Genomic DNA, 72,089 nt, shown 5'->3' with positions numbered 1-72,089 from the left:
GAAAGTACTGACCTGTCTATTCATTACTCCTTTCAATAGAAAATATTTTTGAAGAAACTCTAAACTTCATTATTGCATGAAATCCTAAAGAATGAAATTTCTTGTTTTATTTCTGTTTATTTTGTGCCTTAAGTTATATACTATTCATAAATTAGATTTTATAATACTGTCCTTTGACATATTACAAGATTTCTGTATTGGTTTAGGATGTGAATTTTACAATTCATAGTAAACACTAGATTGAATTACTTCTACTGATTGTTCCTTTTTTAACTGCTGTATTGTACCAAAGGTTCAAACAGAATGTTGAAACATTATTTTTCTTATTTTTTATATATATGCACTTGTTTTTTTTTTTTCCCCCCGGAACATTTCCCCCCCAGTGAAGAAGAATATGTACTCTTATTTGCTAAAAGCTGAACATACATTTCTTTTTTAAAAGAAATCCGACAGCTATTGTTTTGTGGCAACCAATAATTACCATCTGTAATTTTGAAAATGCTAATGCAGACTATAAATACCAGAAATTTGATCAGATTGAATTAAAACTTTTCTTAAACAATCACTAGTAAATGAAACTGAATCCAAACAATGTGTTTTGAAGTTTTTTAAAAAATAGATGATGGCTAATATTTTTTTTTTAATCTCAGTTGCAGACAATGATGAAATGTGATGGTTCAGTGGAAACAGAAATAGATACACTAAACTATCTGTGGGGAAACATGGTGGTTAAAATCCAGAAAAAACTTTGTTTCCCTTCAGTGAGCAAGTTAAATACATATTTAAATTTCCCCAATTGATACTAACTCAGTTTTAAAGTAGTTAACAGTTGATGGATCATTCTGTCATTTTCTAGTCTAGATTTCAACAGTTATTTCTTATAAATGGCTAAAATCTAATGTATGGGATTTGATCTTACATTATATGTGAAGAAACCAAATCACATCTCTGAACATTTGGGCAATTTTCCTTTTAGATAAAAAGTACTTAAATGTACAAATTAATTTCTATGGATTGTTCATAATTAATGTATATGGATTGTTCATTGCTGAAATCAGTCTACTTAATTTCATTTATTTATATCCTACTCTTCAAAAAAAAAAAAAAAAAAAAAAAAACCTCTGAGGGTTTACTGAGAAAAATCCCCCAGACATTTTTGCCAAAGGTAGTATCAGTATTAAGAAAGACAGAACTAAGAGGGAAAAGCAAGACAGAGTATAATGGAAATTAAATATAAGTATTATTCAATGAAATAGATATAAGATAAGAGTAAGTCGGAAAATGGATTTGATTTTACTGTTTCAATTGTCTATCCCTCTTTCTCTGAATAACATTGATATGTTAAGTAACATATTGAAGGTAATTAATAGGAAATCAAGCATTTAAGTATAAAATGAGGACTAGCACACAGTCTTGTAACAAGAGTATACTAGTACAAGTTAAGAATTTAAACAAAATGTAAATAGCATTTATTTCTCCCTCTGCAGTTATTAATAGGGTGGATCCCCTTTTCTTCCCTTTTCCCTTTTTCTTTTCTGTACCCCATATCTTTAAAAGCAAATAAAAACTTTTTTTTTAAAAAAAAGCTCATAACAACACACACACTCACACACACATAATATAGCAAGTCATCATCTGGTCTGGGAATCTGAGTGTTATGAAGTACTGCAATATGAGACAAATTTCTTGTGACTCTATGGCTTCCCCCAACTATTGTAATCATTGTGCCATTTATATGTATGACTTGATATGGTTACAGGAACACTTCCCAAAGGAGACTCAATGTGATTTGCAGCATCGTTCTCCCCTCCTCCATTTTTATCTTCACAACAACCCTGTGAAGAAGGTTAGTCTGAGATAGTATGACTGGTCCAAGATCTTCCAGAAAACTTCCATATCAGAGTGGGGATTTGAAGCAAAGTCTCCCAGATACTAGTCAACCATTACACTGTAGTGGTTCTAAACATGAATTCAGATAATGAACGAATGCCCATGAACGTTAGTGACATGATTGCCAATTTTTTAAAAAATGCCTATGACTGTAAAGAAGGTTAGTTGTTTGTTGCCTACAGCCATAGGATAAGGTGACTATTACCACCCTTACCACAACAATTTAAAAATCCAGACTAGCAAGGAGATAACTATGCAGGGGAAATAGGCACAAAGTGGCAATCATCAAATGATTTACTATGTGGTCATCTCTCCATAGCTCTGACCTGGATGGCCCATATTAGCCTGATGTCTTCAGATCTCATAATCTAAACAAGGTTGGCCCTGGTTAGTACTTGGATAGGAGACCAACAAGGAGGTCCAGGGTTGCTATGCAGAGGCAGGTAATGTAAACCACCTCTATTCAACCGTTGGCTTGAAAACCACATTAGGGGTCACTTTAAGTTATCTGCGACTTGACAGCACTTGACAAACCATCTTTCCATATGGTAGACATACCACATATGATTTTTTTAAAAAAATATGTTTGTTTTTAAAGCCAGATTAAATTCTGTGCAGGTCTGAATATCTCAGGCTACTTCCACAGAGGAATTTTCCTCACATAGAGAACAGGAAGCCCACATATTTAACAGGAGCCAGAGAGAAGTAGTGGTTAGAGTGTCAGACTAGGATCTTGGAGATCCAGGTTTGAATCCTTACACTACTATGGAAGCTCACTGGGTCAGATTGAATAAACATAGCTTGCTGGGGGTAAAGAGAAGATGACTGGGGAGGGCACTGGCAAACCACCGCATAAACAACGTCTGCCTAGAAAATATCGGGATGTGACATCACCTCAAGGGTCAAGAATGACCCGGTGCTTGCACAGGGGACCTTTACCTTAAGCTTATTAAAACACTATTTCTTAAGTTGGAGTTGTTAGGAACAAACACAATTTCCCCCAGTTTTCTTCCTTAAAACTGTTTAGGGATCACCACCTTTACTTGGGAGCTTTTTCCCTTAGGGAAGGACACTCAAATCACTTCCTTCTCACACACAGGATCCTTCTTGATCCTCAGCAAATGTGTCCCCCTCAGTCCTGCTGCCAGCCTCAACTGTCAACTTCAACAGTCAGTTATCAACTGTCAGTTTCTTTAATGGTCTCTTTCAACTGCCATTTGAAGAATTCTCAGGGTTCCCCCCCCCCGAATCCCCCGTCACTCAAGGTTCTATGACCAGGACAAGTCTTCATTATGTAGCTGTCCATCACACCCCCACCTCCTTTATTCTACTCTGTTTTCAAAATAGCAATTTCCACTTTTAGGCATTTTAGCCATTTCAAGGACACTAGTCACACTATACTTTCACATCACAGCTGAGCTCAGAAATGGAAAGAGGTGGTTCCTGGTTTTGGGCAGGCTGTTATCAGTGTGCTCTGTGTTTGCACCCATGAGAAGGAGGAGAAGGTGAGGAGGCAGAACAACTGAATGGGCAGGAACATATATGTGTGTGCACACACATGTGTGTGGAACCTGTTCTTGTCAGTCCCTACCCTGATTGTTGCTGCTGGCACAGTGAGGGTGTGTTTTTGTGCCCCCATGTAAATGCAATCTCAATCATTGTTATCATTTTGGAAGCCCTTTTATTGAGCCTCATTCTCCTCTAAAGGGGAGCACAAATCCAAAGATGATGAAAATATAATCATGTGCTCAGTACATCTGTGCACAAATTATGAGAGATCTGGCTCACTGGTAATATTCATAACACTCATTATATTTGAAAAAGTATGTCCTTAGAATTTAAAGATAGATATCACAATAAAGATTGCATTAAATTGATGCGATCTCATCATTAAAAGCTACATCCCAGATTAGTATTCTGTATTTATGTAATATAAATGAACATATACGGGAAGGGGGGAGTGTTTGAGAGAGACCAGCTTGAAACTGAAGTTAATGGCAGATCCCAATATTTTAAAACAGAAGTGTATCCACAGCTGAGAAATATTTTCCTAATGGACTTTGCTGGTCATTATAATTTTATTTTTCTCTGCCAAAACAATATTGAACAAGAAAACTGGTGCCCATTCATGCTAATCTAGAAATGAAACACCTATTGCTATTGTTCCCAAATTATATTAATGACTTCCATCTGATTTGCAGTTTTGTTCTCAATATACAGTGACATTGGCAAACAGCTAGGTTCTCCCTTTCAACCCAATGAAAAGAACACATTCTTAGATGAACAAAAATAAACTTAAGAAGCAAGCAGATATTGTATATAATATTTTTTTAAATACGGTATTTTCCCTCACCAGAGTGTTTGCAATGTGATAGTTTCCCAAAGCAGATTCCAGAAAGCAGCAATAAAAGGGCATTATTCTTCCCTAAGCAGAGACTTATGAACTCAAATAATGGCTGAATGTTTCACCTTTGCTGTGACACTTGTCACTCTTTAGCTGAAGTAACTTAAAGCTATTTCATTTCTCAGATTTTCCAAGACCTGCTTGTCACCATGGTAGCAAAACAAAGCTCTTAATTTTCTTTTAACAAAAGAGGATGCAAGTTTGTAAATCCTTAGTCTTTTTTAAATTTTTTGACTGCTTTGAGGTGCCTCCTATAATAACAAGGCCAGGATTAAAATGAATGGAAATCAAATCTCTCTCCAAATTTGACTACTAGGTGGATACTATATTCAGTGGCTTATCTTGCCACTGAGTAATGGCAGATTACTCACGTTTTAAACATTTGTCTTCTGTTTCTAGGACAGACAATGAACATTTGTTATAGTTAAGTAGATGATGAGATGGTATCACTTTTATATGAAGAAGTGTTGTACTGTAATGATTTCTAATACAATTATGGGGGAATCTATTGTTTAATTAAAGTTGCACCAAGTTTGATGATAGTGAAGTTAAAGTTTAAATACAATAGCAGATTTGTTTAGAGCAGTAGCATCCAAACTTCCATTCCCCTTGGATTAATTTACACTTGCTTTTGTGCATGGATGCAGAAGAGGTATTGTGTTTATAAAGGACCACAACCTTACTAAGCTTATAATAAGAATTCTCAATGGACAGTACTGAATTATCTAACACAGGGCATCTCAACCTTATTGAATCTGAGTGCACTTTTGGAACTTTGAGAACACTGGGTGGGGGCACCACAATGCAAGCGGCATGGCCAGCAAGAAGATGGCCATAGGGGCTGGGGCCAGTTGGGAGGCTCCAAGCCAATTGTCTTTCTATGATGGAGACAGCCATTTTCAAATGGGTACTTCCTGTAGACACAAATGTGATGCTTCATAAGAACATAAGAAAGGCTGCTGGATCAGACCAAGACCCATCAAGTCCAGCAGCCTGTTCACTTCACACAGTGGCCAACCAGGTGCCTCTAGGAAGCCCACAAACAAGATGACTGCAGCAGCACCATCCTGCCTGCGTTCCACCGCACCCAAAATAATAGGCATGCTCCTCTGATACTAGAGAGAATAGGTATTCAGCATGACTAGTATCCATTCTAACTAATAGCCATGAATACCCCTCTCCTCCATGAATATGTCCACTCCCCTCTTAAAGCCCTCCAAGCTGGCAGCCATCACCACATCCTGGGGCATGGAGTTCCACAATTTAACTATGCCTTGTGTGAAAAAATACTTCCTTTTATCTGTTTTGAATCTCTCACCCTCCAGCTTTAGCAGATGACCCTGTGTTCTAGTATTATGGGAGAGGGAGAAAAACTTCTCCCTGTCCACTCTCTCCAAACCATGCATAATTTTATAGACCTCTATCATGTCTCCGCTCAGCCACCTTCTTTCCAAGCTAAACAGCCCTAAGCGTCTTAACCTCTCCCCATAGGGCAGTTGCTCTAGTCCCTTAATCATTTTGGTTGCTCTTTTCTGCACCTTCTCAAGCTCTGTAATATCTTTTTTGAGTTGTGGTGACCAGAACTGTACACAGTATTCCAAGTGTGGTCTCACCATAGATTTGTACAAGGGCAGTATGATATCAGTGGTTTTATTCTCTATTCCTCGTCTAATTATGGCCAGCATGGAATTTGCCTTTTTTACAGCAGCCGCACACTGGGTTGACATCTTCATTGAGCTATTCACCACCCCAAGATCCCTTTCTTGGTCTGTCTCTGCCAGCACAGATCCCATCAGTGTATATGTGAAGTTGGGATTTTTTGCCCCAATATGCATCACTTTACACTTACATTGAATTTCATTTGCCATTTTAATACCCATTCTTCCAGTATGTAGAGATCCTTTTGGAGCTCTTCACAGTCTGATTTTATTTTAACAACCCTAAATAATTTGGTGTCATCTGCAAACTTGGCTACTTCACTGTTTAACCCCAACTCCAGGTCACTGATGAACAGGTTGAAAAGCACCAGTCCCAACACAGATCCCTGAGGCACCCCACTGCTCACATCCCGCCATTGGGAGAACTGACCATTGATTCCTACTCTCTGCTTCCTATTTTTCAGCCATCTCTCAATCCATAAGAGGACTTGTCCTCTTATCCCATGACTATGATGTTTGCTTAGCAGTCTTTGGTGGGGGATTTTGTCAAAAGCTTTTGGGAAATCCAAATACACAATATCCACAGGCTCATTCCTATCCACATGCTTATTGACGCTTTCAAAAAACTCTTAATAGGTTAGTGAGACAGGACTTACCCTTACAGAAGCCATGTTGGGTTTTGCCCAGCAGACCTTGCCCTTCTATATGCTTGACAATTTTATCTTTAATAATGCTTTCCAATAATTTACCCGGAACAGACGTTAAGCTAACTGGCCTGTAATTTCCTGGGTCCCCCCGGAACCTTTTTTATAAATGGGTGTTACATTGGCCATTCTCCAGTCTTCTGGTACAGAGGCTGATCAAAGGGACATATTACATATCTTTGTTAGAAGTTCAGCAATTTCCCATTTGAAGAACTCTAGGATGAATACCGTTTGGTCCCTGTGACTTGTTAGTTTGCAGTTTGTCTTGACGTTCTAGGACTTCCTGCCTTGTTACCACTATTTGCCTCAGTTCCTCATTTTTCCCTCTCCAAAGTCTCTGTTCAGGAGAAGGAATCTGCCCTGTATCTTCAACAGTGAAGACAGATGAGAAGAATTCATTTAGTTTTTCAGCAATCGCTTTATCCTCCATAGAGTTCCTTTACTCCCATTGTCATCCAATGGTCCAACTGCTTCCCTAGCTGGTTTCCTACTCCTAATATACTTAAAGAATTTCTTATTGTTTGTTTTGATGTGTTTGGCAATAAGCCCCTCAAAATCTTTTTTTTTTTTTTTTTTTTGGCATCTCTAATTATCTGCTTGCATTTCCTTTGTGCAAGTTTGTGTTTGCTTCTGTTCTCCTTGTTTGGGCAAACCTTCCAGTCTCTGAAGGAAGACTTTTTTTCTCTAATTGCTTCCTTCACCTTTTACCCATTAGCCATGGTGGTGACCTCTTGGACTTATTACTACCTTTCCTGACCTGTGGTATACAAGCTAGCTGAGCCTCTAGTAATGTGGACTTGAGTAACCCCCAAGCCTTTTCAAGAGATTTAACCCTCCTAACTGTTCCTTTCAGCTTCCTCTTTACCAGTTTTCTCATTTTAGAGAAGTTCCCTCTTTTAAAGTCAGAGGTAATTGTGTGAGATTTCCCAGTCACTTCCCAATTACATATAAATTAAATTTGATGCCATTGTGATCACTATTGCCAACTGGCTCAACTACATCCACACCCCACACTAAGTCACTGGCAGCACCACAGAGTATTAAATCCAGGATCGCCTCCCTTCTGGTTGGGTCTATAACCAACTGTTCGAGGTCTCAGTCATTTAGGATGCCTAAATTTTTTATCTCTTTGGCTTGACTGGAGCATACATTAATCCAATCAATATGAGGGAAGTTGAAGTCTCCCATTATTACTACTTCATTACCTTTACATGCTTCCCTAATTTCATTCTCCATCTCAAGATCACCCTGAGTCATTTGGTCAGGGGGCCGATAGAACATCCCCAGTACTAAATCACCTTTGGGGCCCGGAATCGTCACCCATAAGGATTCTGTGGATGAGTCTGCCTTTTTTATGGTCTCTAGTTTATTAGACACTATGCCTTCCTTGATATACATAGCAACACCCCCTCCAATACGCCCTTCCCTGTCATTTCTATACAGTTTGTAACCAGGGATGATTGTATCCCACTGGTTCTCTCCCCTCCATCAGGTTTCTGTAATGCTCACTATATCTATGTTTTCTCTTAAAACCATGCACTCTAATTCCCCCATTTTTGCTTGGAGGCTTCTAGCATTAGCATAGAAACACCTCCAAACTGTTTCTCTCCTTCGACTTGCCTGGCATGTGCCTTTGGGCATCTTTAAGTGGCTATTCATCATTTTTTCCCATTCCCTTTCATGTCTAAATAATTCCTATGTGGGCAATCTGAACTAATTTTCCCTTTGTTCATGTGCACTGAGTTTGCCCGAACCGGATGCTTCTCAGCTCCTGTCAGCTTTCCCCCCAGGTTCAGTTTAAAAGCTGCTCTGCCACCTTTTTTATATTACGCGCCAGCAGTCTGGTTCCATCTTGGTTCAAGTGGAGCCCATCCCTTTTGTATAGGCCCGGCTTGTCCCAAAATGTTGCCCAGTTCCTTACAAATCTAAAGCCCTCTTCCCTGCTCTACCATCTCATCCACGCGTTGAGACTCACCAACTGTGCCTGCCTAGCTAGTCCTGCATGTGGAACAGGTAGCATTTCTGAGAATGCTTTTAGTCTCCTGCCTAGCAACCTAAATTTGGATTCCAAGACCTCCGGACTACATTGCCCCACGTCGTGCTTCCTGGGCTCTTCTGAAGCATCTACTGTTCCACTGAAGAGGAGGATAGCCAGGAACAGCTCTTTGGTTTGGGGAGAGGTGTTTTGAGGAAGAAGCAAATGGGCAACAGGAAAGTCAGTGTTGGGCATGATGGCACTCATGAGCATGACAGTTGGCAATCACTCGTCTAACAATTCAAGTAGTCATCCTTAATGCATGTAACTTTACAGGCGTGGCATAAGTAGGATTTCTCCCTTTAAAGCTATTCTACCATGGCTAAGAGTCTCTAGGTAGACTTGTTCTGGACAAACATTTCCTGATGTTCAAGGAAGGTCTGTCTACACCTGTCTTCCCCTAGCCATAAAGTTTGGGATCAAGATGTTGCAGTTGGCCAAAAGCTGATCTTGCCCCTGTTCCAAATGAATCTTAAGGTACTAATCTTGGGAAATCCCTTTCACCATCCGATTCCTCAAGGTTCCATCTTGTCCTCCATGTTTTTCAATATCTATGTAAAGCCACTGGGAGAAATCATTAAGAGATAGAGGCTGAACTGCCAACAATATGCAGAGGACACTCACCTCTATCTCACACTACCAGCAGATCCCAGGGAGCGGTGGAGTCTGATCTCCACCAGACACTTCAAACATAGATTTTGGAGCGGTGGAGTCTGATCAGGAGAACCAGGTTTAATTCCCCACTCTTCCACATGAGCAGTGGAGGCTAATCTGGGGAGCTGGATTTGTTTCCCCACTCCTACGCAAGAAGCCAGCTGGGTGACCTTGAGCAAGTCACACTCTCTCAGCCTCACTCGCCTCACAGGGTGTCTGCTGTGGGGAGGGGAAGGGAAGGTGATTGTAAGCTGGTTTGCGTCTCCTAGAGGCTTCCTAGAGGCACCTGGTTGGACAATGTGTGAACAGACTGCTGGACTTGATGGGCCTTGGTCTGACCAGCAGGGGCTTTCTTATGTTCCCTTCAGTGGTAGAAAAAGTCGGCATATAAAAACCAACCCTTCTTCTTCTTCTTCTTCTTCTTCTTCTTCTTCTTCTTCTTCTTCTTCTTCTCATTCTGCCCTTGCTGCTAATGTATTCGCCACTGCCTCCAATTATTGAAAGGAACATTTAAAAAAAAAAAAAGTTTGAGATGAGACTTTCTAGTTAGGTGCCTCTGTGTCCCTTGGAATAGCGGCACACTTTCACACTGCCTCATTGACTGCAAAAATCTTTTTCAGACTTGTATACTAATAAAAGATTTTCATCTCAAGGCTCTTTTACTACAGTATTTACAGCAAACAATATTTTCTTTTGCACTATTAAGTTATACCTCTGTTAATGAGGGAGATATACCGGTGAAGTGGACAGATGTGGCAGTATCCAGGAAAAAATCTTGTTGAGCTTAAAAATATTGTGTCACACAGAATTTTTGTCACTTCAGAATATTGCTGCAAATAAAAAGGCATCATAAAACTGTGAACAGGTTGCGGAGGCAGTTTAAAAAGTACTTTATTATAAGCCTTTCTGTTGTAAATTAATCTCAGTATAAACAATTCAGAATATAAAAATCAGAGAACATAAAGCCACAGGCAATATATATATACATATATAAATAGTAATTAAAGGAAAAATAAATATGAGCATATTGAACAATGTTGTAATGCTTTTCAAATTGCTTCTGGAAATTTAGTTGCCTAGTTGATGCTGCTGAGGTTTGTAGTTCACTGGTTCAGAATATAAATTTTTACAACCCTGAATGCTTGCCTTCAGCAGATATTGTGTATCCTCTCTTCTCTTCTTCTCCTGAGTCCAAAGATCCTGGTTTAGGCAGTATCCCAGGTGCTGTCAGGTGCACCCTGGGAAAACCATCCTCTGAGATTCTACATTAAGAGAGCACTTACTCTCTGTCCAATCCAGCTCATTATGCTGTATGAAATATTACTCTGGAGAGTTCAGGGAGCTGCAGCAGAGTTCCCTGAGTTCCCTGAGTTATTTTATATTTAAATAAATAATATAGAAGATGTCCTTTACATATTGCCATTTGCTTCCATCCAGCTGTTCCTAGGCTAGGCAACATGGCACAGGGCAACAGAAAATCATGTTACCATCCCTCCTCCCCACGTATTATTCAGCTCTGTGGGGACAAATGGCAACCATGTCAGTAAGTAACGTATATAACTGGCCTGTAGTCAGCTCACCTACTCTGTTTCCGAATCAGGTCCATTTGCTATTTCCCATTTTTCTTCTCTGGACATTAGGATAGGCAATCCCTTTCATGCCAGAATTACTCAAATTAACCATGACTCTTGGGGCTCAGATTCTCAGTTTTGTACAGTTGGACAGTTTTCTTGCTGATTGCTACAAACACCAGACACCCCAATGCACATCACAAATCACTGTTGTCATTACTTGCTTGGCTGCAGTCTGATCCTATGCATGTTTAATTCCTAGTGTAAGCAGAAGACATATTTAAATGCGTCCCACCAATGACTAGTACAATAAAGGCCACCTTTGCAATGGTACAGAAAGAAAGAAAAGAGGAATCTGAGAGTAGGAAGAGGCTAGGGGCGAGCAAAAGGGATAGTTGGCGAATAAGAGTTGGGTCAAAAGTGGAACTATGGTGTCAGAGAGGAAGATGGTGGCTTTAGCAAGGGAGTGGAGGGTAGGAGAGGTACAGCTAGGGGCTGCTGAGCCACACTGATGTAGGGAGGGGGAGCATAAGTAGAAAATCTGGAGGGATAGCTTGAGGCAGTAAGATCTTAAGAGTGGGGCACTAAGTGGGGGAGAAAGATGTGTGTGTGAGGGCATGCAACTTCATGAATGAGAAAGTGAGAGAGAAGGGGGGGAGGGGGGAGGGAGTTAAACCATTTATTGCCTGATCCTGAAGTCTGATCATACTCAAAAGTGCAGCTGCATGGTTGTTGGAGCCTGGAGGCAATTTTGAGGTAAAACAGAATCTATTTTGCCATCTGGAAGCTGGCCACTTTAATTTCTATATCCATGTGATAGAAGAAGAGCAGGAATCACTCTGAGGGCTATCCTGCTCAGAGGCTTAAATGGAAGTTGTTCTTGGTGAGGGAATCCCACTCATCTCATGTGGAATCCCTTGTGCTCCTCTACCCCATTAAGCAGGGCTCAGAGCTTTTCCTTTTGGTAGCACCCCCCACCTCAGAATGGCAGCAGAACCAAAGCAGCCCCAAATAATACTGAAAAAAACGGGCATTATTCAGGATTCACTTTTTCAGCTTCCTTTATTCAGGATCCACTTTATCAGCACCATTTTTTTACCGGTAACCCCCCACCCCAAATACAGGAAAATGTATTTTCCAGGTTTGTTTTTCCAATTTGGCTTTAGCCAAATGCACACACCTAGCTCCTACTGTGTAATTTCTGCATTGTTTAATGGGTCATGTTCAAATGTGTATGCTGTGTTTCAGGTTTGTTTCAGCTCTGTTTCAGATTTCTGCTTGTTTTCAAATGTTTGCATTCCAAACCCTATTGAATTGTTTATTGGATGTCTCATCCTGTTGATTGTACTTGACTTACACGGTGTAACCCACCTTGAGACCTAGTGAGAAAGGGAAATAAATTAAATAAATAATATAAAAATAATGTACACCTAAGTTTTTTTTAAGGTTAGACATCTAAAAATGTAACATATGGTTGAGTAAAAAACACATTTGGAACTGCTTGCATAGACGTTTTGTAGCAATTCAGATTTGTTGCCATGAATTAATATACATAGTGGGTCTGAGGTAGCAGTGACTGTATATCAGGTCTTCATATGTATATATTCCCTAGCTAAATGTAAATTACATTTTTCTCCTTATGAACTGGATGAGCAAATTGTTTGCTACATTGACTTAGAATTAACTTCATAATGATGAATTTAAACACCTCCATAAAATTTGTCTAATGTTTCTGTTTTCCTAAAGTTATTTCTGCCTGAGAAGTATAGACTAATGATAATACTACGTTCAGGAAAGAAGATTATCCACCATGTAACCAGAGCAACTGTGTGTGAAAAGGTATCACAAACATCAAACGCCCCTTCTGAAGTGGAAATGGAATCATCCCAATAGGCTTGACCCTGATATCCATTCCAAACAAATATAACATTCTTTTCAATGGGCTTCTCAAAAGAATTCTCTGCTAGATAGATTAACAGTTGGTTGATTCTGTGGCTCCACATATGCATTCCAGCTTCCTGCTATTTCATGTGTCTCTTCCACACAATGATGCATGAGATCCCTGACCACAAAAACAACGTCGGTCAACACTGCACCACGCACACTTTCATTTTATAATGTGAAACATGTGTTGCTCTATAAAAATTGTGTATGTAACTGTAAATTGTAACACAGCAAATGCCACCTAAGCCTAGAAAATATCATAAATTCTTTAGAACCATTGACTGCTGTGACTTTAGAAATTTATTACCTCTGCTATTTATCATTTATATAGTACATGTTGGAAGGAAAATAGCTTTAATTTTATTACTTTTTATTGTTACTTAGTAATATTCCCACTTTTTTTTTCCATTCAAGAAAAAAATCCTCATCTGTAATTTGTAGTCGATGAATACCTTTCTATGATGGCATGTTGTGCTAATAGAAAGCATTTAAGACTAACAGTGATGGTCTAAAGAAGGGGGGAAAACTCTTCAATAGTTAACAGACCCAGCAATGATACATTAACAGACAAGTCAAACTACAAAATGAAATTGGATTTAAACATGTCTGTATTCTTTCGAACACTTTTAAAAAATATAAACGTAAATCCCTCTTTTGCAACTCAGGAGTAAAAATTGACTAACCAAGCTAAGATTTTGTGACTGCATAAAAATTAGGAATTAGTGGATCACCTAGTCCTGTCCATTTTAAGGTTTGATTGGTCCCCACTTTTGGAAATTTGGTCTGAATATCTTTCATTGAAGTTCATGAACTATGATTGAGCCGAGAGGGAATCGTCCACCACTTCTTTCCCTAGTCACCTTCTCCTTATTTTTTCTCTAGGGTAGGTTAAGACTGAAGACTCTGGTGAAAAATGCCTTCTTAATACTGGCACTTAGGACCAAACTACACATTTTCCCCAGAACCTTCTTGGGTTTGTATGACCCATGTGCATTTATGAACTCTCTGCAGGGGACACAATTTCCAAGTGCACAGGGTGATGCAGATTGGGACTAGCCAGACCTCCAGATCAGCCTAGATGGCCGTTTTCTTCCTTTCATGAGGGTACACAGTTCCTTAACAAAAAAGCACAAAGTGGGCTTCCGAGAAAATTCAATTAACTGTAGGAAAAGGCTACATTCCTGGCCATTTTTCCTCTTGTTTCTTTACAGCTTTGCAACCAGCTGGTAATGCTTTTAACTCTTAATGTCTTATGTGAAAAGTTTCAGAAGGCTCTAGATATTGCAAGAGATAGCCCCTTTTATTTCCCTTGACTTCTCAACTGTACTCTCTGGTGTAATCCAAAAGCCCTCCAAACATATGTGTGTGAAACACTGCTGAGATCACATTAGGGAATCCTATCTGTCCCTTCCACTGCTTATAATGTGTGTGCCATCAAGTCACAGCTGACTTGTGGCAACCCCGTAGGGTTTTCAAGGCAAGAGACATTCAGAGGTGGTTTGCCTCCCCATGGGCTGAGAGAGTTCTGAGAGAACGGTGGCTGCCCCAAGGTCACCCAGCAGGCTTCATGTGGAGAGGTGGGGAATTGAACCCGGTTCTACAGATTAGAGTCTGCTGCTCTTAACCACTACACCATACTGGCTCTACTGCTTATTGGGGAGAAACTCAATTTCTGCAGTTCCACGTAAGGACTTCAAAGGATGTTAAGTTGGAAAAATATTTTGTTTTTTTAATGAAAGGAAAAATAGCAATATTCTTTTCATGGAATGGGTGAGAAAGAAAGGTGGCTATATAGCTTTTCAAAGACAGTTAAAGGTTGGAAGTATGTACCCACAGTTGTGGAAAAAAAAAAGTTCTGGCATCTGCGTGCTGTGGACTGAGAAGTGGAAGCTACAAAAATAAAAACAAAACATACATTTTTGTTGGATAGCTCATCAGAAATTATGTATATCATAATTTGAACCAAAGAGCAGACCAAAAGTGGAACGCCTGATTCAAGGATAAAAATTAATTAAACAAACTTTTGAGATGATCCCGAATGAAAAGCAGAGAGGAGCTTCCAATGAGGCAAGTGGAAAAAGAAAGAGGTCCTAATTTGGACTTATAGCCTGAGATTTCTCATGTTTATAGAAAAAAATACAAAGAAAAACTTCTAAAGGAATGAAGATATCTATTAAAACCTTTCAACCAATACCATCTGGTAAACCAATTGCTTGTATTTTATAGTCCACATTTGCTTGAAGTTAAAGTTTATTGCGTGCAACGTGTGGTAAAAGAATTGTGTCACTTCTCACCCGGTTGTTGCCGAACTATATATAGAGGGTGTGTTGCATCCATCATCACTGTGGGGAGCACTTCTTAAAATCTATATCTGGGATTTGTGATCTGCCTGAAGGTACGAAGGTGTTGAAGAGTGAATGAAAACAGATACAGTCTAAAATGTTAGTAGTGGTTTAGCAGGAATCAAGGAGCAGGTATTTGGGGGGGGGGGTTTGCATATGAAATGGCAGTAAACAACAGAGCTTACCCTATTGTTAGGCAAAGTAAATGGCACATCTCATTCAGAAGACTTTGAGATACCATATCACTTTACTGTTAAATGAAAGGTTATATAATCAATGAATATTATAAAATTAGTTTGTTGAAACACAATGGTAAGAAGGAATGGATTGTATTTATAAAAGCTGGCCAGCACACACATGTGGAAACTGATGTGTACTTAGTTTTGAAAAGTCACATAATAATTGACAGAAGGAAGACACTGTATCCTTTGAAGAAAACTATTACAAATGTGACATAGAAGTCACATTTATGCAAGTTCCATTATACATATGGCATTGTTTTATTTTTATTTGTTCCCTTTGTGAAATGAACCTCCGGTAATTTTTTTTGTATTTGAAACATTTCTATTGTTCAGCTATAAAACAGTCATTCTGAAAATTTAATGAGAGGGGGGAAGTGATGACTTCACAAATGCATGAATTTATTGGTTCTTGTGGGTTATCCGGGCTTTGTAACCGTGGTCTTGGTAAGACCACGGTTACACAGCCCGGATAACCCACAAGAACCAATGAACTCTGACTATGAAAGCCTTCGACAAAATGCATGAATGTTTATATTTTATTAAATAAAAGAAGCATCTTGACTTAAGGAACAATCCCATCTTTGGGCAGGTTTATAGATACAAACATGTATTAAGAATTCAAGTTTCGCTGCTAAAACTGAATTGAAAGGGCTGATTCACATGTTATAAGATCCTTGTTTTCACCACAGAATTTTTCACTGGAAACTTAATTTCCAGGTGCAAGTGGGCCCAATTCAGATCTGGACCATGACACATGGGGAGAAGGAGCTTCAGCCTCTGCACTAAGCACAACCTCTGTGCATCTGCATTAAGGCTACACATACGTTTTCCCATCTAGACAAACAGAGCTTCAGGTGTGGAGAAGACTAGCAGCCCATTCCTGAGCCTCAAGAACAAAAGTCCTTAGGAGGCCAGGAAGGAGCAGTGCCAGAATTCATGCCCCCTGCGCCAGCACCCGTGCCACTTACGCCATCCAGGGTGGCATGGACGCCGGCGCTGGGACCCAAATCTTATTATTCTACAAGAGAAGAAGACTATTACTGAAAATTAATGATAATGAACCAAAGGCATAAAGCTATCAGCTGTCTGAATAGCTAAGATACTGACACGTTTTAACATCAAAGGTGTGACTAAATTATCCTTATTATTTTGACGTAAGAAAGAGGTATATTCTGTTCATCTGCTTTAGCTGGGAAATAATGCACCCCGTTTGCACCATGTTAGTGGGATATGACCAGTTTAAAATTCATATAACTCTTTCCTTGATAAATATATGCATGAATAAGAAAGGAATACTTAATTAATCCAAAGTAATTATTATCCTGATTAATCTATTGTGAAAGTTGCTCAGATCTTAGTGTCAAAATCTCAAGAAACAGTTTTATGGGCTGGGTGCCTTACATTCAGGATACTTTTTATCCCTTTGTTCGTAAGCAAAGACTTGCAAAGCTGAAGCAAATTTTTCCATTTCTATGCACCTTGAATGGAAACTATGGAACAATTTACCCATTTACGATCTTCCAGCCACCATTCTTGTCATGTGCTCTTCATTCATGTTTAGATTTGTTCACTGAAAGTGAAAGCAGACATGTCTAGCAAAGAGAAGCTTCTGAAATTGAGATCACTTCCTATTGTGAGTTTCTCCATCTGTGTCAAACACTGAGATAGTAGGGATGAGAGACTAACCAAGTGATAATGCTACATCTTGTGAAGAGCATTCTCAAACATTACAGATGGTGAAGAAGAACCTGTGATGGAAATTTTGACTGAGGTGTAATTTTCTGCCGTTTGGTAGCATGTACTACTATCTATTCTTAGACTGGGGAACATATCCACGCTTGGCTGTGGAAGCTGGGAAATGTAGTTTGAAATATAAAATGCGAAAGGGTTTGTTTTGGAGAATGAAGCTTAACTTCACTGCTGGTAGTAACCTATACAATACAAATGCTAGTTTTTGCTTGACTGCTGCTCTGTGAGCAGAAGTATCCTCTACATGTCTCTGTTGCCCTGACCTTGGCAGCCTAGGCTAGCCTGGTCTTGCCAGATTTTAGAAGTTAAGAAGGCTTGGCCCTGATTAGTATTTGTATGGGAGACCACCAAGGAAGTCCAGGTATGATACTCAGAGTCAGGCAATGGCAAACCACCTCTGAAAGTCTCTTACCTTGAGAACTTTACAGGGTTACCATAAGTTGGCTGCAACTTGATGGCAAAAACAAAATGTCTCTGTAATCTAGATTTCCAATGCTCTGACCCTGATTTCTAAGTATAGTAACTTATAAAAGAGATTTTTGAAATAAAAATCGCTCTCTTCTTATGCTGTTTACAATCAGAAGGTCAGCAAACTCTTCTCACACCTTCTGTGGAAGATTAGGTGTAAAACAGACGGTCTTTCACTAAGTGTCCATATAACCAGAAGGGGAACTTGTGAGTATTAAGTGCTATCAAGTCGCTTTTGACTCATAGCGACCCTATAAATCAATGCCCTCCAAAAGGTTCTCTCATTAACAGCCTTGCTCAGGTCTTGCAAACTGAGGGCCGTGCCTTCCTTTATAGTGTCAAACTATCTAATGTTGGGCCTTCCTCTTTTCCTGATACCTTCAACTTTTCCTAGCATTATTGTCTTTTCCCAGTGAGACTTGTCTTCTCATAATGTGACTGGAGTACAATGGCCTCAGTTTAGTCATTTTCGCTTCTAGGGACAGTTCAGGCTTATTTGATCTACAACCCACTGATTTGGTTGATGGTACCACAGCACCCAGAGGTCTAATAGCATGACTGATTTTTTAACCTTTTTTGCAACTGAATATATTCCTCTTATCTTTAAGCAAGGGATAAAACATGTTATCCGTTGTTATGTTGAGCCTGGCATTGCCGGGGGAGGGCGGGTTAAAAGTCTAATAAGCCTAAGCCTAAATGTATACAATATACAGAAGAGACATATCTAGGTTACACTCAGGATCCCCAGTATCAAACACGGTGTTCTTATTCTGTAATCATATGCACCTCTTTCCTGACAGATTCCATTAGTGTTGGGTGCCCAATGCTATGGGATGCCTTAAACACACCCTGTTTCAGGTGAGATAACTCCACATATGAGGTTGTAATAGATCTTTATAATGAGAAAGAGGCATATCCATTCATGCTGTAAAGGTATCTGTCAGCTTTTAGCTGTGGTTGGTTTCAAACTTGTGTTTTGGAATTCCTGGCAGATTATCCTGGGACCTCTGTTATAGTGGGACATGTATTAGGCCTATTGCATTTCATCATAAAAACAGCAAGAACATAATTAGACTAGGGCTAACACTCTCTGTAGCTCAATATTGCAGGGAAGATTGATAGTGGTGGGCAAGCCAAGGCATCTTCTAGAAAAAACTTATCAGCCATTATTGACCTATTCATCAAATCCTAAAAACAGATGAAGAATAAAGTTGGGGGCTTAACTTTTTAATTTCTCAATGGTTTTGCAAACTGAAACTTGGAGTCTTTTTTTAAAAAAAAAATCCTTAAAGAAGGAAAGAAAGATGAGCCAATGTTATATATAAAATATTAATAAATAATTTTGTGGATTGTGAACTTGCATTATTTATTGATATAGAAAAGTAATATTCTTCCTCCCCTTACACCTGATCAAGGCAGCTCACTAAGTACAATACAACTGGATTACAAAAACAACATGATAATTATGACTATTAAAACAAGCCATAAAGACAAGGCATAAAAATGAGTTAGCAATATTCATAATACAGTCCTCAGGGTAGGTGCAAGTAAGGTGGGAGATGAAGGTGACAGGAATTTATAGTGGGGAGGCAGACAATTAGCATCCCCAGCATGATGCTGCCCTTTCCACCATGACCCAGAAGTGACATCACTGCTCCTGGGTGATGCTCTAGCATTCACCCCAAACCCCAACAGCTTCCCACAGGAATTTATCAGATCCCATGGGAGTTCCAGAGGGGTGAAGCCTCCAAAGGGGCTGGCCACAGGACAAGCCAGGCCCTTCATAAGGCAAAGGGAAATCAGTCAGAGAGGACAAATTGACTCTTGCTCCTTAGGTTGAAAGGAGCAGGAGCAGGAGAGAGGTGAAGAACCAGGGTAATGGAAACATCCTTCCCTCTTAGTCTGAGGCCTATGGGAGGGTACACAAATTCCCCCTGCTGGCAGGGATCTGCCAGACTTGGGCAGGTCTTCTGTGCCTGGTTTTTAATACATAATAAGGCAAGCACCAGGCATTCCAAAGATGAGGTTTTACCAATGAACCCCCCCCCCCCCGAGTCTGATCATTACTTTCTTTATCTCTGCAGGGTGTGCACAGATCGCAGATTAAGATTTTAACAATCTAGGAGGACTAACCACAACATTCAATCACGATCTCTTCCAGCATATACCATGTTGTTGGATATTTGGCAGCTGTTCTTCTTTCTGACCCCACAATGAAGGCTTCCTGATACTAGACAATATATTCTTTTATTAGTTTCCTTAAAAATGACTCCTATCCTCTGGTACTATAAATCTCATAATCAGAAATCCTTTTCTTACCTTGGTACAAGGTTTTTTTGTTGTTGTTATTGTTGGCTTTATTGTTTTTGTTGTTGTTTGCTTTATTATTTTCTTCTTTTGTTGTTGAGAGCCATTGTGGTGCAGTGGTTAAGAGTGGTGGACTCTAATCTGGAGAACCGGGTTTCATTCTCCACTCCTCCTCATGAGTGGTGGGGTGAAAATGCATGGTCGCTTTAGCCTCCTTTATTCCCTGTTTCAGCCAGGATTCAGCCAGGATCAAACGCACATTCGGCGAAACGGATGCGTTCGATCCTGGCTGAATCCTGGCTGAAACAGGGAATAAAGGAGGCTAAAGTGACCATGCATTTTCGCCCGTGGACTCTAATTTGGTGAACCAGGTTGTTTTCCCCACTTCTCCACATGTGACCTGCTGGAACTCTGAATTCTCTCAGCCCCACCTGTGGAGGTGTCTGTTGTGGGGAAAGAAAGGGAAGGCAATTGTAAGCCGCTTTGAGACTCCTTAACGGTAGAGGAAAGCAGGGTATAAAAACCAGCTTGCCGTCATCGTCTTCTTCTTCTTCTTCTTCTTCTTCTTCTTCTTCTTCTTCTTCTTCTTCTTCTTCTTCTTCTTCTTCTTCTTCTTCTTCTTCTTCTTCTTCTTCTTCTAATTAGCCACTACAAAATGAGGCCTTCCTCTCACTATTTAAATTATGAACCATCAAGGGCTTACCTCTTTTTGAGTTGATGCAGGCTTGAAATACAGATTGCTGCCAATGGAGCATACATTAAATTTGTTTCCTTCTCTAGTAGAAAGGGATTGCAGGTTTTCATATTTTCGAAAATTGATAAACCAGTTTCACCAGGAGAAACTCTTATGAGAAAAATGAAAGGTGTGTATACTAGGAAGTAATGTCTCATGCTAATGGGGTTGCCCACCTCCAGGTAGTAGCTGGAGTTCTTCTGCTATTACAACTGATCTCCAGCCAATGAAGATCAGTTCACCTGGAGAAAATGGCCACTTTGGCAATTGGACTCTATGGCATTGAAGCCCCTCCCCTCCCCAAACCCTCCCCTCCTCAGACTCCACCCCAAAAACCTCCTGCCGGTGGTGAAGAGGGACTTGGCAACCCTACATGCAAACCACGATTCTGATAAAGTATTGTCTGTCTCTAACCTTTGGGACATCTATTGTTGCCTTTTCTCTTTTATCAGAGGTCTGTTTCAACTGTGGAACCTGCCCTAGAAACCAAATAATATGCTTAAAAATAATGTGTGTGTTTACAGATGCAGTTCCCTAGTATGCCAGGCTGATTGTTTAAGGAATGTTCATCCATAGATAAAAATGGCAGTGGAAACAATGGAGATAAGAGGTTTTATTTCAGAATGAAGATGACTATAATGTTATGCTACAGCACCATGTTGTTTAGGTCTTCTAATTGCGAGCTTGATAAATTGCTTAGACTAGCCATGTAGGCAATGTGTATGTGGGATTATCACCACTAGTTTCACCGAATGCCTACTTGAATTCAGCCTAATAGCATCACAAAGCCTACACACATACAACGCTCATACATGCTCACTCTATCTCACATCCTGCGAGGATAAAATGGCAGAGGGAAGAGCTGTGAACGCCTTAGAGGAAGGACCCCTATGCTCATTAATGGAAGGGCAAACTAAAAAATCTTACGCACACAAAGTGGTATGTGCAATTGTCCTCCCTCCTACATGTGTTGCATGCATATGGCTGTGTCATGTGTTCTGGTCGACTTACTTGACTACTGGGATGTGTTCGTTTTATTCACGTGAGCTGACATAGATCTGTTTACTTGTAGTAACACACTAACATGGATACTCCCGTTATGGCACTTTTAACACTTCGAAGGATTGCTGAAACCACAATTATTTTGTGGTAGTGCTTAGAACGTCATTGGCATGTGGAGGTCATTACATACTGCTGAATGTGTGAAATGGCTAACCTCCCCCCCCCCTTATCTATGGTTCTTATAAAGTGTTATGGACTGTGAAGGAATCACTGTAGTATCTAATAATGTTTTCCTGTTAAAAGCCAGCAGGCAATTGTGTTTGTTTACAGTTCACACACATCATAAAAATGAAACAGTGTATAAAGCTCAACATGAGACTTGATTCACCATTGTAGGAAATGTGTTTTTCATAAGGCCTATAATAGGGGACAACAAGAATCAGGAATCCAAGGAGAAGCAACAAATCCTCTAATTATTTTAAAGAATTTTAAAATAGTCATTGCAGAATGGGAACACTATGGCACATCATTGGTTCCCCAAGCAAACATTTGGTTGTAAATGGGAATTTGATACATCCTCTAGATAAGAACATAAGAGTAGCCCCACTAAAAGTTTGTTTCCATATGCATATTCATTGCTGTCAAATGATAGCTTCCATATGTGAATGTCAGAAAAAAGAAGGAAATATTCCCTGACCAGCTATTAAATAGGCAAGTTACAGTTTTTTTTTAAAAAAAATCAATCTGAAACCATTTTTATACTAGCAACATGCAATATTTAATAAATTATTCTGATGTCATAATAGGTTTAAATTCAATATGCAAGTATATTATTGGGATTATCATTACTAAAAAAAATCCAACACCTTAGAAAACATAATGCCATCAAACATTATATTTTAAAACTAGAATTAAAAACAGCGGAATTTAACCTTATAGATCCTCTCCAGCATCTTTAAAATATGCTATCATAACTTGCAAGGGCTGATCCATCCTTGTCTGTATCTCTTTTAAAGTGTTAACCCTTTTCTAGGAATTATTGCACCGGTGTGAGTTTGTGGCAGTGAAAGCCTGGTCCTATCAATCTAGATTTGGACAAGCGGAATTTCTCTTTTCAAGAAATACAGCATTTCAGGCTGCTGAAGATAATCTTTTCAGTCATAAGGCATTTCGCAAATTGAAATTTCAGTCTAACTTTAGCGTTTAAATGACATATTAGTTCTTAAGGATGTCCCTGTAGTGCAAAAATAGCCAGCCTTCAGTGAAAACATGGATCAATAGTTTGTATGTATGTTGAAGGGGCATGTTAATAGGTATGCTATGGTTAGCGTTTCCTAAATTTAGTGTGATAGAATTTGGTCCTTAATACTTAGACATAACGAAACAGTTTGATTCTAGTAGAGTTCATACCTACCTTTCTGTTTGAATAAGTTATTGTAATTCTTGACATTGTTTTCAGGCTTTAAAAGCTGTTCAGTTATGATTTCTCAAACCCAGGTGTTCCCTCTTCACTCCTCAGACTCTATAAATGTCTCTGATGCTGAGTCAGGGAGAGGTTTCTGTCTGTCCAAGGCCTGTGATGTTGGCTTTGCACTGCAGCCTTCTTTGCTTTCAAGTTGCTTTTATAGCAGATGTTTCCTGAATTAATCATTTCTTACACGAGGGACTTTCTTCAAGGCCTTCATCAGATAACACTCCCTTATGAAGCTTTCTTTGGCAGTAGTACCTAAACTGTATGTAATATATCATTTACTCATCATTGCCCTTTCTGTACGTTGTAACATTAGAAATATTACAGGCCTCTAAATGTTGTTTTGTTTGACTTTCTTTTATATAGCTTCACGATAAGGGTTAAGGATCATTATATAATTACTCTCCCCTCTTAAAGCAGAAATATGGTACCTGAATATACTTGATAGTTATGTTTCGAATGTTCTTGTTTCTTTTCATCTGTGCATAAACTAGGGCTAAAGTGACCCTCTCAATTTTGCCATTCAGCCTGCACCCTGAGAGACCTTCTTTTGCTGATTTTTAGAGGGGAGGCCCTGCAATAGTGATGAATTAAGTCCTGATACCTGGCAACCCTTCCCCTACCTCCTTTTCATGAAGCTGAACATCTATCTTCCAGACCTGCTACTTCTGGATACAATTTATGCATGGGATTAGGCATACTGCAAACTTCAACACAGACACATTTGCCAAGTGAGTTAGCTTCTTTTACTTTCCTGATTAGATGCGAGGTGAACTAAAGAAACACATGGATTGCAGTATTAAAAACATTTCCTAAGAATGAGCCCCACTGAATAACTAGGGTTGCCAGGTCCCTCTTTGCCACTGGAGGGAGGTTTTTGGGGTGGAGTCTGAGGAGGGCTGGGTTTGGGGAGGGGAGGGATTTCAATGCCATAGAGTCCAATTGCCAAAGTGGCCATTTTCTCCAGGTGAACTGATCTCTATCGGGGGGAGATCAGTTGTAATATCAGGAGATCTCCAGCTACTACCTGGAGGTTTAGCAAACACTGGTTAGCTTTGCTGTAAGTTAATTAGTAAACAAAAACAGCAACCAATTGCAATTAAACAAAATAAACCAATTTTATATAACTCGTGGTATTAAAATATTATATCCACTATGTTTGCTTGTGAAATAAAATACCATCAAGCAACAAAAGCAACAAAGGAATACAGGGTCAATGCCCAATTCATAACATGTTTAAATATACAGTCATTACATAAGTAGTAGGTCCTTCATAAGGTCTGTTTCATTTTCTTTTTCTTTAAGTCCAAGAGGTGCGTATGATATTACTTCCACTTCTACAGAAGCCCGGTAATCTTTCTGTTTGGCTATAAAAGCCTTCCTCAGGGACCACTACATAAACAAAATAACAATATATACAGCACAATCTGGCATAATTAACAGAATCAAAAACAATTAACAAAGGTAGACAAAATAATATACTTACACGTTAGCTGTTAATAACTGGCTTATGCGTTGGCATTGACCCTGTATTCCTTTGTTGCTTTTGTTGCTTGATGGTATTTTATTTCACAAACAAACATGCGTGTGTGTTAAGTGCCTCAAGTCGCTTCCAACTCATGGCGACCCTATGAATGAAAGTCCTCCAAAATGTCCTATCTTTGACAGCCCTGCTCAGATCCTGCAAATTGAAGGCTGTGGCTTCCTTTAGTGGATATGATATTTTAATACCACGAGTTATATAAAATTTGTTTATTTTGTTTAATTGTAATTGGTTGCTGTTTTTGTTTACTAAGTACCTGGAGGTTGGCAACGCTATGAATACCATACTTCTGAGAAGACCAGTTTATGATACGTCCATTAAGCAGAAAGTCTCGATTCCAACTGAATGTTCCTCTTTTAATTAGTGTCACCCAAATCAGTCTTTTAAATTTATTGTATACATGGCTCCCAGTTTGGCACAATGAATCCTTTGGAAGAGAAAGATGAAAGGGAGACAAGCACTTAACTAGCAAGTAAATTTATTACCCTATCCAAAATGCTTGGATAAGGGGAAATCACAACAGGAGTAGGACAGTAAGCAATAGCAACAGCATCACAGCAATTTATACAATCCAGTGACATAATCCTAGTGCGTGGTAGTATTACTTTAAGAAAAATGCCCATTTAATGTTACTTTTAATAAGAACATAAAAAAAGCCCTGCTGGATCAGACCAAGGCCCATCAAGTCCAGCAGTCTGTTCACACAGTGGCCAACCAGGTGTCTCTAGGAAGCCACAAACAAGAGGACTGCAGCAGCACCATCCTGCCTGTGTTCCACAGCACCTAATATAATAGGCATGCTTTTCTGATACTAGAGAGAACAGGTATGCAGCATGACTAGTATCCACTTTAACTAATAGCCATGAATAACCCTTTCCTCCATGAATATGTCCACTTCCCTCTTAAAGCCTTCCAAGTTGGCAGCCATCACCACATCCTGGGGCAAGGAGTTCCACAATTTAACTATGCATTGTGTGAACCTCTTGCATTCGAATAAGCCCACTGAAGACAAAAGATGACCTTTAACAAAATTGTCATGCAGGTTAGAGCATTACCCTGTTCATTCAAAAATAGGTAGTCTGTTATTATATGCTCCCAAACACAATTAAGTAGGCAATGCTATATAAAGGCTCATCCCTTGTCTGGAGGAATCTACTCTTTAAAGGATATAAAATATAATTACTGAGTGTTGCCGTCTTATAATTATCTATGTGTGTCTCTATGCAATAACTATTTGCTAAATTTTAACAGCCTAGCTTGAACAGCTCTGTACGTGTATCCCTGCACTGTACCTCAGAGTTCAGCTTTCTCTTTCCTTTTTGGTCTCTGTGGAAGTTACATCACTGTAGTATGTTCAAAAATTCAATACAGGAGAAGGAGGCTTAATTTCTTTGGACAACTGAAATATGCATCAAGAGGTTTATAGACTTTTGACTTTTGGCTGTTAGCAGACATTACTGTGAATTTGAATTCAATATTTCACTGAAGAAAGAAATCACCATTGGTTTATTTTGGCTCTATCTTATATTGAGGCAATGTACCATGTTCACTTAATATGGTGTTGATCATTAAATTTCTTGGAACATGCCTTCCCTAACCACCTGTGTGACAGTCCTTTCAGACATTCTAGAAGAAGAAAAAGAAGAAGGAGGAGGATTTGGGTTTTATATGCAAATTTTCTCTAGATTTTTAAAGGAGAATCAAACTGGTTTATAATCTCCTTTCCTTCCTCTCCCAACGACAGACACCTTGTGAGGTAGGTGAGGCTAAGAGAGCTCCAAGAGAACTGTGACTAGCCCAAGGTCACCCAGCTGGCTTCATGTGTAGGAGTGAGGAAAACGACCTGATTCACCAGATTAAAGTCTGCCATTCGTGTGAAGGAGTGGAACTGGGGGATCCATCCCGGTTCTCCAGATCTGAGTCTACCACTCTTAACCGCTATACCATGCTGGCTAGTGAAACTGTAATAGAGGAACATGAGTGTTTTGTGCTTCATGTTCCCACATTTCTAGGTCTCTCAGAAAGATGTGCATTTTCCTCAACAGGGGTTGAGGAAATCAGTACAATCCTATGCAGAAATTTTCCAATTCAAGCCCATTAAAGTATAGGATTGCAGTGTTAGTACTTGCATTGCCATGATCTACATCTCTGTTCTTTTGGATGGGACATGGGACTTTGGGAGAGAGGATGAAAAATCTCTTTAGAAGGCTTTGCACTCTACTTTCTGATGCAAGGGATATGCATTCTAAAGATCTTGTCATGATTTTATGTTCTAAAAATTAAAATATATTTTATTTATTCCGTTATATTGCTCTTGGCTGATCAGATTCTATTGAAATTTTCCAGCTGTTTAAATCCCTTTAAAAGGGCACCCTTTATATTAAGGATGGATGAATACAAAATGAATAAGATTTTTTTCTGAAACAGAAGATTAACCAATAATGATTTCATTCTCAATATTTCCCTTTTAAAATAAAATATATCTAATTTAATGACTGTAAATCCTAAATTATCAAAGTGCATATTCTTAGAGAAAGTGTTTATGAAGGAAGGGACACCTATTTTAAATTGGAATATATTTTCCTATATATATTACTATTCATATATTTCCTATGTCATAAAGTGATAAAGAGCCAGCTGAAATATAACTGCAAATACAGTACTTTGGGATTAATTCCTATGGATGTGTTATACAAGAAATCCTTTCTTTATCTCAGTTTCATGGAATATTTCAGAGCATATTTCATGGACACTTCCATTGGCAACATTGTGGAAACTTCCAATGAATTTTCTCAAGAATTGGGTGTAATAAGAGCTGAAACAAAGATCTGAAAAACAGTTTTCAAATTTTGCATTTCAGATATATAACATGGAGTTTTAAAGGATTTTATGGAGACCTCTTCGAGGGATTTCCTTCTTGGTTAAATTAATGAATAAGTTCAAAATGTACTAAACAGAATTACAAGCCTTTGCAACATATGATCAAATATTGGTTCATTTAGCATATAAAGCGCCAGATAATTATGAAAGGTTGGCAGTCACTGCACATGAAATGGACAGCTACGCTTCTAATTATGCTAAAGGCTGATGTTAAATATTCACCCATCTAGAGTGGACAATATTCACCATAAAAATCCACAGAGAGTAATTTGAGGAGAATTCATACTTTTGGCACAATCAACCAGGAATTAACCGAAAACTATTTTAATTTGTCAGTCAGTCAGTTTATTAATACAGCGATTGCCAGCAAAAACAAACAAACATTAAAAACACTATAAAGAGAAGATAAGCAGAGTGGTAAGCTGCAGCACTGCAGTCAAAAGCTCTGCTCACAACCTGAGTTCGATCCTTACGGAAGTCGGTTTCAGGTAGCCGGCTCAAGGTTGACTCAGCCTTTCATCCTTCCAAGGTCGGTAAAATGAGTACCCAGCTTGCTGGGGGCAAAGGGAAGATGACTGGGGTAAGCACTGGCAAACCACCCCATAAACAAAGTCTGCCTAGGAAACGTTGGGATGTGACGTCACCCCATGGGTCAGGAATGACCCGGTGCTTGCACAGGGGACCTTTACCTTTACCCTTTTAAAAACCCAGATAAAATATTCTCTCCTTAAAAAAAATGGCCAAAAATTTTACTAACTTAGGATTTAAAGTTATTGACTCTACCCACCTTTTCTGAACAAATTTTAATTGCTACGGAACAGAATTTAGCTACCTGTAACAATCTATTACAATCTCCTTCCCACAAGAGGTATTTCAGTTTCTTCACCTCTGAGCTAAAATCTGTTGAATTAATAAGTGGGAAAATCAATTTCTGGCGCATTTCCTCATAAAAGACACATCTAAATAAAACATGACCCACATTCTCTATTTCTCCTGTCTTACAAGGGCATTTCCACTTTGATTTTGCGAACTTCCTAAATTTTCCATCTATAATAGCTGACGGTAGCACTGAGCCTCTCGCCAGGGTTACGGCTCTTCTTTGCTTGTTTGACTCTATAAAAGACAAGTATTCTGCCGATGATAGGATGAGTCTATTTCTAACTGGAGCCCAATAGACCGGGGAACTCAAAAGCTCTGATTGCCTCTCTATATCAGAGATCCTTTGTCTAATTATTGGCCTTACCTCCTCTCTATTAAGCTCTAACAAGAACTGTGGGGAAAGGCTGAGGCTCTCCATATTTTTTTTTGTAGTCTGCTTCCACCATTTTGATTTATAGTTATCTGAAATAAGCAGTGGCAGGAACCCTTATTTTAATTTGTCAGTTCCGTGAGAGCTGTTGTGGTATAGTGGTTAGACTCACTCTGCCGTGGAAACTTGCTGGGTGATCTTGAGCCACTTACACACTCTCAGCCTAACCTATCTCACTGAGTTGTTGTGAGGGTAGGGTTGCCAGGACCCTCCTCGCCACCGGCGGGAAGTGTTTGGGGGGGGGGAGCTTGAGGAAGGTGGGGTTTGGGGAGGGGGGGAACATCAGTGCCATAGAGTCCAATTGCGAGGGTGGCCATTTTCTCCAGGTGAACTAATCTCTATTGGCTGGAGATCAGTTGTAATAGCAGGAGATCTCCAGCTAGAACCTGGAGGTTGGCAACCTTATTTGAGGGTAAAATGGGGGAAAAGACAATGTTGTATGGGTCCCCACAGGGTAGAAAGGCAGGGTATAAATATAGTAAATGGGAAGTTCGTGTTTTTATTTCTTTCATGGACACTGCCAGTCCTTCCTGCATTCCCTCGATGATTTCTAGGGGGTTCAAGCTACGACAGCATCTTGCATTGGATTTTCCTTTGAGTAACATCCTGGGAAGCAGAGAGCAGTAAAGTAAGGGTCTGAACACCTCAAATGTGTGGTGCTTTTTCTCTCTCTCTCTTGCATGGGCTATTTTTTAATATTTCTAACTTCTGGCACATAAAGAGGCAGAAAGGGACCATGGGATCCTACAAGGGAGAGTTACCTACAGTCAACATGGAAGCTTCCTTGGGTTCTGTTCTCTCTAGTGTTTTCCCAATCTTTGTTTTTAGTTCAAAAAATTATAACTACTCCCCACCCTTCTTGATTTTATCAGCTAAAGTTTTTGGAGTGCATGCCGCTCCTTTGATGAAATAAAATTTTTCTTTGCCTTCTAGATAAAGATTATTATGACTCCAGGTCAGTTCAGGTTACACGGCTGTGCAAATGACATCTGCTTCAGGGATCCATTTTAGAAGAGAATATTTTTGTGAGATATAAATCAACCTTCCATAATTCAACCTTTTTTTTCTCCTTGTGACAATGGCCCCTATAAATTCAGGTATGATTTTATTCCTGCCCTTTGGCTAATATTTAATATTGGATAGATCTATCTAAGTTTCACTGCAGGTTAGGACACTGCAGATTAAGTTAAAACCCCCAGGACAGTCTGGTCTTCTGAGTAATGCCATCATATTTTATTCTGTAAGGCTAGTCACATGCATGGGCACACACACATACACATTAATGTAATACAGACTCTGCTAGGTTCACTTCAAATACGTAGGCTGTTTTGCTGTCCGAGGGCTATTGGGCTGAGGACTGAGATAAAGTAAGCTACTACTCAACTTTTCTAAACATATAACAATTTTATTAACAAAGAACAAGATTTTTATTGGGAAAAACATTTTTACTGAAAAAAACATGGCCACAACTAAAATTAATGGCAACAGTGTTATTGTCGCATTGGCGAAGCATGGGAAGGCTGGATGGGGGCATCAGCCGGCCAGCTGCAAACTGATGTGGGCCTGAACTCCCAGCGGTCCCGCTGGGAGTAGCAGAGGATGACGGTATGTGGGATACGCCGGGGCTTGCGCCACTTGGTGTTCCCCCATCACTCAGGTAGAGGCCAAACCTGCCGCCCCCTATGCAGCAACTCAACACCCTTGGCCTCCCCCAAAACCCCTTATTGGGGTCCCCCAGTTGGAGGAAGGGGCATGCAGGCCACTTCCCCCCATCAAAACCCATCCAGCCCCATGAGTAAACCGCCTTAGTTGTGACAATTATAGCATAACATCAACCCCTATACCCCTAGGGAGGGTGGGCCAAAGCCGGAGACAGACTGAGGCACTGGTGGGGGCTGCTGGGACATATGCAGAGCAGTGGGGGGGCAGAGCGAAGCCTCCCCCCTGCTCAGCATTGGCCGGGAGTAATTGGCACCCCAGACCCATCAAGCGAGACCCCGGGGGCCGAGACCGTGAGAGCGAGGTTGCTCAGCCACTCTCATCCCCCGCCCCAGACACCAAAACTGGCTCCGGGTAAGTCTGGAACCGTTTGCTTGTGGCAAGAAGGCATTAGTTTTGCTTACCAAAGCCACCAGTGCTTGTGGTTCAAAGTGCCAGAAATTGCATTTTGCTTCTGCATGGGAGCTTTTAAGTTCTCCCTTCAATAAAAGTATCATATAGCCATTGAATTCCCTACATCTGAGCTTTCTAGAGTAAAACCCATGAAGTGCTAGGGGCTGCTTCCAGAAGGAGATATCCCTCGCTCATGTTCATGCAAAGCACAGTTCACTCAGGCACAGTGGGAGATGTGAAGCAATTTGGGATGCATCCTAACTAAAACTCAGCTCCATCTATACTTAGATGTGAAGGCAACAAGTAGCTTTCTGACACAATGGATAGACATTCCTGGATGAGTGCACGTGTGAAGCCTTTTTTCCCTATTGAGGGGACGCACACAGCCTCCTAAGATTTTTTTTACGATCTAGGGTTGTTTTACCTAGAAACCTTCCCCTCGTTTACCAGGTGTTTTAAAGATAGCGAGTGTACAGGCTTTGGGTTCACTGCTGTGAGGTATGTATTGTAGTGCACAAGTAGTTTATGGCGATCACTGAGGCATGATTTAAATAGAAACAATAAAGAAGCTTTATTTATTTACAGGTTAGTCTCAAGGAATAGATCAGCAGCACTGGTCTCCAGGCAGACAAAGGAGAAACCTGGCTGAGGCACATAAATTTAAATCAGTTATGGCTTTAGAGAGACGCATGGTCGCTTTATCCTCCTTTAATCCCTGCTTTAGCCAGGATCGAACGCACATTAGGCGAAATGCATTCCATTCTATCCCACTTCTGAAAGGTGACTGGAGCAGCACTCCTATGGGCTTATCTGAGTGGCTGTTTGTTCCCTTCAAGGGCAGGACAGCCTCCTGTACGTCACAGCATGCGTCACAAGATTTCTGAAATTAATCCATGCATTCAAGTGCAAAGATTTAAGCAGTAATTCTATATTCAACATTTCTCTTTATTACTTTGTTGTGGTCTTGTGACCACAAGGCATACTGCAGCCAATTAATGTATAGATGATGACGTACCAAAGAATTTAAATAATATTTGCTTAAGCATTGCAGCATGAAGACATTTCAAGTCTATTTTACTGTATTGCTTTTCATCTTTATTAATTAATTAATTTAGATATTTATACTCCACTTTTCTGCCAATGGGAACCCCAAGGGACTAATAATATCATTCTCCTTCCTTCCATTTTATCCTCACAACAACCACCCTGTGAGATTCATTGGGCTGAGAGACAGTGTGTGACTGGCTCAATACCACACTTGCTCTAACTCATCTGTTAATTCATGTGCAAATACCAGATTGCATACTGTTTCATATCAGGTGAGATGCTCTCAGCTTGCCCTTCTAGTGTTTGAAAGGATGGTGACTTCTCTCTAAAATCTAGCAAAGTCAAACTGAAATTTTGGGCATGTTGTAAAATATATATGCCAGATCTTTCTCATAAAATAGCAGCCATGCTAGTTAATTGGCACAGCTCTGTACATTCATATTTAATCCTTTAGAATGAGATATTCAAAGAATCCCTATTTTTTCAAGTTTTCGTTGTGATTATATTTTTGGTTCTGAACAGCTACAACTGGAGGTGAGTGCAATGTAAGATAGGACAAACTGGCTTGTTAAAAATGAGAGGAAATCAATAATAGCATCTCACTAGCACACACATACTTTTAATTTAAAACTGTCAGAGGACATGAAACTGAAGGAAGTTGAGACAGAATCTCATTCATGTGTATCTGGAAATCAGTTTGGTTAAATCCAGTAGGATTTATTCCAGGTATGTGTGCACATGATTGCAACCTTAGGTTCACACAGTATTTTCTTGAAATACTGAAAGAAAAACAGAAAAAGAAAACAGTGGTTAAAATGGAGCCACCCAACCCAAACAATGGCCTTGGAAACATGCTAGGGTCCATGCTGCCTAGCAAGTCTGGTTGAATATTCTAGTAAAATGATGCTATTTATAACTAGCTTCATAAATGCTGCTCCTGACTGTGAAAAATCAGAGACCCGAGAGGAATATTTTTAACAGCAGGAAAAGTATCAGTGTTATTTTAAAACTGGAGCTGGGGGAGGTTGAGAGAAATTCCCTGCCAAGAAAACATATAATGCTTTGGAGACTTTTGTAAACCACAAAGGAACTGTTAAAAAATTAAAGCAGTAACTAGAGATTTCAAAAAGAAACAAAAGTGAGCTCTATTCTTTTTTTCAAAACTTGATAATGTGTACTTGAATGTCAGTGGTCTCAAAAGTGCACATTTTGCTGTTGAGATAAGGTTGCTTAACATTAACAATGAAATAAAAAGTCATCATAGATTTGCAGTGGTTCAAACATAGGTTAATCTGCAAAGCACCCTAAGTATGTTATACTAGCTACTCCAGGCCATTCTATTTTAATCAGGAGAGATTGCAGGATGATTCAGTTGTCAGAGGACTCACCCCTACATTAAGTGCCACTGAGTCTCTCCTGTATAAATGTGTCTTTATCATAAGTACTTGTTGTCTGCACAACCAGCCCACATAAACATGTTCTTGCTAAGCTCCATCTTTACTATCTTCCTCTGTTCTTCCCCTGTCCTCATCCAACTTTCTCGTGTGATCTGTTACCACCTTTCAACTATCATCCTTTTCTCCTTGGTTGCAAGCTCTGCCTCTGCTCCTCTGCTGTTTCACCACCTGGTTGCCCCCATTTTGTATGAACTGGATGTTTTCTCAATTTCACCGCTAGCCGGCCTATGAGTGTTTCAGTTACTCAGGGGCTATTCATCTTGGATATTAATTCATAAAAAATTAACCCCAGCACAGCTATAGCTGAAAAAAATTCATCACCTGCTAGTTGGTCATGATTATCAACACCCTAGCTAAGAGTACTGAAAGCCATCCAGAAAAGATGAGCATGGACTGATGAACCGATTGTCCTTTAAGAACATAGAAAAACATAGTGTCACCTTAAGACAATCAACTGAAAGAATGTGACAAGTTTGTATGATAAAGTAAGCATACTAGAAATAAGTTAAGAAAGTGTTGATTGATATCTGGGATCTCAGCTAGAAAACACCACATGTCACAGAGCTGCATACTTTGCCATGTGAGGTTTTGTAGACGATAGATGGATATAGTATTTCTGGAGGCAGCTTTCTAGTAACAGTAACATTAGTCTTACAGTCGCTTTTCCTTCTCTTCTCAATTAATTGTGTTTCTTTTTTCAGATTGTTAGCCAGTATTACCCAGTCTAAATTGAGCACACTTATCCCCTCTAATTCAATAGAAAAGTAAAGTCTGTGCTTAATTATCTCCTATAGATATCAATGGAGCTTTACTAGTTGGTATAACATTAGGTAATTAAAAGCTAAATTTGCTGACCATCATAATCTGTGATATGTGATGCATGCAGATATTCCTAAACCAAAATTAACCCTGAAATTCCCAGTTTCATTGTGACTTGAGGATTTCCAAAATGACCCCAGACACTCCAGAAATATCAGGTGTGATGGAAGTTTATCTCCTGGAAGTTAGGGCATATTTTGGGCTCTGTGCTTGCAGCAGGAACAGCAAAAAGGCAAGGAGCATGCCCCATAGGGTTGCTGGGTGCCCGCTGGTGGTGGGCAAACCCCCGGTAATGTGCCCCTCTGCCCACCGACCAGCTGAGGGCCGGCGGGCAATCGTGTGCACGTGCACACACGTGCGAACACAAGATTGCAAAGAAACCTCCCGCCAAAGGTGAGTGGGGACCTGGCAACCCTAATGCCCCAGCAGATCCGAGGCAAACTGGCCCTCTTAAACACCCTTCATTTTTAAATGGCCATACTTTTCAATGGGTGGTCTACTTGGGCTCCAAAGACAAGAGGTCTACAGCCCATAGGAAATAATGGTTCTTTAAAGTTAAAGGGCTGATGTGCTACAGATCAACTGTAAAGCACTGTCTTTCAGGGCACGCCTGTTGTTCTTGGAAACGAAGATAGGAACAACAACAACAAGAGTTGGTTGTTATATGCTGACTTTCTCTACCACTTAAGGAAGAATCAAACTAGCTTACAATCTCCTTCCCTTCCCCTCCCCACAACAGACACCCTGTGATGTAGGTGGGGCTGAGAGAGCTCTAAGAGATCTGTGACTAGCCCAAGGTCACCCAGCTGGCTTCATATGGAGGAGTGGGGAATCAAACCCGGTTCTCCAGATTAGAGTCCACCACTCCAAACCACTGTTCTTAACTACCATACCACACTGGCTCTCTGTGATATCTAGAACTCTGTACCGAATATACACACCAAATTTTATTCCAGTGTTTCAGTCTACAAGGTACCCATCCTTATACCTAATAGCCAAGGGCTGGCCCTCATAGGCATATTACCACAACAGAGGCAACCACTGTTTAAATTTAAGGTTATACATATCAAAGGCAATCCCCAGGTTTGGATAAAAGCATGTCCTTAAAAAAAAAAAAAATCGGCCGAATAAAGCCATTAAAAACACAACCGCGCCTTTCCGTGGCTCCAGGGGGAGCATTTTTGGGGGTAGAGGTCCCAAACTTTCAGCAGAGCTTCAAAGGACCCTTCTTGCAAGACCTCCCAAGTTTTGTAAAGATTGGGTCAGGGGGGGCTGAGATATGGGCCCCGAAAGGGGTCCCCCCACCCTTAATGTGCATCTCTGAGCAGAGCTTGCCTCCCACGCACAAAGCTCCCAGCCCCAACAAACAGCTGATGAGAGCAAGGGTGGGGCAGGTGCGAAGAAGTTTGCAAAGCAACACAACTGCAAAGCAACACTGCAAAGCAACACCTTTGCAAACATGCAAAGAGCGGGGCAGGTGCTAAGAAGTTTGCAACGCAACACAACTGCAAAGCAACACTGCAAAGCAACACAACTGCAAAGCAACACCTTTGCAAACATGCAAAGGGCGGGGCAGGTGCTAAGAAGTTTTCAAAGCAACACAACTGCAAAGCAACACTGCAAAGCAATACAACTGCAAAGCAACACCTTTGCAAACATGCAAAGCAACACGACACCTGGGAGTTTGCAAACCATGGAAAGGGACAGAGGCAGCTAGCTATGCATAATGAGCAGGAGGGGGTGGAATTTCCCCTTTTGCATGGGACTGGGGACCAGGAAAATGCATTCTTTAAGTCACCATTTGAAAACCAGTTTTGAGCAAGCATCAAAATAGACCTAACCGTCGTATGAATGAGGGAAAACCTGAGGACACACAACTGAAGCCCCCCCCCTCAAACCAGGGAGAGAGAGACTCGAGGGGGCACACACACCCCAGGCAGAATGGGCAAAAACCCCCTTTGGCTTCACCCACCCACAGAAACTGCTCCCTCCGCACATACACACACACACAGGAGAAAAATTATAGATTAAAGCCCCCAAAGGGGTCTTACTGTGGCTGCCTTCTGTTCCATCTGGAGGGGCTGGGAGAACTGGGTAATCCAATATGATTCTATTTAAGCACGGGAGGTTTGCCTTGGATCTGCCGCTCTGGAGATGCATACAGGATCGGGTGATCCATTCATCCCAATAGGGAAAAGGGGAAAGCCCATATCTCAGGACCCCCTGACCCAATGTTTACAAAACTTGGGGGGGTCTCTTAAGAAGGCTTCTCTGAAGCTATGCTGAATGTTTGGGGGCTGCACCCACAAAAATGCACCCCCTGCAGCCACGGAAATGGAAAAGGGGGGAGGGAAAAGGGGTGGAGCCCATATCTCAGGGCCCCCTGACCCAATGTTTACAAAATGTGGGGGGTCTCTTAAGAAGGCTTGTCTGAAGCCCCTCTGAAAGTTTGGGGTCTCTACCCCCAAAAATGCACCCCCTGCAGTCACGGAAAGGAGCGAATGTGCACAAGCACCCCCCCACGAGGATTTCTCTCACTCTCTCACTCTCCCCGGCCCGGCCACACAGCAGCTGATTCCTCCAGTACTCAATCCTGACTGATTGGCCAGAAGACCACCCAGCTTGGCTGGGGGAGGAGAATGCTGCTTACTGACGCCCCGAATTGCCGAATTTATTTGTGAACTCCCGAACTCACTGAAGTCGGCTCCCCGGGTTTCCCGCCATTTTTTAGTTTGGTTCGTCCCGAACTAACAACCGCTGAATCAGGGGAAATTCGGCTGTTTTTCAGTTCGGGCCGAACCGAATCGACAGCCCTAATCACGACACTGGTATTCCTTGGAGGTCTCCCATCCAAATACTAGCTAGAGCTGACCATGCTCAGCTTCTGAGGTCTGACAAGATCAGGCTAGCATGGGCTAACAGGGTATGCAAATGCATTCTCTTTCTTTAAATGAGCAATGTATTTCTGGTTGTGACTTTGTGTTCTCTGTGCAACTAGGATGACATTCTCAAGATTGTATCCCTCACTCAAGGGATCATCCACCAGCACTGAATTTCAAGCAGAAAAGTCCCACTTTAATGAGCAATGAGAATTGCAGCCCATTCCTGAACGAGGGGGGCTGAAGCTCCATAGGAGCAGGAATAGGTTAGACCTTATCACAGAATAAGGTGACACCTATGCAGGCACGGGGGCAAACATGCCAGTGTCTGGGAGCTGCTGGCCCCCACTGCCAGTGCAGCCATGCCGGCTGGGATTTCCCAGAAGGGAAAGGCTGCGCCTGTGTGGGGAGCATTCCCAGGGCATTCCCGGGGGTGGAGCTGCCTTTGGGCAGTTTCCTAACCCCATTCTTCCCAGGAACGCCCCCTTGAGCTGTGACACGGCTGCACCACCTTTTTTGGCGGAGCAGCCTTGCTTTGTGCAATGGGGCATTTCCCCCTTTTTAAAATTATTATTTTTTTAAATTCTTTTTTTGCCTCCACGGTGGCCAGGAAGCCTCTAAAAAGGCTGCGCTGCTGTGCTGCTCCCAGCTACCACAGATCTACCCTCTCTTCAGGAATGGGCTCTTAGTCTTCGGTCTAAAATGCACGGTTACTTACTCCAGTTTCTGCCCAGTTTCCTCCCCGTTCCAGCCAGGATTAAATGAACCCGGGCTGGGGGAGAATCTGTACGCATTACCTTTGTTGATCCGTGGCGAAACTGTGTGCTGATCCGTCCATGAAAACAGAAAATGCGGGAGACACGCACTTCCTGGTCGTTCAGCAATGCCCCCTCCCCCTGGTGATTGGTCGATTCACACTGACCAATGACAGCCTTTTGAGGGGAGGGGTTTGGAGGCAGGCGGGCCATTGTGACGCGGGAAGACTCAGCTCGTGTTTATCTGAGACGAGCCAGGGATAATGGTTTGGCTCCTCGATTGCAAAACGGGGTTCATTTTGGGTCGACACATCGCTTAGCCAGCAGCAAATTAGGTGCCGTTTGTTTGTGAGGATTTGATCCTGGGTGAAACAGGGAATAAACAGGGAGGGAATAAACAGGGAGGAAACTGGGCAGAAACCGGAGTAAGTGACCGTGCATTTTAGACCTTCTATATGTATGGATTTCTTCTCTCTCTGTCTCACCCCCTTCCCCTGATGTTGCCTCTTTGCACTGGTATTCAGAGGCTTATTGCCTCTGAACATGGAGGTTCCATTTAGTCACCATGGCTAGTAGCCACTGATAGACCTATCCTCCATGAATCTAATCCCTCTGTCTATGCCTGTGGCCATCAGTACATCCTCTGGCAATGAATTCCACAAGCTATTGTATATTGTGCCAGGTGTGAAGAAGAAAAAGAAAGCAAGGTAGTCTCTGAACCTGCCTGCACTAAAAAGGAAGTCTTTCCTTCTGCTTGGTTGTACTGCTGCTCATTTCAGTATTTATGCAGATGAAGGTTCCTGGAAAGGCAGCATCAAATTGGCTGCCACGCTCTGATGTTAGCGGTGGTCTTGGCAAGCTAGAGGTGATGATGATTTTATTATTACGGCAATAGCCAGACAAACTACAAACCTTATAAGCTAGAGGTGTAGTTCCCTTGACTGCTATTGGCTTAGCTTTTCTGACTAGCGTTAGGAAGCAGATGAGTATTTAGAGGCTGATTGTAAAACTTAACATTTGAGTTGAAAGGTCCTTGAGCAACATTTTAAAATGTAAAGTCCTGTTGATTAATGGGAAGGGTGACTACTGCCTTGAGTCCCCAAAGGAGAGATTAAATGTAATTAATAGATAAATGATATAAAATACCTCTATAGCTGTGTGCTTTGAGCCAGAGCTTCCTAAAGTAGATTGGTTGAATGTGTGTTTTTTTGTGTGTGTGTGTGTTAAGTACTGAGAGAATAGGCAACAATCCACCAGGTTTTTCAACAGAGCTGGGCTATTGCTACATAACATGTCATCTTCAGATTGGACTACAGTAATTCGCTCTACACAGGGCTACCCTTGAAGTTGCTCCGGAAACTTCAATTGGTCCCGAATGCGGTGGTGCGGGTCCTTATGGGGACCTCTTGGAGAGGGCAAATTCGACCAGGGCTCTGCCAGCTGCACTGGCTCTAGGTTGAATACTCGATCAGATTAAGAGGTTTTGGTGTTGACCTTTAAAGCCCTAAACAATCTAGGGCCGTTGTGTCTGTGGGACCGTCTCTCCCGTTATGCCCCCCGGAGATCTTTGTGCTCAGCAGGGAACAACTTACTGGTGATCCCCGGCCCCCAAACTATCTGGCTGTCCTCAAACAAAGCCAGAGCCTTTTTGCCTCTGTCTCCAGCCTGGTGGAACTCTCTATCAAATGAGATGCGGACCCTGTGGGCCCTGGCTCAGTTCCACAGGGCCTGCAAGACTGAGAAGTACTGCCAGGCCTATGGTTGAGGACAGCGAAGGTTTCACTCTAGCTGGCCTCCCTGCACTGCCCTTTTCTCCCTTTCCTTTCCTTCTCCCTGTATTCCCTCCCTTTTCCATTCCTTTTCTCTCCCTCCTCTTGTTCTTTGTTGTGCTCCCACTACTATCCGGGCACCGCTTGAATTTTTTAATGTAGCATTTGGAAATAATTTTAAAATTTGATTTAATGCTGTGAACGTATTTATTCAATTGTATTTATTGGTTGTGAGCTGCCTTGATCCTGACCTTGGTTGGGAAAGGCAGGGTAGAAGTTTAATAAATAATTAATAAATAATAATAATAATCAATAAACCAATTTAAAATTGTCGAAGGCTTTCACGGTCAGGCTTTCCAGACTAACAAAGACTACAGTCAACATGCAGATTAGCTTTGAATTTCACACATTAACAGATCACTTCAGGATACAATGGTTCCATATTAACATACCACACCCTCATTAGCACATTATCTTGATACTTACAGGACAATGATTAGCACATTACCTTTGTTACTTTTTGCAGGACAATGATTCAGCTCAAACCCAACCCCTTTTTGACTATATATTACTCTTCCTACACACTTGACACTGAGAGACACTGTCCTTCAGTGTTACTCCTCTGAAGATGCCGGCCACAGCTGCTGGCGAAACATCAGGAAAGAAAATACCAAGACCACGGTTACACAGCCCGGATAACCTACGAGAACCAATTTAAAATTATATCCAAAACACAGCAATTCAAAATAATAGCAACATCAAAAAATCAATATATCTTTTTTAAAATCTGGAGAAGTAAAAACTTAAGTTAACTTAAATAAAATTCAGACTAATGTCTGGTGAAAGAAGGTAGGTTTGAAGGGCTAGAGCAAAGCAAGTCTGCCTATGCGGAAAAATAGAGATCCTGATAATATGAACAGCTGTGCTCACAGGTAGGTCATAGGTGACTTCATCCATTTGTTGATAAGGAACATCCTTATATGACTACTGTGTGACCTCATACAAAAACTACACAAATAAAATGGCCACTCAAGGAAGGGTAATATAAAGATAAAAAGGCAACAATATTACATTTTCAGAACCAATAGGCATATATAATTTTAAATTTCAGATACAGTAACAAATGTCTCTGCTTAAGAAAATAGACATATTTTATTGATAGCTGTTCTCCAGCATACTTTTACAGAGCTAAGGAGACTGATCTCAGAATACTAGATCTCTTTACAAATCCAAGGGTATCAGCATGGTCTGGTTTCATGTGACCTTTGTATGGAATAGAAACCATCTGTCTCTTGACATGCTTGAATAGGGGGGAGCATAAGCATCAACTCTGAAAGGATGAAAACGAGATAGAAAACAGAAGCTAAAAATCAAGTATGAGGTGGCAAAAAAGGAAAAACAGAAATAAATTGATGTGATGCAAAACGTGCTTTCTTCTTAGTTATTAGTAGGGATGTGCATAATGAAATTCCCAAGCTGAAGCTATAAAGGGAAATCACTGGTTTGGGTCAGTACAACTATTTTCTGTAACTGTAATGTAAATCTCAAGTTGTTAATATAACGAAACCCCATTTTCTCTGCCCCAGTTCAGATGCCTACCAGCAATGCAGCATGCTCTCTTTTCCTTTGACTCCACTGATTTCCTGGGCAATGGCATTTCTCCCTTCCAATCAGATGATGATGAAGAAGGAGGAGGAGGAGGAGCAGTTGGTTTTTATATGCTGACTTTCTCTACCACTTAAGGAAGAATCAAACTGGCTTACAATCACCTTCCTTTCCCCACCACACAACAGACACCCTGTGAGGCAGGTGGGGCTAAGAGAGCTCCAAGAGAACTGTGACTAGCCCAAGGCCAACCAGCTGGCTTCACGTGTAGGAGTGGGGAAACCAACCTGGTTCACCAGATTAGAGTCCGCCTCTCATGTGTAGGAGTGGGGAATCAAACCTGGTTCTCCCAGTTAGAGTCCACCACTCCTAACCACTGCTCTTAACCACTACACTTCGCTGGTTCTGAGAACACAGTGCTCCCAGCCAATCACCTTTGGAGACAAGCTGCAGAGAGCTGCCACCCTCCTTTTCTCCCTCATTTGTGGAGGTGGGGCCCTTTCCCCATCTGCAAATAGAATGGCTGGGGCCACCTTGTTCAAGGGCCCAGAGAATCGGAACCCTTGTTCCAATTCGTTTGAAACTTGGGTGGTCTTGTGGGCACAAGCAGTCTCACTTTCTTGCAGTTTAGCTGTCATTTGGTTAAGAAGTAGCCATTCCAGTCGTCGTCCCCCAACCCCATAAAAGAAATAATGGAAAAGCTGCCAATCTCCTTCCTCGCTTTATGAAACAAACAAACAGCAACAAGGATGCATGGCAAACTCAGAGATTTCAGCAGAAAGGTAAACTTTTTATTGTCAGTCAGTCACTGTAAGAGTAGGAAAATAAAATGAATGCATAAAGGTTTCTTTTTTTATTTTTTTAATGTGGCCAGCGCCATCCCCCCTATAGGAATCAGTGGAGAGCCTGCACCGAGAGGCATCTACTTCAGGGGTCTGTAAAATTAGCCCCCTTGATTCAGATCTCAGCCATCTCTTTAATAGTATTCTTACCAGGGGTTTTAAGAATTTTTTTGTGCTATTATATTTTTGATGCTAAAACTGCCATTTTACTGGTGTGAAGGGGCTATGAAAAATACCTTCCACTCATTCATATTTTTAGATCTGTTTGCAGTCCTTGTTGCCTTGTCCTGCTGGTGTCTCTGTGTTATGTTTTCTCTTTGAACAGACTCGGCCCATGCTCTTTTTTTCAGCCTATAGTTGTGAACTGATTTGCATGCTGATTTGCAAGATTCTTTTAAAGCCCCAATTCTGGATGATAACTTGCATAAATGACTGGCTTTAAAAAAACTCTAGTGGGATTTAAGATTAATTAGTGCTTTTCATGTGATCAGTGTTGCCAAGTGGGGCCTGGAGATCTCCTGGAATTCCAGTTGATATTCAGAATACAGAGAACAGTTTCCCCTGGAGAAAACTGCTGCTTTGGAGGTTGGACGCTATGGCAATTTTACTTCATTGATGTCCCTTCCCTCCCCAAACCCCATTATCCCCTGGGTCTCCCCAAATCTCCAGGAATTTCTCAAGCCAGAGGTAGCAACCCAAACCAGAGGTAGCAACCCAAGCCAGAGGTAGCAACCCAAAATGTGCAAGTGGGTTTTTCTGTACACAGAGACTGAATACAAGCCCTGATACTTCTATGAATATTCTCATGCTTTGGTTGCCCATATTTTAAGCAATATTTCTCCAAAGGCATGAAAACAGATTCTGAATGATGCAAAAATATTTGTGCCTTTATCCTGCCTTTCCGCAGAGGAGCTCAGAGGGACTTGCTTAAGGCTCCTAAGTGAACTTCATAGTTGAACGGGGTTTGAACAGGTATGTGTATTTCTTATTTTTAAGTATACTAGTCTAGCTACTACATCACAGTCTTTTTTCAGATCTCAGTAATGGAGGAGATGGAACCAAACAAAAAGACCTAATGTTTGGAACATGTACTGATCCGAATCAACATTTGGGTGCTACTGCCCACATTTTGTTTTCCCACACTTGTTAGACTGTTCCAGACAATTGAATTATCTGTTCTAAAAGAGGACATAAAACTGAACTATAAACAAAAAGAGGGCATTATTACTAATTAATAAAGTAATAATGAAAGGATTTATTTTCAAATGTAACATTCAAGTTTAATAGTTTTTCTATTTTTTTTTAGACTAAGTAGATTTACATGGTTCTGGGTTATTTGCTAACAGCTTGTTCCTGAGCCTTTTGGCAACTGGGGATGGGGTGGCCAAGGTGCCACAGCCACCTAAAACCTTTTAAACGCCTTTTAAAATTTGTTTTCCAGAAAATGCGGCATTTCCCCCCATAGAAAACAGTAAGGCTGTGCCAGGAAAAACCTGGCACAGCAACACCATTGCTGGGGGGGCGTTCCCGGCCTGGAGGGGCTTTGGAAGCTGACTAATGTCAGCTCCGCCCCGGGAACGCCACTCCATGCTGGCGCCACAGGTCTCTTCTGGGATTTATGCCCCAGAGAGAGTGTGCCGCTGGGGTAGTGGCATGCAGCTATGCGGAGTGCAGCTATGCGGCACCCAGGCACCGATGGAACTGCCCCTGCCACCAGCATAAGTGCCTGGTGGCGGAGTCAAGCCACCTTCTAAGCTCTCAGCCCTCCACCTCAGGAATGGGCTTTACTGGGTTTAGAAGTATAATACCACAGAACCAGCACAGCATTTCTGCAATGTTCTTTCATTTAATTACATGCAAATGTGACACATTGTTCAGTAGACCAGTATGAAATTTCATGTTTCATGTGGAAGTAGCAAGAACTTCCAGAACAATGGTACTATGATTCTAATACTTTTGGTATGACCACCATGAAGCTTCACTCACCCCAGTCTTACGTAGTTAGATGTGAGACAGAACATCTTCTGTCTTATTTCTAGTATTTTCTCTGAAAACAACTGGAAACTGTGGTTCTATTAAACACAGATGTCTGGGTGCCAAGGCGAAGGAGCTGTCTGCAAACCAGCTCAAACAATTTTTGAGATCTTATAGTTTGAAACAATGTTCAGCAGAAAGCCACTGTAATAAATCTCTGTTTGTGAAGTTTATAAGCTCTCATTTGAGTTTTACTCATTTTCTGCTGTTTAATTTTACTCTTGTTTTGAAAAGAATTGACAGCATTGTGCATCCGCCCAGAAGAAAGAGTCAAATCCCAGTCTCCAAACTATTCGACAACAACAGACAAAATAATGGTCTTTTGGCTACAATGTCAACCATAATTTATGTGAAGGCCTACATGGTTTCACCCAAACAGGTAAATACCCTGTGTTATGGTTACTGTCTGTCATTTGTCTGCAAACACAATCCTTACAGAAGCAGTGTTGCCAGAAACAAAGATTTCTGCTGAAATAATCAAATATTCCCTTTCTTTCTGTGACTAAGCTACATAAAAAATAATAACTCGCTGTCATTGCTATATAAATTAAAATGTGATGATTATCTTAAAGATTAGAATCTATTAAAGGCCTGAGCTATTCCATGGCTGTGCTAGTCTATGCAATGTCATGAACGGAACCAAATGAGTTGCCAGTATTTGTATCAATTCACACTGAGAAGTCAAAAGCTCTACTCTGAATGTGGTGGTGCTATATCAATCTACCTACAATTCCCTAGTTTTGTGGATGAATACCTTACAATCTAGTACGTCTTAATTTTTGATTATATTCATAATTTTAGAAATACTGTTTTTATTGTAAATTTGTTACTTCTGATTAGACCTGTTCTTTTTTTGGTCAAATGACCGTAAAATAAATGATTGATTGATTTGCATGATTTTAGAAACATTCTCTTTATGTGCAAGTTCTGTCACAGCTTTTTGTGGGCAGTTTGGGACCCAGTTTGGGGGGGAGATTGAACCCGCATGCCTGCTTCCCTTGGACTTATGACCCCCATAAGGGGTCCAATCCAATCCAATCTAATCTTTATTCAAAACAGTCATAGACCAGCACAGCTCTTCACAATTTACCATTAATACCCTTAGTGTTACCCCCATAAGGGGTCTTGGGAGTGTTGCTGTTCAGCAATACACCCAGCTGGGGGGTTGTCACATGGCCTTCACTCTCAGATGGCAAGGGAACCACACAGAAGCTTGTGCCCATGTGGGACCCCTGGACTTGTCATCCTATGTTGCTTCCCCAGTAGGTGGGCTGGGTGGGTGGTTGGTGTCATTGGCCAACAGGCAGGTCATCCAATGCTGGATCCATGTCCCATGCTGTGCCAATGCTCCTGTTGTTTCTAATAAAAGCTGTGGCCTCCTTTTTTCTCCGGTTATATGTTTGGCTTCATTATTCCCCTTTGGGCCTTTGCTCCCTCCTTTGCCCCTAGGACCGCAACATGTGAATAAAAATACTTCTTTTGAAATAAAAATTGTTTCTCCTCATTTATGAACACTGAACAGATTTTCATTTAGGTGAAACTCCATATTATAGTTAATACTAGGTCCATTTGTAAATGTACCTATGCGACGGCATCACCATGTTGCCCCTACTAGTGATAAATCTTGTTATGACTATTTCAGTTATTCTTTCAATGGAGAAAAGAGAAATCCCAAAGAGGAACATTTGGAATGTTATTCACTGAAAACTAACAAAAGGAAGAAGGGAAAATGTTGTATGATGTTTGTCTGAAATCAGAGAGCTAAGCAAACGGGAAGAAAGAAAATATTCATTTTTCTGATGCATGAACCATATGGTCTTCTGTAGCTCAGTCTTGAAAGTATCTCCACTATAAACATTAGACAAAGTCCTAGTTACAAAGATATCATAAGATGACTTTTAATGCATCTGTTTACAAATGCATTCAAGTCATACTTGCCAAGCTATTCCTAATTAATTATTACTAATGTGCCAAGACCACCCATGCTCAAAACTTCAGCTAAACTAGTTCTCTATAAATTATTTAGTGTTATATATCTTTTTTGCTTTATTAAACTAAAACAAATATGTATATAGGCATATACATGTGTGTGTGTGTGTGTGTTTGTGGAGAGAGAGAACAGTATTTTCTGTAAACTGAACTGCTGAACTTCTAGGTGACTCCTTGATTCATACTGGCAGCACTGCTTTGTATCTTTATCAAGTAATCAGTATTCATGCATCTTGTCAAGGCCCAGAGAACAAGTTTTCCTATGCTGGTAGCACAACTAGTGGTAAATAAAATCGCCTAGTTCTGACTGTCTTGATATATTTGTGATATATATCAATGATATATTGACATATAGCCTTTTGATATATTCAGGGTATTTCTTCACAGTGGTTTTGTGTCCATTTCCTGCAAGCCAGACATTATTTATGCCGTTCCCTGGACCACTGAAAGAATCTGTGCAAAAGAATGAAAGAGTCATGACAATGCAGGTGGAAGAGTCCATATAAAGAGCCGCTTTCCCAAACCTAGTGTCTTCTTCTTTCTATACTTTTTTTTTAAAAAAAAAATCTTTTTATTCATATTTAGAACAGAAAAAAGAATGGGGTAAACATACACAATACATACAGTAGTTGATAACATAGGGGAAGAGAAGGTCCAACCTGTCATTCAAATAGTCTTGATATTTAAACAATACAAATTCAAGATATTCATGCCCAAATATGATGTTGTTTAATTCTATGCCTGATCTTTTGCCGGCTTGTGCTTATTTTTATTTAGTCTTTTCCATAAATTCCTCTAATTCCAACATTTAAGAAGTCTTCTGGAAATTTTGTGCGATTTTGCTCGATACTTATTTGTTTCTTGCCTTAAATTTTGTTTTTATGAGTTGTCTAGGTTAACACGTGTATTGTGAGTCAAAAACTATTCACTCTTATTTTTGAGGGAGATTGTTGACATTTAAAGTACTCTTTGTGCCTTTTCTTTCTTTCTTAGAAGGTTATTTTAATAAACTTGTAAAAGGGCTTCCATTTTGTTTGATAATGTTCTTGTGTTTTGTCTGCCAGATAGTCTGTTAATTTTGCCATTGTTATGTAATCCAGTGACTTTTTCAGCCAATTTTGCACATCTCGTATGGTCTCTGTCTTCCAGATGGTGGTTATAGTTGTCATTACAGCTGTTGTTAAGTATTTGATCATATCATGGTGTTCATTTTTTATGTCGTCAGGGATTTTGTTTAAAAGAAATAATTTCGGATCGTAATCTATATGTCTTTCCAGAATTTTCTCAATACTTTTATGGACTTCTTTCCAGAATTTTTGGATTTTTTCCATAGGTCCACCAACAATGATAGTGCTGCTTTCTATACTTTTTGAACCTAAAAGAATATCTCCTAAGAGTTGCAATTATGAGTAGTGGTGGCCATCTAAGCATAGTCTGTCAGAGTTTACCAAAGTGTTCCCAAAACAGATTCTCTTCCCCAACCCCAAGTATGCTGTCAAAGAAACAGGGGCCACTAGAGTGGGAGCAGATAGCCACAGAACCCTTTCAATGGACTGCTGACTACCCCATGCCCTCTTTTTCGCCGCCCCCCCTGCTTAATCACTGGGCAGGTGGGATAGGTGGGATTTGCTTTACTGAAAGGTGGGCAAGTTACCCCTCCCTTTGCCCTTTGATTCCTTTGGTAGAGCCCATTTTTATTATAAGGAGAAGTGACCTGGCTCAGCCTCCGAGCCTGAGGTATACAGATAGGATTGTCAGGTTTTCAAATACCGTGAGACACCTCCCATCCCTCTGCTTCCATTGCCTGCTGCCAGTTACCTGGGTGGTGGAATGAAAATCCCTGGTAAAATTCAGGGCCAATAGCATCACTGGCATGATCACATCACTTCAGGCATAACCTGGAAGGGATGTTATAACATCAGGAGATGCTCTAGCATTCACCTCAAGCTCTAGGGTTAAACGATAGAGTGCTGGGTGAACGTTAGAGCATCACCACCAGCATGATGATGCCATTTCTGAGTCATGCCGGAAATGATGTCATTACATTGGGCACACTGATTAAGTCCCTGCCTACCCCATCTCCTGCTGGTTGCCAAGGCATGCCTATAGACAGAAGCCCCTCAGAAAGATTTGAAAAATTATTAACAGGTCTAAAAGCACAACCCCCTCCAAAACAAGCACTGTAATAGGGTTAAAATTACCAAACCCAAACAAACAATAACAAGTTCCCTAACTGAACTGTTCTTATCTGAAAGCAAATTGGCCTGGCTCATGGCTCCCCAGTATGGGGGCATCACAATGGCAGTAGATACCCTGCTTACCAGTGCCAGGAAAGTGCCCACAGGGCTCCAGTCAGGACAACTGGGTTCGATCCCCCACTCCTTCACATGAAGTCTGCTGGGTGACCTTGGGCGAGTCACAGTTCTCTCAGAACTCTCTCTGAGCCCATGCGGAGGCAGGCAATGGCAAACTACCTCTGAACGTCTCATGCCTACCTACGGGGTTGCCATAAGTCACCTGAGACTTGACAGCACTTTCCACCACTGTCAGATATATGAATAGATTTTCATGTCATTTGGTATTTTATTTCAAAATGTTTCAATTTGATGATGTCTTATACTTGTACTAATTGTCCTGGAGTGTATAGCTTAAGGATGTTATGTTAATATTTTAAATAAACAAATTCTTAGGAAGGACAATGTAGCAAAATAAATAAATAGCCATCATCTTTAGGTCAAATCTCTAATGGTGAAGTCTGCTTGGTTTAATAGAATGATACATGTTACGCTAGGCTGCTATACTATAATGTAAGTATACATTATGTTCATTCACTATACATTTTGTCATCAACTTTTCATTACTATAATGCAATGAAGCTTTTTTCAGCATGGTATTGTATTATTATAGTACTCTTTTCTGATGTTAATCACAGAGTTTTTGCTCTTACTGTGACCTCAAGATCTTCATAACTGTTATAAGAATGCGGATAGCCATGTTTGTATGTTCTTTAAGCTGACAACCCATCTATGATTAACACTAAACATTAACAAAGAAAATATCAAGGTATCCTAAGTGCTATGCCCCATAAGTTCTAATACAGTGAGGGAGATGTGTGGAAGGACATCTACGCATTAATTCCCTTTCCAGAAAGTAAACTGCCTGCGTGCACACAAACACGTGAACACACACACACTTGTGCAGATGTAAATCTGTGTGCACATTTGCAGTGCAATGTGCACTTGGATGTGAGTCATCCAATTCAGCCCCCTTTGTGCCAAATGTGAAAGGACTGTGTTTCCATCCCCAGTTAAACCATGGTGCAAAAAAGTCAGGAAGGTGAACCCCTGGGAGACTAGCAGCTGTGAACTAGTGTACAGAAGCATCTGCATTATCAGAGCTACCTCTTACAGTGCAATCCTAAGCAGAGGCACACAATTCGAAGCCCGTTGGCTTTGAAGGACTTAGAAGGGTTAACACTGCTTAGGTTTGTGCTGTGGGTTCTTTAATGCTGCAGAAGCAGCTGTGATATTGTTATGCTGTTCTTTTCAGTATGAGTAAAGTCTTACAAAACTATCATAGCTACTGTGTCTCTGACTTGGGTTAAAGTCAATCATATTTTACAATCATATTTTACCCCAGTTATTCTCTTGTCCTTTGTAAGCTTTTGTACTTCATATGGTATGGAACGTCTGGAAATAAGGATCGTTTCATTTGCAAGATGCTTTACAATTAAGGAGGTTACAAAATTGCATGTACACACTATTTTAATCAAAAATTCTACTTTGTGACATGTGTTTTCCCACTACAGGGAAATTACAGTCATCTTTCTGCCTAATTATTCTAACAAAGTTTTATAGAAACATTAAAACTGATGCCTGTTTGTTCATAAATAGCATAACATTGCATTAGAATGATGTAAAGTTAATGAGGGAGTGGAAAAAGTATCAAAGAACACAGATGGGACAAAATGCTCCCAATGAATGTCTATGAATCCTAAATGAAAAGTGGCATATTACTCATATAATTAATTCCAAATTTGGATTTACTGCATGGCTCAAAAATTGGTTTAGTGTAGCTACATTGGGATCAAGGATATGTTACCTCAGACTTGTGGGAATCCCAAACTACCCCAAAGTGGAGAAATGATATTGACTGAGATATTGCAAGACTGTTATGAGGACTGTCCCCCCCAAAAGAGTCAGGAACAGCAATGAGGAAGCAGGAAATGCATGAGCAGGATGGTTGGAGAAAGGAAAGGAAATTACATGATGCCAGGGTTGAAAGTAAGAAAGCAAATGATTAAAGGGTTGAGGGTCAGAGCAAAAGGAAAGGAAATAAGTACCAGTGGTGGGATTGAGGTTTATTATTCGTATTCTATTGCGCAAGTATGTGAGGTAAATCATGTTCACTCCCACTTCACAGGAAGGTGTGCTAAGCCAAGGTTACTTATAGCAATTCGTAACAAAGTATAAACATTTTAAAATATATATCTTTTATCTAGCCATATACCTAAGGTTCAAGTTGCATTAAAGCAAGAAAAAGATAACATGGTTTCAATTCCTCTCTATAAGTGAGGAAACATCCTCTGGTGGAGGAAGCTATCTCCACTGGAGTAGAACTGTTTCCACTGGAGCAGGGGCAGTGTAGAGAGCTAGTGTGATATAGTGGTTAAGGTGTCAGACTAGAATCTGGGAAACACAGGTTCGAATCCCCACTCCACCACAGAAACTTGCTGGATGACCTTGCTGAAGCTCCCTGTTAGCATGGAAAGCTGTGGTGAAATTCAGATTTTTTCTATTAGATCAGGATTTTCTTCCTGATCTTTGAAAATGGATTGAGCATGACCCTTTTGTGTCTTCTTGGACAAAGATAGTAGACGAAAGACTTTCAAGTTTACAGATTTCCTATCTAAATTTTCCCTCAGATCTCCCTTCAGTAATGAATAATAATGAAAAATTTTAGAATGAAGGGACCATCTTGAGCGATATGGTGATGCCAAAAGGAAATGTGCACCCTCTTTCTGGGAACAGAGTACCCCATTTTTTCCCGTGCTTCCAGATTTTCTTGAATTCTTAACTATTCCAACCTTTCGAAGACTTTTCTTCTTGACCAGTCATAATGCCTTACCTCTCAATGAATTATTTGGCAGATTCTTAGATAGTCCAATCGAACAGAGAGTCTGCCAGTGTGGAAAGGCAAAGACAGAAACACTTGGCCATTTTTTATTCAGCTGTGATTTATATTCTTCTATAAGATCTTCTCTTATTACTCCATTGATTTCACATTGATCTCACAACTATCATTTAATCTATCTGCTGTCTGGTAAAGACAAGGCTGTTACTCCATTTGTAGTTCATTATTTAATGGACGCTTTGAAGATACATCAAAAGTTAAAATCAATTTATGTCTAAATGCTCATTTGCATACAGGCGCTCATTTCGCAGTGGAACTGGTACTAGAACTGGATGGGAAGGAAAGAAGGAAGCAGGAAAAAGGTAGAGGCTATTGGGTCTTTTAGGAAAGTGAAATAGTGGGGGAGGGGGAAATGAGATGCCTCCCTCAAGTCTTTTGGGTTCCTGCTTGTTAATAATATTGGCATAGATCTTTATATTTAAAACATCCCTTCAATACATGGTAACAGCTAATCAATGGGAAAGATCATACACAGGGGATAATATTGATTGTGCTCCTTGATTAACTTTTAAAATATCTGGATCTATTAATATCTTTATCTTATCAGCACCTTAATGAGAAAGTCCTCAACAAAGCCAATGTGTTAGAAAATTCACACTTCCTGATCACAGGTCTGCCTTCATTTTAATGTCGTGAGGATTTTCAGTACATCAATAGGTCAAAGGGATGAAATTACTTTACTCAAGGATGTTGGTGATATGAGTCAGCACATAAAGAAATTACTATTACTTCATAGTAATTTCTCCATGGCAGATTTTTTTTCAAAGACAGGACAGGAGTATTGTAAATTTGGAGCAGTAGATGCAGGGCACAGAAGTAATTTAATTTCCAGATCCTCTTGCTCAGAACCAATTGCAAGTGGAATCTGTCAGAGGGAAATATTTGTGGTTATTTCCTACACTATACGTACAAGGGTTCCATTTCAACTCTGTTTCTGTTTTAAACTTCTTTAATTAGATCTACTTTTCAGATAATATTAACAGCCACAGAAGTGAACTTGCTTCCTGTCCTGTTCAAAACGTATGTAGATGCTGTATAGTTGAAGGCCACATTAGAGACTGCACCAGTGAGAACTTCTTTTGGTGCAGACCTAGATTAGCTGATGGGACACCTTGCAGCCAGTTAGTTGGTCCTTTCATAGTTCAGACTAAAAAAAATGATTTTATTATATTGGTGGTATTAAGCATTTTACAAAAATGAAAGGGTTTTGGAAATAAAAACATGAATTTTGAATTCAAAAAATTCAAACAAAAGCAGGAAAATGACGAGCCAAATTCGGCGAGTTTGGGGCGATCACCGAATAAATTCAGCAAATTCGGGGGCTCCGAATCAGCAGCATAACCATCAGTTAGTAAGCAGCATTCTCCCGCGGCCAATCGGTGGCCAAGCTGGGTCTTCTTCTGGCCAGTCGCGGTTGAGTGCATAAGCCCAGCTGTGGCGCAGCCCTGGGGGAGAAAGAGAGAGTGTCTGTTGTGTGTGAGAGAGATCCCCGTGTGTGGGGGGGTGGCTCCGGGGGGGCATTTTTGAAGATAGAGGTCCCAAAATTTCATTGTAGCTTCAGGGGGCCCTTCTTGCAAGAACCCCCAAGTTTGGTGACGATTGGGGCAGGGGGTCCCGAGTTATGTGGTCCCCCCCATCCAACCACTGCTATCCTGTGCATCTAGAGAGCGGCAAATCCAAGGCAAAACCTCCCGTGCATAAATGGAATCATATTGGATTACTCCTGAGAAGACATCCACAGTAAGACCCATTTTGGGGCTTTTCTCTATAATTTTTTTCCTGTGTGTGTGTGTGTGTGGGAAAGCAGAGTCTGTGTGTGTGGGGGGGAGGAGCAGTTTCTGTGGGTGGGGGGGAGCCAAAGGGGGCTTTCACCCATTCTGCACAGTGGTGTGTGCCTAAAGATTTACTTCTCCTCCGTGCTCCTGCTGGAAGACATTCACACAGTTTGATTTTGGGGTGTGGGTGTGGGGCAGTTTCTGTGGGTGGGTGGGGGAAGCCAAAGGGGGCTTTTGCCCATTCTGCCGAGGGGTGTGTGCCCGCTCGCCTCTGCGGGAGTGTGTGTTCTGTTTTTAAACTATTAAAGTGTAAAGTTGAGTCTGTGCGGCGGCTAGCAAGTCTCTCCGCTCGGCACCCGGGGCGTACCTCCTTCTCCTTGGTTTTTTTCCTGTTTGGGGCCGAGCCGTACTGGTTTGAGAGGGGGGTGGGTTTCACCTGTTATGCCTGGGTGTGTGTGTGCCTGCTCATGTCTCTTTCTCCCTGGTTTGAGGGGGGGGGGCTTCAGTTGTGTGTCCTCAGGTTTTCCCTCATTCATAAGATCGGTTAGGTCTATTTTGATGCTCACTCAAAACTGGTTTTCAAATTGTGACTTAAACAATGCATTTGCCCGGTCATGAGACTCCCGACTTCCGAGGCCGATGCAAAAGGGGAAATTCCACCCCACCTGCTTCTTATGCATAGCTAACGCACCCCACCTGCTTCTTATGCATAGCTAATGCATAGCTAACGCGCCTCTGTCCCTTTCCATGGTTTGCATTGTTTTGCAAACTCTGAGTCCAAACTATTTATTTCTATTCATTCCAATAAGCTGATCATGGGGGGACCCTTTCAGGGCCCCATAACTCGGGACTCCCTGACCCAATCTTCACAAAACTTGGGGGTTCTTGCAAGAAGGATCCCCTCAAGCTACACTGAAATTTTGGGACCTCTACCTCCAAAATTGCCTCCCCCGGAGCCACGGAAATGCGCAAATGTGTTTTTAATGGCTTTATTCGGCCGAATTTTTCCCCGAACTCAGAACTTAGTGCTGAATTCCATGGATCCGAATCGGGGGAGTTCGGACTTTGGCATTTCCTGAATCAAAATGGGCTGAATTTTGCCGAATCTGAATTTTACTGAATTTGTTTTTCAACAGCCCTACTTCTAAACAGATTGACAAGACAATGCAGAAACGAGCCAGATATAATACATCAGTGATCAGAATCTGTTGAGTTTTTTAAAAAGCTAATTTGCAGACCAATATAGTGGCTTTAAAGATCAGGAAAGGGGAGGGATAATTTTAACCCTTCCCTCCCATGGGTCTCCAATTATTCGTATAACACTTCTGCAGATGCAATTTGCTTTGGATGATAAAAAAGACAAGTGCAGTAATAGCATCTGCCCATTTTTCCTTCCACAGAACGAAATGCAGCTTCAGAGAGGTGATTTAAATCATTGAACAACCATGGGAGGAAAGGGTTTGACACTCTGAGTGATCCTTCCCTAATCTTCATTGTAACTGTGTTGGGCTGCTAAGTAGCCAGAGGTAATCCTATCCAATTGGCCATTCAGGCAGCTACCCTGGGCTCTGTATTAATTAAAATATCAACATCCTGCCTTGGGGCGCAAAGCCAGTTACAAATAAAATAGTACAATTAAAGGCAAAAGAAGAAAACCCCAGAAACCTCCTCGCTCCAAATGATCTTTGCAGTTTATACCGTATTAAAATCCCTGGCAAATAAAATGGCCTTGTAGCGCCTCCTGAAGATTTGAAATGATAGTGCCCCTCTCATCTCCCCAAGGATTCCATTACACAAAATGGATGCTGCAATGGAAAAGGCACGGACTCTGGCTGACGATATGGATTCTGTCAAAGGGATCACGTATATAAACTCCATATTTTAAAAAGATCTGCCAAAGGTTAACCATTTTTAACAATCTATGTGATATGATACTCTAAAAGTTAGTTTGGTTTTTATATAGAACTAAGGCTTGTAAGCATCTAATGTTCATTCTTGTGCATTCTGTGCCTCTTCTGTAATGCATGAAGTGGAAATATGGATCTCAACCCTGGTGATACTCCTGGGCCTCAAATGAACATTTCAAGCTTTTGGAGTCAACAATTATTTATCAAGACATAAAACTTAATAATAATAATTTGACCGGCACCACTCTCAAATAAAGAAGAGTTGGTTTTTATATGCCGACTTTCTCTACCACTCAAGGAAGAATTAAACCGGCTTACAATCACCTTCCCTTCCCCTCCCCACAACAGATACCCTGTGAGGTAGGTGGGGCTGAGAGAGTGTGACTAGCCCAAGGCCACCCAGCTGGCATCATGTGTAGGAGTGGGGAAACAAATCCAGTTCACCAGATTAGCCTCCCCCACTCTTGCGGACGAGTGGGGAATAAAACCTGGTTCTCCAGATTAGAGTCCACCACTCCAAACCACCGCTCTTAACCACTACACCATGCTGGGTCCCAAGACATAGGATATAGTTTATTTAAACCATGTCATAAGTTATTCGCATATTTCTTCTTTTGTTCTTTCTTTTCTGATTCTTCTTGAGGAGGGGTGTGCATTTGGATATGCTGAACTGAAAAAGGTGCCACTTGAGTGGAGCCCCCCCCCCATATTTGAAATATTTGGTTTTACCAGCTTTTTCGATTTGTGTTGAATTTGGCAGCTCTTAAAAATTTAAAGAGCATGGCTACATTATAATCTATGGGAAATTTTTGTAGGGCTCTGGGTGGAGGAGCAGGTTTTTAAGGTAGAGACACCAAATTTGCAATGGAGCTGCTGGTGCCTCTCCTTACACGAACCTCCAAATTTGGTAATGATTGGGTCAAGGGTCCAATTTTATTGACCCATAAATAAGGGAGAAATGGGGGGAAATAAAATTGGACCCCCTGACCCAATTATTACCAAATTTGGGGGTATGTGTAAGGAGAGGCACCAGCAGCCATACTGCAAACTTGGTGCCTTGACCTTGAAAAGCCACTCCCCCCCCCCCCCCGAGCCTTGCAAAAATTCCCCATTGACTATAATGGGGCTATGTCAGATTGAAGAATCTCATGAGAGAAACATCCCACCATAGTGGGTAAAGGGGGAGGGTGTTCAGCTATATTGAAGCCTATGGGGAATATTTGCAGGGCTCTGGAGGGGCGGTTTTTTAAGGTAGAGGCACCAAATTTGCAGTGGAGCTGCTGGTGCCTCTCCTTACACAAACCCGAGTTTGGTAAAGTCTGGGTCAGGGGGTCCAATTTTATGAGGCCCAATTTCTCCTCCTTTGGAAACAATGGAAGATGGAGGGGGCTCTGGGTGGAGGAGCCACACCATCTTTGGGGGCCCATAAAATGGACCCTCTGACCCAATCTTTACCAAACTTGAGAGTTCTTCTAAAGAGAATCCCTAGCAACTCTGCTGTAAATTTGGTGTCTCTACCTTAAAAAACCATCTGCTCCAGAGCCCCAGAAAGATTCCCCATGGAGTATAACAGACCCAAAAATGTTCAGATATTCGGGAAAAAAGCTGGGAAAAACCCCCATATTGGTATGGGGATTTGGCTTTTTCAGGAATATCAAAACTTTTTGAGTCTAATATACCTGAATCAAAAAATACCGAAAAACACCCCTATTCCTGAATCCACATCCATTATTTTCACCGAACAGAGAGATAAGAATATGGTCTGGATACAAATGTGATGAAGCTTGTTGATTAAATACTTGGCTTGCATTTATCTGTTGGAATTCTAAATATCAGAGAGTCACTTTAATCAGACATAAATCCTTACACAATGGTGGTCCAGAAAGTGAGGGAAAGCCTGTTAGTCTTTGCCTAATAGTTTAAATATGACAATCAAGGGAAATATTTGTCATAACAAGCAAAACCACATCTTACCGTGTCTGGCTCTGTCCAGAGATTATGTGAATCCCCTCTGGAATCAATTGATTTTCCTTTGATTTGAATTGGTAATGTGCCTCACAATAGAGTTATGACATTTCCTGTGAGCTGATACATCTGCAGTGACCACAATCATGCATGAAAGAACCTGGGTGGGTTTATTTTGACAGTTCAGTGTTTTCTTTTGGACATTTGGTTTGTAGTTTAGCCAGTCTGAATCCCCGTGATTAATTGGTTGTACCATCTAAGCCTGGATAACCAAGAAAACTTGGATAGCAAGTTTTCTTCTATCTAATGCTTCACTGTTTTCAAACAATAGAACTGGGCGGCCAGCTTCCTCAAAATCAGACAATTAAAGTTGAGTGTTATATAAACCCTCGGAGATGATCAGTTTGAGATGAGAATGCCCAACATTTAATTAGGTTGTATGCATGAAATGGAAGTTTCTACAAATGATTTGTACTCTGCAGGTCTCATGTTCATTTGAAACTTATTTTGTCTGAACTGAATACTTATTGAGGTAGTGGCTGATGTGTGCTAACTCCTGCTCATGTTTGTTGCAGTGCCACTGTTGACATGCCTCTTTATAACATGGAGAAATAAGCACTCTACCACTCCATTATGCAGTTTAACTGCAAAATGAACCTGCTCTTTTCATGTCATAAAAAGTGTACAGTGCTCTCCCCCACCCCACCCAACAGAAAGCAAGATCAGAAGGAATGAGTATGGTTACAAGAGATGTGAGCCATTAAAGGTACCGGCAAATATTTTGAGTTGTGGGGACATTTTCTTAAATAAGGCCAGCTCTCACAAAAAAACAGCAGATGGGAGCAAGCACCTAGATGCCAGCTATCCTGCACCACATATACAAGGTGAAATGTAATGTGGATATTACTCATATACAAATAAGTGAATGTCAAGTACACATTTGCTGATATATGCTGTGGCTCAGTGGTAGAGCATTCTTCCTGGTATGCAGAAGGTCCCAGGTTCAATCCCTGACATCTCCAGTTAAAAGGACTAGGCAAGTAGGTGATGTGAAAGACCTCTGCCTGAGACCCTGGAGAGTTGCTGCTGGTCTGAGTAGACAATACTGACTTTGTTGGACCAGGGATCTGATCCAGTATAAGGCAGCTTCATGTGTTCAATGTCCATAAACATTGCTTCATATATGGAGTGCAACACAAGTAGTGTCTCCGCCACACCATTCTTAGAAGTTCTCCAGAGGGTAAATGTATGAATTATAATTGTACCGTAAGACCTTCCAAATCAGCCTTAAAACAGGGTTAGTATGATGGGCTGTCTGGCTGTCCTGGGTTATACATTAACTCAGCAGTCAGTAGGAGACCGCTCAGCTAATATAAAAAGGAAGTTGAATAACACTGAGTGATCTGAGTAATAATTATCAAGTAGGCATCTGATAATCAAACCTGATTGGATATGTGAATTTCAGCTTTTCCAGCATTTCCGACAGTCATTTTCTGAAGATTGTAAGGTAGCAGTTAAATTGTAAAGGAAGCTATAACAGGAAAACACTGGAGAGACAGCTGTAAACAAAGAAATTGCATGCACAGGATATAGTTTTGACCTAAGGTCAAAAAATACTAAAATTTTATCAAGTTATTAAGGAAATAACAGGCATTATAGTTCAAAGCGATTTGATAATAATTTGCTAAGTTATCTAATGTTGGTAATCATCAACATTTCAGAGGTGTAGTATTACTTGCGTTAGCAGCCAAATTGCTATAGCAAAATACTGGAAGATAGGGTTATTACCCATTTATAGTGTACAAAAAAATTGTTAGATGACCTCTTCCACTTAGATATCACCTTTTATAAAGCAGATATTGTTGAGAAATCTGTTTCTGCTAAGTTTCTTTTAAAATTTTATATGCAGGAGTGTTACAATCTGATCACAGTAATAAAATTATAATTTTTAAAGAAATAAAAAGAAAATAAATCTTTACAGATAATGTGTTAGTAACAAGAATACTAACTGGCAAAATATTAAATTTTTGTCATTAAGTGAACAGTTTGGCAATATGGACATATGATTATACATAAACAGATGTGGAAATTAGGAAAATAATTTCATTTCCTTTAAATGTAAATCCCCGGAAACAAATGTTTTCCTTATTTATATTCAATATAAGAAAACAATATAAAAAAAGAAAACACATGTAGGACCAATTCCACAATTCTCTATTGGGGTAAGGTTGCCAACAGGTTTGAAGAATAATGTCCTAGGTCTTTAATTGAGGCTTAATGTGTGGAAACAGGCAGGCGAAGCTATTCATTGGTATGGAGGTAAATAACATTGCCTGTTAAATACTCTGGCGTAACAGGCTGAACGGGGATAGGAGGCCGCCTAACCGGCGGCTCCTCCCCCCAGCCCTCGCCGGGAACGCCCCCCTGAGCCAGCGTGGCCATTCTACGCCTTGGCCTCTGCCATGGAGAGGCCATGCTGGCAGCGGGGCACTGTGCAGCTCCGCATGGGGGGAGGGTGGGATCTTTGTCTAGGGACCCATGGTGGCTCCTGCAACTTCATGCATAGCTTTACTCAAGGATTAATAACCAACAGTGTCTGTAGGATTCACAGCTTCCCCATGAGTCTTCAATGCCCTAGGCCAACTACTCGCTGCCCCTCTGCTGCTGCCTGGGTGTGATCAGAGCCGCACCACCTATAGCCACGTTCCATGCCCTAAGGTGCATACAGACTCTGGCATGGTTCTAACCACTGTGCTCAAGCCAGGCATGCAGGGACTCAGGTGTACCCTGAGTCACTGTGCCCAGTCAGAGTGTACCTCAAGCCAGGTGCATATTGACTGGGAAGTGAGAGAGAAGGAGGCAGGTGCCACTGAACTGAGAGGTGGGTAGGGAGCCCAGCAATGGCAGCAAAGCATGCAGCTGCAGGCTTTTCCTTCCTTCCTCCTTCCCTCCTTTGGGGGAGTGGGGAGGGGGGTGGGAGAAGGCAGGCCTGGTGAGCATAGGGTTGCCAACCTCCAGGTACTAGCTGGAGATCTCCTGCTATTACAACTGATCTCCAGACGATAGAGATCAGTTCACCTGAAGAAAATGGCCACTTTGCCAATTGGACTCTACGGCATTGAAGTCCTTCCCCTCCCCAAACCCTTCCCTCCTCAGGCTCTGCCCCCAACACCTCCTGCCGGTGGTGAAGAGGGACCTAGCAACCCTAGGTGAGCAGGCCCCAAGCTGCAGTGCTGGGGCTGGAGGAAGCCACTTGGGACTGCTGTTTGCTACACCATGCTCCTCTGGGGCCCAAGGCAATTGTCTAGGGTTTCCTAGTAGGCAGGTAGCCCCCTGTAGGTAGTGATACATAATTGCTAAAGTTATGTACAAAGATCTGCAATTGCTAAATTCTAGCCTTACATACCGATCACCATTAACAAGAGCCAGAAAAGTACCAGAAAACAGTTATTAGTGTTGTGGAATAAATATGCTATTATTATCTGTTAAATATCACAAGTAATTAATGTATGAATTATTTCATTACTGTTACCTCCTAGCCCAAAGTATCAGTTTCCTTATTCTCAGTCCTAATTTCACATTTCTCTGTGCTGCTTTGTTCCATGGAACAACATTAACAAGATTCAGTTCTGAATTTAGAATTGCATAAGAATAGCTATTATATTTAACATACCTTAGAAATATATACTTGTCCACCCTTACCTGAAGCCAAGGATGGTGTTTTTGAGTCTCTTCTCTAAGCATTTTTACAGAGCCTTAAATTAGGCAGGCACTGCTTTAGGAACACATAGGCTTAGAGTTACCAACCTCCAGGTACTAGCTGGAGATCTGCTATTACAACTGATCTCCAGCCAATAGAGATCAGTTCACCTGGAGAAAATGGCTGGTTTGGCAATTGGCATTGAAGTCCCACCCTCCTCAGGCTCCACCCACAAAATATCCAGGTATTTCCCAACCCAAAGCTGGCTACCCTACTTAGGCTGGAGGCAAGCATAATACAGAGCATTCTTCAACTTGCTTTCAGAATTAAACTAACAATCAATGAATCAAAAGTTGGTTGATATCCACCAGCTTTGCCCACTTCTTTGCTTTCTCCTCTGGTTCTGAAGCACTATTAATTTTCCTAGTTGGAACCAGTTGTAGGAGAAGGTGCGGCAGGAGAAGGTGCAAGATGTGGTAATGACGATTGGCTTTAACCAGAGCTGGATTCATTGATATGCTCATCCATCTGTTTAGTTGTGGATTCAGACTGAAGAATGTTCACTTTTATTATAACTGTCTCCAACATTACACTTCAGATCACTGATTAAATGCCTTTGGGGAAATATTTCCAAGCAAATCTTCTCCAATTTCATTTCCGCCAATTTTCTCAATTATGGCTGCATTAAATTTACTACTATATGGGAAATATAAAGTATAAGTATGAATAAAAGGGAAGCAATAAGTGAGAATCAAATGTGAAAATGTTTGAGTTCAGTAAGTGAGCAAAGTGTGGAAGCTATGCACAGAAAACCCTTGAATATAAAGAAGTTCTGTATGTTTCTGTGAAAATGGACTTCCTTTGTGTACATGACAAATTATCAAGTATGCCATGTCCTGATTAGTTCTTTCCACATCAAACTGAAGCTAATTACTTGCACTTTAACACCTCTGTAACAGTTTTACATCCATAACATCTAATTAACACTGCTTTACAGTCTCCAGGCTCTCTCTTTTCAAGCCATTTTATCCTGTGAACTCACAAAAATGTAGGGCATTTTCATACCTAGTCAAATCTCATACATACACAAATCCCTTTCCATATAAGTAGATGCTTTAGGAATTCATGTTTTTCTCTGCCTGCCAGTGGAAGTTCTAGATAAAGGGCAGGTGAAGAGTCATTCATTTACTCATATTTTTCAGCAGGGCTTTTTTTGTGATACTACCCATTGATACTGAGTAGTGGCACCTTTTTCAAGGCTCTCCCAAGTCCCAATCCTCATGCACTGTCCCACCCTTCAAGAACAGCCTAGTGGGGATCTATGGAGGGAAGGGGGATTGGTGGGAATTGACACAACGTTGTGTATGAATGCTGGCATTTTTTTCAAAGCACTGCTTTTCAGTAAGGACATATGTACGTCTAAATAAAGCCATTTGAAAAAGGGCAGTTAATCATCTTGCTCGATGAAGCTTACATACACACAGCATACCGTTGCTTGTGCTGCGTTTTGAGTCAATACGAACAATTTATTTCTGGAGAAATATTTCTAAGGACTTTATTGTTGCACTGCATGCCCTACATCCTATTATCAAACTGAACCCAATCATTAAGGGATTCCAACAGGTCATTTAAAATATTTATAAAACTGTAGAGCAGTAACACTTCAGTCATAAAGCTCTTAAACAGGCCTTAGGTAAAAAAAAGTGAATGCTCTGTTTTCTTTAGATGGAGGGTTTAAATAATCAGAATTATTAAAATGTACCATAACAAGCAACAATAAAGAAAATAAAGGTTTTTCCTATTAATTAAACGTTTTAATTCAAATTGGGGGGGGAGAGAGAGAGAGAGAGAGAGATTTACCAATTTCCTCCTCCCACTGCAGACCTCCCATTCACCCTTCATGCCTGTTCCAGAGGTTCACCAGTGCCCCACAGCAGCATTTAATGATCAGGTTGAGTAGGAGAAGGGAGATAAGAAAGTCTCATTCTACTGAAGGAAATCCCTTCTGTTAGTGGTGATTTACTGCAAGCCTAATATCCAAGCCTATGGATTGGATCTGATGATGAAGAAGAAGAGTTGGTTTTTATATGCTGACTTTCTCTACCATTTAAGGGAGACTCAAAGCGGCTCACAATCACCCTCCCTTCCCCTCCCCACAACAGACACCCTGTGAGGTGGGTGAGGCTGAGAGAGTGTGACTTGCCCAAGGCCACCCAGTTGGCTTCATGTGGAGGAGTGGGGAAACAAATCCAGTTCACAAGATTAGTGTCCGCCACTCATGTGGAGGAGTGGGAAATCAAACCTGGTTCTCCAGACCAGACTCCACAGTGCCAAATCATCGTTCTTAACCACTACACCACCCTGGCTCTCACAACCATGAGTAGAATGGAACAGGGCTGTTCTTTCTTCTTCTTCCCATTGCAACATTTAATGCCCCCTCCCTGGGCTGGAAAACCTTTGAGAAGAGTTTTTGATGCAGTGTGAAGAGCTTAGATGGTGGGGAAGAGGAATCAGTACAAATCAAAGTTCTTCTTATAGAGGGAGAAGATCCATCCACTCTTAGTACAGTACCACTGAATCCAAGCCATGATTAAATACTCATATCCTATTGGGCATAAGGAGAGAAGGCAGCATGGTACAGCCGATCTCGTCAGATCTCGGAAGCTAAGCAGGGTCAGCCCTGGTTAGTATTTGGATGGGAGACCACCGAGGAATACCAGGGTTGCTATGCAGAGGAAGGCACTGGCAAACCACCTCTGTTAGTCTCTTGCCATGAAAACCCCTTAAGGGGTCGCCATAAGTCGGCTGTGACTTGACAGCACTTTACACACACACACATTGGGCATAATGCAATAATCTTATGGATACTTTCTCACATGACATTTCTTAGGTCTGATGAACTAAGATGGCTCTGTATCAGGTCTTCCATTTCTACATCTGCCGAGAAATGAAAAACATGGGTAAAGAGACACTATAAAGTTTCATACCAATTTCTTCTACACTGAGATTGTTTGGAGGTAAAGTTTGGGGGTCAGCATCATATTTAGTGAGGCTGCATCTTCTGCCACTTCTGTTCACTACTGAAAGCAATAAAATAATTGGACTGGTACTTCATGGTTACATATCTATGCTTGTGCACTGTAGCTGTTTTACGTTTACAAGATGGGGAATGTAGCTTTTTCTTTATGCTTTGAGCTCTGCAAATAAAAATAGAGCACAAATATTCAAAAGGTCATTTCTGCAGTCATCCCCTTCCAGTCATGTTGCATTTGCCTATATGATAAACCTTTTAATCCAAATATTGGTGTCTTGTGTTGTCATTTGGAGGGGGATCCTCTTAGAAATGCATTTGAAATTACTGTCAGTAGAATCTAATCCATCAGTTGAATGCAAGCAAACGTTTTGATAGAGGGTGAAACACCGGAGGAAGACTGGCATTCCAGAGTCCATTGGTTAGAAGGCCTGCACATAGAATTAATGACAAACAGTTTTGCAAGAGACTAGTTAATGGATTCAGCACAAGCAATGTATGCAATATACACTCAGTGGAATGTATATGAGGGGAACAAGTTTTTGTAAGGGACAGAGGCTTGGGCCAAGCAGAAAAAAGAAGCGTGGATGCTATAAGAGGAAGGGCAAAGGACACAACAATATAATATGGTTCAGTGGAAAAGAGGAATGCAATGGGAACAAGATGTGGTTAAAGACCACTCTTGGGTGACATAACTGTGGACTCCACAAAATAAACTTTGGCCTTGTAGCTGGAGACAATAACTTTAGATAGAAAATGAAGAGGCAGGAGGTGGACGGTAGCCCCCTGTTTCAAAAAGTAACATCTTAACTACACAGCCAGTATTGTAGTTAGACAAAAAATGTCTGGGGCGTTGGTAGCCTCCCAGAGCCCAACCTTTTACCTGCCACTTCTCTGTTCTCCATCCCTACTCCTAGAGTACATTAAGGAAGGAAAGACCGAAATGTAAGAATCTGAAGAATGGAAACATTACCACCTCAAAGTGGCAGTTTAAATTTAAAGGAATGGAAAGTACAAAAGGGGGAATAATGCTGAAGTTTTGGCTAGCATAGTGAGGATTATGCCTATATTGTTTTAAAACCTCTAATAGGGGGTTGAAACCCAAACCAATTCATCACTGTTTTTTCCCAAAGTTCCCAAGACAGCAAATGACGGGTACCTAATCAACAGCTCATTCCTGAGCTTTGCGGCGGCCGGGGATGGCGTAGTTGCGGCACTGCTGCAGCACCTCCAAAGCCATTCCCTGGCCTCCAAAAGGCTTTAAAAAGCCTTTAAAACATTTTTTTCTTGAAAATGGGGCATTTTGCCCCATCGAAAATAGCAAGGCTGCCCCAGGAAAAACCTGGCACAGCAACACTGTTTTGGAGGGCAGCGTTCCCAGCCCTACCAGCAGCTCCGCCCCCGGAACACCTGTGAACGCCCCCTGGGAGGCCGGTGCAAGGATTTGCACCAGTGGGACACCAGTTGGAGGCCGCGCCAGCATCCCAGGGCTGCGTTGCTGTGCCAGCACAGAGAGGCTGGCATGAGCAGCCCAATGCGGTTGTCCATGCCTTTCTCGGTGGTGCAAGTGGCCCGGGCACTGGAGCCAGCTGACCAGGTGCCATCATGGCCACTTGCTCTCCTCCTGAGCTCTTTCTAGCCAAGAGCTCAGGAATGGGCTGTAAGGTTTAACATTCTTTACAGAATGAGGACAAATATTTCATGGGAGAACTATTTAGTTATATGACAACGGTGGCCAGATTGGTATTGGCAACGTTATGGAAACAGGATGAAATTCCAGAGATGGAAAGATGACAACAGAAAATGGATGAATTTGTGGTGATGGCTAGATTGACCAGTCTAATGAAAGAGAAGATGACTGAAGAATTTCAACAAACATGGGAAGGCTATTTGGATTATGTAAAACAAAAGGGATAGATTATTAGAAGTAAAATTTAGATCACAAAAAAAATTAACAGTTCGAATAGATGGAATTTATTATTTAGATTATAATGTTAATATAGGAGATTTTTGAGATGTATGATGAAACAGACTCTCCGAAGGAGTATAAATTGTGTGTGAATGTATATATAAGTATGTTTGTTTGTTTGCATATTTTGAAAATCTTAATAAAACATTTATTTTTTTTAAAAAAAGAATGAGGACAAATATTTCTAAGGTAATTTCTGATGATGTTGATGCAAGAATGAATGGATGGAAATTTCTCCAAAATTTTCTGGACCAGAAGGCCAAAGAGATGGAAGAAATTACACACAACAGTAAATTAATGTGGATTATTTGGTTGTACATGACCCAAGCTACAGGGCATTAGCAAACACGATTAATTAGCTGAAATATGAACTGAGAGAAAAAAGAATTATGTCCAAAGATGTTCTAAATTTTGAAAGGTTGTATTGTGTTTACAGTTTTCAGACTTTTACACCATGTTTAGATTTGTTTGTTCTCAAACAAGCCTCTGATGTAGGTCACTATTTGTTCCCATTTTTAGATGGGGGAACTGAGGCCATACAGGATGCAGTTATAAAAGCCACTCATTGATGTGGCCACTGGCCACTACCCCAAATTGCTTCCACATGATCTGAGCTCCATATAGCTGTAGAAACCTTTGAATCTGGTTCCTATGTGGCTCAGCTGAATTATGTGGAGATTCCTCCCAGGAGGTACAGCTGGTGTGAGTACTTACCATTTCATCTAGTTGGCAAGTGGGAAAGAGATTCAAATATGGTTAGCCAGGTGGCAGCTTGACAACAGTCAAACCACTGAGGTAATATCCCAACTTATTAATAAACTTCAATTTAAGACTAGGTCTCGCTGATGAAATAGCAACTCTTAAATCTAATTAAATCTCATTGGTCCTATCACGATTAGTTACTGAGCCATATGCATTCAGAATAAGGAAATGCAGAATGGTAGATAACAAGGCAGACTAATTTCTGTTCCTTTGAGAAGTTCACTGAGCGACCTTGGGACAGTCATTCACTATTTCATTTTGCCTTACAGTGTTTCTGCAAAGATGCAAACTCCCTTCCTTAGAAGAAAGAATGGGATAAGAATTAAGCTGGCACTTTTATCCAGAGCCACAATTCCCTGTCTGAGTAAAAAGGTTTTTCTTTACCATTTTTTAGCTGAGGCGGGGTCACCCCTTGCCATCCAGTGGGGTCCCATGGGCTCTGATTGGCTGACCAGGGGAGGCCGTGGCTCAGTGGTAGAGCATCTGCTTGGCATGCAGAAGGTCCCAGGTTCAATCCCCGGCATCTCCAGTTGAAGGGACTGGGCAAGGAGGTGATGGGAAAGACCTCTGCCTGAAACCCTGGCGAGCCGCTGCTGGTCTGACTAGACAATACTGACTTTGATGGACCGAGGGTCTGATTCAATATAAGGCAGTTTCATGTGTTCATGTGACCATCACTTGGATTTGCATGGGGCCAAAATTATAAGGATTGATTCAGAGCCCTGGAAGAGAGGCAGGACTTTTGCCAATTATTGCCACAGCATGCTACCAGCTTTTCATAATATTATATGAGCAATTAAATGTAAACCCACTTATGGGAGTGATAAGAAATGGCATTCAGCACCAGGGTATGAGCTTGACTCAAAATTTTGCTTCTTTTTCCTGCCTCAGGGTTTATCTTTCTTAATTAGTCTCAGTCTAAGGGAGAACACTCTTAAAATGTTACATCACTTGCACCTTTCTCCAGCCACATTGGCTAGGATATATAAGAGCATTAGTGAACAGGACTTACAGCTTTGCAGAAGTATGAGGATGTTAATAAAATAGATATATGATGGAAAGAACTGTTGTAACATATGGAATTAACCTTTGTGTAAGAATATCTTCTTAGCAATAACTGCATGTCTATTAATGTCAATTAATATTACGATAGACTGGCTTGACCTAACCTTATAGAACCTTGTTCTAATTTTTGTAGTATTCTACCTCCCCCCCTTTTTTAGGGACGGGTTACTGTGTTCTCTTATACTTACACATCAACAAAAGAAAGCTTTATTTTCAAAAAGCGATTCCAGGCATTGGAGCTTTTAAACGAACAAACATACATGTGGGATGGGTGTCTGCGCTGAAGAACTCAGTCAAGTGAAATCACTTGTCTCCTCTTGCTCCACACAAAATCAGAATAAGCATCCTGTTAATTGCCCTACATTCTTAACTTACCTGTACAGGTTTTGTAGACAGGAGCTCTGTGTGGCAGGTCTGTAACTGGGGGTGGGGAGGGGATGAGGAGGGCTGCCTTTGCCCCTGTAGCTTGCAGAGAGGGCGGCAGAACTGCCTCTCCTACCTGGCACAGAGGTGCCTATAGGAAAGGCAGTTCTGCCGCCCTCTCTGCATGCCACAGGGGTGTCGGCTGCCCTCCTCACCCCCCCTTACTTCCCTGCTGTGTGGTAAAAGAGCATCTTTGAACCTGCTGTCTGGAAACAAGGGGAGTCAAATCTCCACCTGGGGGTTATTTAAATTAACTGAGCTACAAAGTGGTTACACTAATTGGGGAAAGCTTGTAACCTAAAAGGCGAGCCTGAGAAACAGCTCACTTTATATACTGAAACATTTCCACAAAAGATCTTTACCCTGTTAAATACTTTATTTTCTGTTAAATATGCATTTGTGCATTCATCTCCATCTGTGTCTGGTCTGTCTAGTCAAATATCTATGAACAAGCAACTTCTACTTACCTCATAAATAATTACGGTCTAGCAGGCTCCCAAATATGACACCTTTAGGGAACTCATAGCTTACACTCTACCAACCCTTTAATCAAAGCTTGTGGTACCTTTTTATTTTATTATGGGAGGTTCGGGTTTAAAGAATCTATAGGAGAGGCCAGAGTGGGGGATTGGTCATTATTCAATCCAGTGGGCATTCTTCAATCCAGTTCTCCCCTTCTTTCTCACACATCCCATAGTCTCTTTTTCATTAGAGGCCATAAATGTCACAAAAGAGATCAGATCTTTTACAAGCTTTCTCTTGAGCAGTCTTGCCACTATTATTTTTTTCCAACTGTTGGTACTGGAATACTGGTATGTTGCAATTAGCACTCACAAGGACCATATTAAATTACATTCTTTCTTTTTTAACCAGGTCACAGTAGCAATCCAAAACAGCATCCTCCCATTTTAGAAAATCCTTTTTATGCCAGCCAGTTGTGATGGCTAGTTCTCTTACAGCTGATGTGAAGGGCAAGACGTAGGGAGTCAATTTACTGCTAGGCCCATTCCAAGTTTCCATTATACAATTAATGAAGTAGTTGTCCTTCTCCTAATACGTCTCCCTTTTGAACCACTTCAGCACAAACCATCTTTTCAGAGTTGTTAACACAAAGCTTTGTTCTAACAAGGTTCCATCTAATACTCAGTACTCTTTAGACCATGCTGATGGCCAATTTTACTTTGTGTCATGATAATAATAGAAAAATATTTGGAATAGCAAAGCCCCCTCTATTTCATTTCTCTTGCGCCACCCCTCATTTCTCCTTAGGTATTTCCTTTCCCTAGATGAACAGGTTATTCACCTTTACCATCAATATCTGGATTAACTGTTTTGGGAAATAAAGGTCCTTGCTCTTGCACATGGAAAAGGGGTTAGACCCACCTGATTTTTTCCTTCTCTGCTCCATGTATGAAAAGAATGCAAGTAAAAAGTGCTTATTGTGGTTTGACCTACATAAAAGACTTGATAGCCTGGACTGTTCTCAACATTATCTAATAAATCATATTTGGTTTTATCATGGCCATAGCCAATTCATGATGAGTTGAAGCACTATTTATCCTGTAAGTCATTTATTTTGTAAAAGAACCAAGTGTTCAGATTTCAGTGACTTTATGAAAAATACAATGTACTCTTTACCTTTGAAATGACTGCAACACATATGCTATAGTTACTAAATACATCTGTACCGGTTCAAAGGGATGGTTATAGATTGCTCCACATCCACTTCTTGCACTCAAATAGTGTATCATTTATTGCTGATCTTTATATGTACAAAGAATTGACCTGGCCTGTTATATTTACACTTCAAGTTTCCTTTGAATATATTTCCATTTCACCCCAGAGAGCATCATTCACTTTGACAGTATGTTGGCTAGCAGAATTTTTGGCTGCAAACAGCTACAGAATTTAAATGTTATGATTACCATTCTCTGTATCTACTTATAACTTATTTCTCCATTAACCACCCTTTAAACTCCGGTAATGAAAACCTCATGTTTGGTTATTATTTCTTTGCTGGCAACAGTCATTATATTCACTAACCTTTGTAAAACTGCCTTATATAAAGGTTGGCTTTTATGCTCTATAGGACACTTTAAAGACAACAGATTTGCTTAGATTATGCAATTTTCCAAGCAGACAGCTCAGTTTCTGCCTTTGGTCCAAATACTCACTCAGGGTGCTGCTACAAACAGCCAGTCTTGATCTGATTGATGATTTTCAGATCCTAATGAGACCTCCTGAGTGCAGTAGGACCTAAAAGCTCCAGACTAATGGAATTGTAACAGCAATGTATAAAAGTAATGTTCAATCTAGAAAGTGCCAGAACTTTTGTAAAACAGCTCCTACTTGGAAAAATATATTTCAAAATATAAAGCTAAATGTAGGCTAAAGAACACTAAAAGGCTATGAACAAGGAAAAGGAAAATACTTAAATGATGCTCTGGCAAAGCCATGCAAATAATGGTCAGGAAGGAAAGTTTAAGATGACAGAACTGAATGTTGCCACTTCTAAGAAGTATGAGAACATATGGTCACAACTTTTAAGCATGAGCTGTTCTATTAATCTGATGTAAAGCAGACCCATGGCTAAGAGGAGACACCTTATAAATGGCTTTACCCCCTGAAGGAATAAAATATGTTCCAGATTTTGATGCAGTTTCTTAAGCCTGAACATTTCTTTCTCTTTGGATCCTTTTCACTGGATTATCTCAGCAAAAGTTGCACAAAACCCAACATTTTGACACAGTTTTTTTTTCTAACACGTGCTCCCATAATGGCTTCCAATAGACAGTCCATAAGCATGAGTTTGCTTCAGAACTGATGAACAGTTCTAATGAAATGAGGAAAATTTAAATATTTGATACTTCAGCAGGTTACAATGCCATAGAGTTCAACACCCAGGCAGCCATTTTCTCCAGGGGAACTGAACTCTATCGACTGAGGATCAGTTGTAATAATGGGAGCTCTCCAGGCCTTACCTGGAGGTTGGAAACCCTACTCGGCACACCCAAATGAAGACACAAGACACTAAGGGTGGATTCAATTAGTTTATTTAACTATATTCAGCATATGTAAATGATTGATCTACATTACTGTTTATTTCAATAGCTGACTATTTCAAGGGAGGGGCTTATTAGGCATTCACAAGGACTGCCTTCTGGACAGATCCACCCTGGCTCCAAACTCGGCTGGTGTTTACTGCTTGCTTTGTTTATCACCACCTATGCATTGCTACGCACAGAGAGTTGTCCAGCTTCACCCCTCTCTCTTGATGTGCAGCAAGGCTACTACCAGGTTCAAAAGATGCTGGTCAGCACTAAGGGTGATCCTTCACAGTTCACCCTGCCACGAGGCTTGTGATGACCTGTTCTGGACATGCCCACCATCATGCAGATGTCTCAGGGCACTTGCTGATGAACCCTGCCTATCCAAAGCAACCCAGTCTATTCCTTCCACACAAGGGGATTAGTGTAGCTTAACAGCCCTTGTCCCATCTGCCGACTATTATGTCCTGCAGGTCTTGAAGACCAGCCAGATAAATGTCACACCCATCCTGAGATGGGTGGACCCCATCATTTCTATACAGATGAGGCATATCATGGCAGATGGAAGGTTGAGGTATAATCCCCCCACCCCAACACTGCCTTTCTAATGGCCATATGGGCATTATGCGGAGCCCTCTCAATGGCTAGAGGTTTAAAGGCACCCCTCCAGACCCGACCCTGGAGGCGCTCCAACCAAACCAGCAACACTCCTGGGCAGTCTGCCTGAATTCTTCTGAGATTTATAATTGCTCTTATTATTAGCACAGCACTCTTGGTCTGCACTAAATCATTCTCATCTAAGTGTAACAACAGAATTTCGGGACAACTGTCCTCTCTCAATACCTGGTGGCAAGAGGGCAGGAGCTAGCCCCACAACATCCTCCTCTTGCTCCACCATTGGACATTTGCCAGAGAGGGAAGGTCCAGATGAGTCCCTCCAGCACTGACTTCTGCCCTTCTCTTCTCCCAGAAAATGATGGAGTGGCCCAGGATGAGAAATCTAATGGTACCAGACCTCCAGTGGCCGATCTGCTGTGT

This window comes from Euleptes europaea, chromosome 16 (genome assembly GCF_029931775.1).
Source record: "Euleptes europaea isolate rEulEur1 chromosome 16, rEulEur1.hap1, whole genome shotgun sequence".
NCBI lineage: Eukaryota > Metazoa > Chordata > Lepidosauria > Squamata > Sphaerodactylidae > Euleptes > Euleptes europaea.
Note: the sequence above shows the minus strand (reverse complement) of the source record.